This window comes from Manis pentadactyla, chromosome 4, assembly GCF_030020395.1.
Source record: "Manis pentadactyla isolate mManPen7 chromosome 4, mManPen7.hap1, whole genome shotgun sequence".
Taxonomy (NCBI): domain Eukaryota; kingdom Metazoa; phylum Chordata; class Mammalia; order Pholidota; family Manidae; genus Manis; species Manis pentadactyla.
The window spans coordinates 172,246,243-172,305,547 of record NC_080022.1 but is presented as its reverse complement, the minus strand read 5'-3'; the positions used below and the strand labels follow the sequence as shown (position 1 = coordinate 172,305,547).

The window sequence follows — 59,305 nt, the reverse complement described above, 5'->3', positions numbered from 1 at the left end:
TACATACTCTTTGCAGTAAAAATATTTTCACCAGGCACCTCTAATGTAATATATGTATTTATTTGTGAATTACAGATATGAACCATTATACCAAATTAGTATGTCCATAAGACATAGAAAATGATAACTAAAAAGGGTTATTAGTTAAGTAAATACTGTGTTATAAATATTTGCTTGTGGTACAGAAATCCTCAATGAACATAATGTGGTTGAGTATGCTTCATTACTTCCCCCTTCTTTTTTGTTTTCATTCTCAATTGTGTAAAATGCACCTATAAAACTTATCATCTCAACCACTTTTAAGTGTACAGTTCAGTAGTGTTAAGGAATCATTACTGGCAAGAGTTTCTCTTCACCCGCAGTGATTTTTCTCAAGTGTTGGCCAGCAGGATTATTTGTAATCTTAATCTTGCTTTTTCAAAGGAATCTTATTAAGCCCCTTATCCACTTTGGGGGATTAGGAAAATTAAATCTAGATCATATAATCCATAAATACATTTATCTGAGAATGTGTAAACTGCTTAGAACGTTGAAAACAAACACACGATACCCCTCCAAATAATGAAGCTTCCCCGTACCTCTAACCAGATAATTCGCCTGCCTTACTACGTAACTCAGGGTGTCTGACAAGAGTCCAGGGTAGGTTACCAGCACCAGCGTCAATCTGTTCACTAAAGATTAGTAAAGCTTACTTGTTTTTCTTCTTTTGTATAAAAAATTTTTTTAAATTATAACGTTTCCTTTTAGCACCTCTGTGATTATCTTGTGTCTGAGGGCTGCACACCTCTCTTTGGAGACCAGGATATACCTAGAAACAGAATTACTGGGTTGAAGGGCTTGTATCATACTGGATATCACCGAATTGCTCTCCTAAGGGCTTCTCCCAGTTTATATTCCCACCCTTTTCTTTCTTCACATTTTACTAAAACCTGGTTTTAATATAAATAAATTTTTTTTTGCCAGTCAAAAGGGTGTGAAATGGCATGTAATTGTTTAATTTGCATTTTCCTAATTATTGGTAAGTTTGAATATTTTATATAGTTATTAGCCATTAAAATTTCCTTATTGCCTATCTATATCCCTTGTAGAATTTCCTACTGGGTTATTTGTCTTTTCCATACTGATTTGTAGGAGTCTACTTTTTCTTTTCTTTTTTTTCTATTTCATTAATTTCTATTCTGTATTACTTCTAACCATCTGCAATTTCTGGGTGTACAATGTTGTTCATTTTCTGACTTCTCAAGGTGAACACTTAGCTGATTCACTTTCAGTCTCTCTTATTTTATAACATAGCATATACATTTGAGGTCATGCATATCCCTATATGCATGCATATCCCTATATACTTTAGCTGAATTTTACAGCTTTTTGAAAGGAATCTCATAGCTTTTGATATGTAGTTTCTCATTGCTGCAGCTCTAAACATATGGCAATTTCCATTGTTTTATTCTCCTATCATGAATTATTTAGAAGTGTGTTTTTAAATTTCCGGAGGTATGCATTTTATTTTATGCCTTTTTAAAACAATTATTTTTATTGATTTCTAACTTCATTATATTGTGGTCATAGGATAAGTTCTGTATGATGTTCATTTTTTGGTTTTGGTTGAACCTTTAGTGGCATGGTATAAGTTAGTTTTTATAATGTTCCATGTTTACTGGAAAATAATGTTTATTTTCTAATATTTGTATATTAAAGTTTGTCATATAATTTAATCTTTTATATGTTACTTGTTTTGTTTTTGTTTCATCTATCATTTTATTCTGAGGGGAAAGTATGCTAAAATATCCCACCACATTTGTAGATTTTACAGTCTTCCCTTGTATTTCTGCCTTAAATATTTTGAGGCTATGTGGTTATATTCATAGAGACACTAGGTTATTTGGTTCCTATATTGGAGAATTGTTTGTGATCAAGCAATGACACCTTTGTCTCTAATAAATTCTTTGTCTCATGAAGTCTATTTTGTCATATTTCAGTATTGCTGCATCAGTTGTTTTTTTTTTCCTTCATTTTCTGCCCTATTTTGAAAGGCAGCAGAGAGCAATGTTGTAACAGGCATGGCCTCTGAAGTCAGGCTGCTTGAGTTCAAATCCCAGCACTAACACTTTCTGGTTGTGTGACCTTGAGCAAGTTATAACCTCCATGTTCCCATGTATAAAATGGGTTTAGTTACTACCTATCTCATAGGATTGTTACAAGGATTAAACTAATTACTATTTTCAAAGCACTGTGAACATCATAGTAGGCACTCCATATGTATCTTAAGGTACAATAAGTAAATATATCTGCATCCTTTCTCTGTGCCTTCATTTTATAGGTATTTGTCTGCTAAACACCAAATAGCTGGTAGATACTACAGTGCAGCAGTAGATACTTTTGTTACGTAAGTCATATCACATATATGTGAGTGTTCTGTAGAATAATTCCTAGAAATAGGACTGCTGGGTGGAAAGATATGTACATTTGTAGTTTTGCTAGATAGTGCCAAATTACTGTGCAGAGAAGGCTGGTATAACCCTCGTGGAAGGCAGTGTGGTAATTTCTAGCAAAATTTGTCTTTGCCAGTCTGTTAGATGAAGAATGGTATTTCAGTTTAGATTTGATTTGCATTTCTCTTAAGTGAGGTTGTGCATATTTGAATGTTCTTTGTATTTCCATTTCTGGGAATGTTCTGTTACCCATTTTCAGTTGTGCTGTTGGTCTTTTCTGTATCTTCGTCCAAGTTTTTTAGATATTGGGAAATTAGTCCTTGTTCTGTGATAGGAAGTGAAACTTTTTTTTAGTTCTAAGCACTCTCCTTCAAAGAATCAAGAAAAAATGATGAGAAAGAATATTTTGAATTATTATCTCAAAATATTTTCTGCCAAGTAGGAAAAGCTACCTTTTTCTGCTCATGACTTTGTGCTAAACACATCTTTAGTCTTTAAAACCTCACTGCCTGGTGGCTAATATTAACTTCATTTTACAAATGAAAAATCTGAAAATCAGAGAGATTTATTCATTCAACAAATGCTCATTAAGTACCTACTGGTTTTTTACTTTGGGAATGGATATACCAGTGAGTAAAACAGTAAAGGTCCAGGTATTTATAGGCCTTCATTCTAGGGGAGAAATAGAGACAACAGAAGAGTAAACAAGTTCTTTCTGATAGTGGTAAGGGCTGTGAAGAAAATAAGCCAAAGTGGCACACTTTGAACGAGGGAGCTACTGATGCCGGGGTTCTTGTTCATGAAGCTGAAGGATGAGTTTCACAAACACTCAAGGTAGGAGAGCAAGGTACAGGCTTTATTTAGAGATAAAGTGAAAGGACAGAGTTCCTGGCTCACGCCAGGAGGGGACAAGAGAGTCTGTAGTGGTGTGTTGTCTAGGGGGTTTTATAGGGAGTTGAGGATTTTTCGAGAACATGAGAAAAAGCTTAGGGATGTGGACTTATTAAGTGGTCCTAGGATATTTAGAATTAACTTGATATAAGTAACTTCCTGCTGTATTGATTTCTGAGACACCGGCATCTTGGTCTGGGGGCATATGAAACAAGGCCACCTGCTCAGTCCCCAAGATGGGCTGAGGCCTTGTTTGCTAAAGAGTAAGTGAAGTGCAATCTTATCTTTAAGATGGAATCTTTCTAGCCCTCCGCTGTGTTATGGCTGGGCTTGCATGCTAAATTAGTTTGCCCAGTCACTGCATCAGATCTGAAGGAGGAAAGACAGCATATAGGCCTGGGCCTTTTAGCATGTTAAAGTGAATCTTACACATGATTATAAATGATTAGAATAAAATAGACATGTGCTACTCTTCTTTATCTGGGGTATATTAACTGATCTCACTGAAGAATGACTCTAGAGCTGAATGTTTTACACAGAGTTTTAGTAGGGGGTTTCCTTGCCTGTAGTTACATTGCTCTGACTGCAAATAGCCTGCCTTGTTTTTTCCGGAGGCCCTCACCGTACTCTGACTACACCCACTCTGTCCCTGTCTCACTACTATTGGATGGGTGGTCTCACGTGTTATCTGAAAAAGTGAGATTTGATCTGATGCCTAAAAGGAAAAAGATCCTGGAAATGAAACTGTTCAGTGCAAAGGTCCTAAGGCAGGATGAGCTTGGCTCCTTCAAGCACTAAGACATTTGGTCCGAGAAGCAAACAGGTTAAGCCACTGGGAATCTTTGAAAGGGAAGGTAATTTGATCTGATTTTATTTGTCAGGATAAGCTAGGTTAGCAATTCTGAAAAGTGGTTTCAGGCCTCTTTACATTTTTAAAAATTCAGGATCCCAAACAGCTTTTTTGTTTATGTGTATATTAGTTACCTATTGCTGTGTGACAAATCACCCCAAAATTTCATGACTTAACAATCAATTTATCTAGCTTTCTGTGGGTCTGGAATTTGGGAGCTACTTGGCTGAGATTTTCTGGCTTAGGATCTGTTGTGAGATCTCAGTCACCCGAAAGCTTAACTAGGGCTGAAGGATCTGTTTGCAAGATGGCTCAGTCACACAAGTGGTAAGTTAGCAGGAAACCTCAGTTTCCACATGAGCCTCTCCACAGGCATACTTCAGTGCCCTCTTGCCATGATTGCTGGCTTCCCCCACAGCAGGTGATCCAAGAAACAGCAATACAAATTTGAAATGTTTTCTATGACTTAGCCTCAGAAATCACACATTGTTATTTCCTCAGTATTCTATTGGTACATAACCCTGTTTGATGTAGTTCATGACTACCAGGAGTTGAGTATCACTGCCGGCCATCTGAAGAGACTGGCTACCACAATGTGTTTTAAAATTTATATGTATAAACATTTTATATATTTGTATATATATTTATAAAATAAATTCATCTTTGGTATTTACTATATTAGAAATTAAAATTTAAAAATATTCATTTGAAAATAAGCCCGCCGTGTGTTAACATATATGATACATTTTTAATGAAAATGTATTTTCCAAGACAAAAATAATTTGAAAAATGACATTGTTTTGTATTTCTATAAATCTAATATCTAGTTTAACAGAAGAGTGTGGGATTGTCATTTTGCTTCTGCATACTCCACTGAACAGTCACAAGAGGATGAGAACAAAAATGGAAAATAATGTCTTGGTATTATTTTAAAAATAGGTTTGACCTCATGGAACCTTCTGAAAGGGCTGAGCCACACTTGGAGAACCTTGAGCTAGATTATGAAATACTAACAAGTGAGGCCAAAATCTCAATAGCTTACAACAAGAAAGGTTTATATCTTGTTCATGCTACAAATCCATTTTAGGTTGCCCTTGGTTTTACTGCATGTCATCTTCACTAAGAAACCCAAGTTGACATGCTAGTTTTCACTAAGAAACCCTAGCCCCTAGCTAGGACATTGTCAATCATTGTGATGGGGGAAAAGCTTGATAAAGCTCATCTTGGCTCTTAAAACCTGTGTTTTGAACTGATGTAACTTTTTTTCTTTTATCATCAGCTAAAGCAAGTCACATAGCCAAGCTCTGGTTCACCAGGGCTGGTATGTATAATTTTTGGCAAGGAGGGGCCCCAGTGGAATGGATACCAAGTATATGGTATATACACCTCTACCATGGTGTTTCAAAAATATTCTGGTTGTGTGGGGAGAATGGTATGTATAGCATTAGGAAGCTACTCAAAAATAGTAGTCCTAGCAGTTGATGGACTTGGACAAGAAGTTCTAGCGACTTTGGCTGGGGTAGCAGTAGTCTGATTCAAGATGTACTTTGGAGTTGGTAGAACGGTTTTTGGAATGGAGGTGGGGGTAAGGGAAAGTACTGACAACTATAGGTTTTTGGCTTGAGCAACTGAGTGGATCATGTGACATTTACTGAGATAGGAAAGACAGAGAGGAATTAGTGGGTTTTGTTTTGAACATATAAAGTCTGAGATGCCTGTTTTGATATCCAAATGGAAACACCCAGGAAGCACTTGAATACATGTCTGGAGATCAGGGGAGAGGTCAGAACTAGAGAAAGAAATTATGCAGGCATTAGCATAGAACTGAATTGTAAAGCCGTGGAGTAGAATGAGATCTCCTGGGGAAAGTGCTAATAGGTAAGAGAAGGCTGAGGGCTAAGACCTGCAGGCTTGGTGTACTCCAGTATTTCCAAAACCACTACTCCACCTGGAAATACTGGAGTACACCTGGAAATACTGGAAATACTGAAAATACTGCAGGCTTGGTGTACTCCAGTATTTCCAGGTGGAGTAGTGGTTTTGGATCCAGCAAAGGTGATTGAGGAGAAGCCACTCAGATACGATGAAAACCGGTAGAAATCGAAGCAAAAAGAGTGTTTCAAGAAGGGAGTAGTTTATTTCAATGTTATAGAGGTCGGATAGGATGAGAAAAGTGACCGTTGGATTTGGGAACATGGAAGTCACAGTTTACCTGGATAAGCATAGTTTTAGTGGAGAGACGAAGATCAAAGTGAGCAGAAGAAAAGATGCGAAGTAAGGAATGGAGACATCTCTTTTGAGAATTTCTTTGTTGGGTGGTTAAGTGGAGAAAGGGCAGACAAAGATGTGAAGATGAAATAATGTGTGAAATCTTTATGTAAATTGTCAATGCTTTGTAAGTGTTAGGCTTATTTTGTTATTTATTCTCGACCTCCTCGGCACTTCAAACCACAATGTGAAGAATCACTAAGACGTTACCACTAGTCCCCCGCTTCCAGACTATTAAGGCGCAGAGTACTATCTCTACCCAATGAAAAGCCAAGAAATAGGAGACGGCTTTAAAAAACGGAACCGAAAACTTTTGGGGGTGTGGAGAAAGGAGTAGTTGCTGAGTTAATATTGTCCTCCCTGCGCTACCGTAGCTCAGCTCTCGCAGCTTCTACGTCGTGTTAGAGGCGGAGCCGACAGGAAATTTAAACAGAAACCGCGACCGGGGCGCCTAGAGAATGATATTGTAGCGGCGGAACAACAACCGAGGTTCGAGAGTCTGAAAGCTCACGGAGCCCGTGAAGGTAGCACGGAGGCCTTGAAAAAGAGGTACGGAGGCCGAGAAGGAGTGGAGAGTTTGAGGAGGGAGCCGAGAAAAAGGGTACGGAGGCCGGTAGGGGGAAGAAGGAGTCGGAAGGCGAAAGGGGTCGTACGAGTTGCAGAGAGGATTCGGGGTCGGGAATGAGCACAGGAATTGGGGAGCAGATAAGTGCAGAATCAGGGGAGGTAGAGGAGCCGAGGAGGGGTCACAGGAGTCGAGGGGACAGAGGTCCAAAGGGAGCGGAGGCCCTGGAGGGAGGCACAGGACCCGAAGTGTACACAGGGTGGCCCAGAGGCCACAGGGGTTGGGGAGTGTGAGGGGGCGGAGGGACTGCGGGACACCGGGACACCGGGCTGGGAGGGGGTGCGGGAGATGAGATGGCGTGTGGGTTGAGTCCTGCCTTTCAGAGAGCCGCGTGGGGAATTGTGCGGGATTTGGGAGGCGGGGGTATGGTGGAAGGCCGAAGGTTAACGAAGGTGGTTCATCTGCAGTTTTGTCCTTTCTCAGGCGACGATTGTCTTGAGCTGGAAAGTTCCATGGCCGAGAGTAGGCTCCGGGCTCCGGACCTAGGTAGGTAACGGGGATGCGCGGTCAAAGTTGCTACTCCTACCCCGGCCTCCCTTGGGGTAGGGGGGTGGCGGGGAAATGTTAGCCCTGTTGGGGTTTGGTTTTGTGGGTGTGTATGTGGAGGGATTTCATGGATCATTTAGGATGAAGGTCAAACAAGAGCTTTCAGTCTAATACTATGAACAAGATTAGCAGACAAATGGAGAGTCGGGATAGAGTAAAACTCATATTCATGATTATTTTATCATAAAATTCATAAGTTCATCGATAAACTTAAACACCCCAACCCAATTAGATAAGTATTTGAGCACATGGTCACTTCCGTCAAAACTCCGCCTCCCCTCTCTTTTAGTGTTAGTCCTGGATTGTTACAGATAAATGCTATTTGGTTGTTGCCTTTGAAACAGTAATACCCTTTACTAAGTTGTTTATTTTTCCTCCCCATGTCTTTTTTTTTTTTTCTGGATCTCTTTATCTTTTTGCTGCAGAACTGTCTCCAAGACTTTTCAAAAGTGGGCTTGTGTAATAAACTTTCTGAGGCTTGTATACCTTAGAATATAATTATTTCACCCTTGTAATAAAATTCTTGAGTCAAAGCTCTTTTCCTTCTACATTAAAAAATTACAGTATTTTCTTCTTGCAAAAAGTAGATGCTGTTGAGAATTGATGTCGATCTGATTCTAGTTACTTTGTAAGTGACCTGCTTTTCTCTTTAGAATATTTTAGATTATTCTCTATATTTGTTCTGAAAATTCTCTATAACATGACTATGTGTGAATTTTAGAGGGTTTTTTCATTTTCATTACAGTTTTATGGTTACATTGTTTAAAAGGCCAAGATCTCTCACACAAAAAAAATCAAGTGGGACCTGCTCCTCCTTTCATAAGCCCCTGATTCTCCCTCCCCAGGGTGCAACCACTTACAGCCCTTTTAGATGTTTATTCTAGTATTTACCTTATTTTTTAAAAACATGCTCATACTGCTTTTTTCAATTTTAAATTGTATCTGTTGACTTTCTAATATGGATGATAAAGGTCTTTTTTCTCTCCCCCGACTTCTCTGCACCACAGAGAAACACACACACATTTCCTTCCTCTTCTCTCATCCTCCCAGTATATATGTAGTAATTTTTGTTCTGTCATTTTGGTATTTACATTATTATGACTCTGTGAAGATTATTCACAAGTGAGCCATATAGTAAACTAGGAAATATGCTTTGCTCTCTATGTATGGATCATGAATTCATGTCCAAACTACCCAAACTATAAACCTTCTCTCAATACTTGGAGGCTCATCAGAGAATCTATCAGTTTCTCCTTTAGGAAACATAGCTTCTGAAACCATTTATCTTAGTACTCAGTCTGGTCCAGCTGTGCACTGGGCCTGTTGCACTGATTTGATCTAGGGTTGCCATCATTCTGTGGAATTCTCTTTGCTTATTTCCTGCATAGGATCCTCTGTGTTCTCAATTCCATATTTTCCTCTCCATGTACTTCCTCATTTTGGTAGAGTACATCTTCTAGTATAGCTTCCTGAGAAACGGGTACATGACAAGTAAGTTTTTCAAGACTGTACAAGTCTGACAACTCTTTATTCCACCTTACATTTGAATGACAGATTAGTGAAGTAGAGTTCTAGGTTGAAAATAGTTTTCTCTCAGAATTTTGAAGACACGTTCCATCTTCTTTTAACTTCCAGGATGCTATGGCAAAGTCTGATATATATATTTCTATCTTCCTCCTGAATACCTGCCTGAGCCTAGACTGAACCACCCCAACCCCCATCTAGCATTATTGCTATTGAGCTACAATATTGTTATTATTGCTTTTTTACTACCAAACCAGTCATCATTATTTTCTACAGTCAATAATTGTTAGATTTATACATATTTTCACCAATTTTTTAGCATTTCAGTCCTTCTTTCTGGGTTCAGTTTCTGTCTTTCCAAAGTACACCTATGAGAAGTCCTTTAGTAAGAATTGGTTGGGGATAAACTGTCTGGTTTTGTTTGAAAAATATCTTAATTTTGCCCTCATTCTTGAATAATTATTCAATCATATAAAATCCATAGATTTCCTCAGCATTTTAAATGCTCATAGTTTAAATATTTACCTTTTAGTTTTTATCTGATCATTCTGTTTGAAGCTCATCTGAGGAAATTCTGGGAGCCCTGAACTAAGCTATGTATCTCAGAATTGTTTTGCATTTGTTTCTGAGATATGCCAAGGTGTTACTAGCTGGGATTACTTTTTATATTAATTTCTCTGTTTGGTCGTGGTGGTAATGGGTTCTTAGGCCACATTAGTAGCATGGATTTGAATTCCAAACTCTTGAGAGGCTTGTAGTTACGAATTCTCAGAGACTTTCTTTGCATGTAGAGCCTGGGCTAAGAGACAGTATTCCTTTTTCTTTCTTCTGGTGGGTGGATTATTTTCTGATTTACCTTTTCTTCTAGGTTCATACAGGAGTTCTCGATTCTAACTCCCCACTGGAGGCTGGAAAAAGACCCTGTCTCCTGGGCCCATCTGGCTCTTCAATCCCCAGCCCTTTGCTTTTAGCCCCCAGACTCCTTCAAGACAGTCAGCATTGCTTTCATCAATGTGGTTTTCAGTTTTCTCATCATGTTGAGCACTTGCAGAATCCTCTTATTTATTTATTTTGTGGACTTAGAAGTTAAGCAGGATTTGTGTTTATATTTTAGTTAGTATTTTTAGGTACTTTGTATTAGGGAGGATTTGAGTTACCTGGTCTTTGAGTGTTGCCTGAAGTGAAGCCAAAGTCCCCTCTTTCTCCTCAGTGTCCTAAACTATCTTGACAATGTGCCTTATGTGGGATTGGTTTCATTCACCTTGCAGTCACCTTGTGGTGTCGGAGGCACGTGATGAGGATAAGGCTCATCACCAGTCCCATTAACTTAGATCGTTTATTGGGTACAGTTATAATAATGGCCAGGTCTGACATTCAGGGGCATACTCCTGGTATGGCTATACCAGATGTTTCTGGCCAGTCTCAGTTCTGAGTGGGTGGCGCCTATTAAGTACTTGAATATCCCCTTGATGTCATTACCTGACACCGTTTACAATATTTTATTCACTCCATTTGGACTGCCCATGGGGGTGGGTATTTATTATCACTATTTCCAAGATAAAGAAATAGAGATTCAGAGGTACCAATTGAGATTGTGACTTGCCCAGAGTTCCACAGCTAGTAAGACGCAGAGGCAGGACTCACAAGTAAGAGCTTCTCTGGGAAATAGTGAGCCCACTTTCCAGTATTTTCTGTCTCCATACCTAGGAATTTGAGGAGGAGGGAGGTTTGTGGGACCAGAAGGTAAGTGCTTGTGGGTCAGGTACCATCTGAGGATGGGAGAACAGGAGAGTAGGCTAGGTTTAAGCATAATGAAAATGATGTATAAGTCAAAATCTCTTCCCTAAATAGTTCCTAGTCCAATGAGGAGGCCAGAGCTTTACCCTCAAAGAGTAAACAAGAATGTGAAGCTGAAAATACTAAGAGGATAGACAATAAGTAATATGGAACTCAGAAAAAGAAAACTATCTCATTACGGCAAGCAGGGTTACCTGGAGGAGGTCCAGTTGAAAGTCATCCTGGGCAGCAGATAGGAGAGATGCAGGAATTCATGGATCAAAGAGTTTTAGATTTTCTAAAATATTTCACCCAACCCCCTCATTTAAGGTCCAGCAGTTTTACTAACTATACCTTGGTATTGGTCATTCTGGGTCAATTTTTTCAAGTATGTGATATGCTTTATAAGTATATTGATTTCAAACATACTTTTTTTATTTCAGGAAAGTTTTCTTACAGTTTTTTAGCATTTTTTGTTTTAGTTTTTGTCTTCAGGGACTCTTACTAAATGTATTTTAGAACTTCTGTGCTATCTTCAATATTTTTCACCCTTAAATTCTTTTTTGTCTCTTCAGGTTTTAACATTTTATTATGAAAGTTTTCAAGCCTGCAACAAAGTTGAAAGAATTTTACAGGGAGGGCTGAGAGGCATACTGCTTAGATTTTACCATGGACATTTTATATACTTGCTTTGTTACATATCCATCTTGTTTTTGATATATTTCAACTAACTTGTAGACATGAGTACCTTTCATGCATTTCATTGACTATAAGTTCATATTTGTTTATAGTTTTTCCCTTTTGATGTAAAATTTATGTACAGTGAGATGCTTTAGAGTATTTTCATATTCCCTAAAAGAAACTCATGCCTATTTGGATCTTTCCTGATTCCCACCCCCAGCAGTAAGCAAGTACTAATCTAGTTTCCGTCACTATATATTTTTCCTTTCCTACAAATGCAGTCACACAGTATGTTATCTTCTGTGTCTGGTCTTTCTCACTTAGCATGTTTTTGAGGTTCATACTTGTTGTAGTATGTATTAGCAGCTCATTCCTTTTTATTGCCAAGTAATATTCCATTGTACAGTGTACCACATTTTGCTTCCATTTTATTTACATTTGAATTATTTCCACTATTTGGCTAAAATGAATATCACTGCTATGACCATTCTTGCACAAGTTTTTATCTGAACATATGTTTTCATTCCTCTGGGACACGTGCCTGGGAACGGGATTTCTGGGTCATGTGTTAATTTTATGTTTAACATTTTGAGAACCAGCAAACTTTTCCAAAGCAGCTGCACCACTTTACATTCCCTCCATTGATGTATAGGTCTCTGGTTTCTCCATACCTGAGGTTCCTGCAGGTAGGAACACTGGTCTCGCATTCATCTTTGTGTGCGCGGGGCCTCACTAGGGCGCAGCACACACAGGCTGGGGGTGAGAGCTGCAGGACACTCTTACTCCAGGCTTCTCACTTTGTTCCTCTCTGCTGTTGTTTTTAGGGGCTCAGCTGGGAGTTTCCAGTTGTCTGAAAAAATGCCGGAAGAGCTCACCAGATGCTAGAAGACAGCCCTTTTCTGGAAAGTCCTTTTACTTGGATCTGCCTGCTGGCAAGAATCTTCAGTATCTGACAGGGGCCATCCAGCAGCTGGGTGGGGTCTGTAACCTGCTTCTCTCCTGTGCTACCATGTGCCTTTGGGGGTTGTACGGCAGGAGCTGGAGGGGGATTACGTTTATGGCTTCCAGTTATCTTCAGTGGTATTACTACATTTCCCAAAGCTCTTTGAAGTATAACTTTTTTATAAATAGTTAAATTTATTCCTAATTAGAAAAACATCTGTTCACTCTAGAAATTTTAGAGAACCTGGAACTGCTCCATTGACAGCCATCATTTTGATGCTTTTTTCTTCTCTTTTCTTTCTTTCTTCCACAGCTTTATTGAGATACAATTCACATACCATACAATTAACTCATTTAAAGTACAGTCCAGTGATTTTTAATACATTCACAGAGATGTGCAAATGGTATAACACAGCCAATGCTAAGAAATTTTTAATAATATATTTTTTACTTTTTTATTGAAATACAGTTGCTGACAGTTTTAGAACATGTTCATCACCCTCCAAAAAAGGAACCTGTACCCATTGTCAGTCACTCCCCATTTCCTCTCAACATCCCCAGCCTGGGGTGACCACTCATCGACTTCTGCCTCTATTATTATTATTTTTTTTAATGCTTATCTTCTTTGTAGCTATGATCATGAATACATTTTCAATTATCAACTTTTTCCCTGTAACCTTAAAGCATTAGCACTTTCCTATCATTGCTTCTCACATGCATTATTTGTAATAAGAATATAATATTCTTTAGGGTGGATTATTGATTTACTTAGCTGTTAACCTATGGATATTCAGATTATTTCTAAATTTTTGTGATTTTAAATATCACTGTGGTAAAAACATCTCTGGGTAAGAAAGCATTTGCTATAGTTGAGTCCTTTAAAATATTTTTAAAGTATATATATGTCATATGATTCTTTTAGTAAGGGGTTGAGATGGGTATCTCTTGTGTTAGAAAATAGGTTGATAGTGCTTGGCCCAGGAGAGGTGGATAACTAGGGAAACTGCTTGACTAGACTTAGAATACAGAGGCTCTTTGCTGTCAAACTAACAGAAACTCAGGGAGGTAGAAAGTTAGCAGTGAGGATGGACTGAATGACGATTATGCACCCAGACTGGCGCAGAATTACCTTTTGAACTCTTAGTCCATTCTGTCATTTAACCTTTGCTGTGTAGAAAACCACCCCAGAATCAGGCTTAAAATAACTGATGCTTTCTCACTGTTCTGTGGATTGGCTGGGGCATTTCTCTGCAGGTTTCGTCAGGGCTTCTTCTGCAGCTGCATTTGGCTGGAGGGTCATCTGGCCTGAAAGGACATCACTCACTCTTCTGGCAGTTGGTGTCAGCTGCCTTCATGTACATTATATGAGAACCTCCTAGATACACTGTATGCCGTTGTATATACAGTAAGCTGTATATACAGACCAGCCATGTCACACAGCAGTCTCACAGGGTGGCTTTCCCAGAAGGCGAAGGGAGAAGTGACAGGGTCTCTTGCAGCTTGGGCTCTGGAACTCACAGATATTATTTTCACCACATTACACTGTTCAAAATGAGTTTGATTCAAGGGGATGGAAAAACAGGCTCCACATCCTGATGGGAGGAACAGCAGAGTCACATCACCAAGGAGAGGGTGTACCAGGCCGGGGGGAATGTGCAGCCATTAAACGATCAACCACATCTATGTAGGATAATCGTTGCTGCATCGCACCCTCTAGCATTTGTTTTTGCTCTATTACAGAAGGTAGGCATATGCCTTCAAGGCATAACTTTCAAAGATTTTTTAAATTGTGGTAAAATATAACATAAAATATGCTGTTTTAACCAATTTTAAGTGAACGGTTCATTGGCATTAACTACATCCAGACTGCTGCATAACCATCACTACTCTTCCCAAAACTTTCATTCCAAACAGACACTGTTAACTCCCCATTTCCCTTCCCCTGTCCCCTTAACTCTGATCTGCTTTCTGTCTCTGTGCGTTTGTCCTAGATACCTCATATCTGTGGAATCACTGATAATCGGTCCTTTGGGGACTGGCTTATTTCACTTAGCATAATGTTTTCAAGGTCCATTCATGTTGTAACATGTATCACAGCTTCATTTCACTTTATGTCTGACTGATAGTCCACAGTGTGTGTATACCACTTCTGCTTATCCACTGATGGACCCTTGGTCTGCAGATGGACACTTGAGTTATTTCCACTTTTTGGCTATTGTGAATAATGCTGCAATGAACACAGGTGTACAAATAATCTGTTCAAGTCCCTGTTTTCAGTTCTTTTGGGCATATACTTAGTAAATTGCTGGGTTAGATGGTAATCCGTGTTCAGCTTTTTGAGGAACTTTACTTTTTTTTTTTTAAACTAAGTGCCAAGTGTCTCACCCAGGCACACTTTGGAGACACCATCCATTCCTATTTTCAGTGTTGTGCTGGAGCTGGCTGTTCAGGAACTGAGTTGGGCTCTTGGATACAAATATGGGTCAGACCCTCTCAGTGCCCATGTGGGCAGGTGGGCAGGGTGAGCAGATACCTATGCAGCTGAGTAGTAGCTGTAACACTTTTGTTTCGTACTTTGGGCTCCTTTTGGTAGTGTGGTCAAGATTACAGAAGCAGCGTCCGAGTGTCCCAGAGTATTTTCACAGACAAATCATGGCCTAACTAAGCTACTTATAATCCTGCCCGGCTCCTTCAATATGGTCCTGCTTTGTGCAAACTCAAACTGATCAAAAAACTCAAAGCTTTTGGCTTGCTGCTGCTGGGAGCAGCAGTTCAGGAGAAAAAATCCTGTATTAAATCCTGTATTTTATATATATATATATAAACCTGCTGTGCTGTTGTGTTCCAGGATGGTGTCTTCTTGGGGGCTCAGTACACAACTGCATTTGGTCTCTTTAAAGACATTGATTCTGGGACTTCTGGCAGCCAAGATTCCTTTCCCCAGCCTCTCAATATTGATGATTCTACATCTGCCTTTTGGTTTTCAGCCACTTCTGTGATCTGGTTTCAGGTAATTGAGGGTTTTCTGAGCAAAGAAGTAAGTTACATCGTGTCCAGCCGCAGGGAGGCGAAGGCAGAGAGCAGCGGGACAAGCCATAGAGGCCGCCCCAGCCCCAGCGAGGCCGGAGTGGAAACGCCATCCACGGCTGATCCAAAAGGCGACCATCCCAGGCCTTCACAGAAACCCGCAGCCTTGGTAAGAACCTTGTAGGGTAGGAAAGGTATGTTCTGTAAGCAAAGGAAGGCCAGCTCAGTGAGTCCTTCAAAGCAGTCTGTAGTTTTAGGTGCATCCGGTTTAATTTAATCTCTCGTTTGAATTCATGGGCTGGAACTATTTTATCATAGCTCTCGACCTGACACCTCAACAACGTGTTACTCCATGCTGTCCCCTCTATGATGTGTGTTCACTCTTTATGGGACTTCAGAGTCAGAGGCCCAGAAACAATAGCTGTCCTCTGTGAACCAGATAGGCCCTGCTGGAAGTGGCCTGACTGAGCCTAGCCGCGGGAAAGTGCCGTGACTCTTGAAGGAGGTCTTGGGACATTTGTAACACTTTGGCTTCAGGTGCACTCAGAATGCCCTTCTCTCCAGGGTGCAGGACTTGGGTGTGGCTGTACCTTTACCTCCAAAAGGTTCCCTATCCCCTCATTTCTGCCACTCCTTAGCTGTCACTGTTCCCAGCTTTGCAAGAAATGACTTCAAGACCCACCCTGTCCAGTTCCTGTGTAAGCATCTGTGCACGGGTGGGCTCTGCAGCATTCCTCATCGCTCTTTTCTTCCTGGCAGGTGCTCATGAGCAGAGGGAAGGAGCTGCTGCAGAAGGCCATCGGGAACCAGGTGAGCTGAGGGCGATGGGCCGGGGGCGGATACCTGGCACACAGAGCGATTGAGCCTTGCATCTCAGGTTCTCCTGAAGTACCGAAACAAAACGCACAGAAGGGGTATTGTCATTATCTCCTTCTTAAAAAGGAGGGAGTGAAGCTCAGAGAAGTTAAGTAATTTGTCCAGTTGGCCAGGGTGTCAGTGGTAGAGGCAGAATTTGATTCCTTGATCTTTCCAACTCTAGAGCCTACTAAGAGAACCTCGGGATATTATGGGACATAGCTGCTCTGCACATAAGCCAGACTTAGTACATCATTTCCTAGATACGGGATAAAAGTAGCTGTTTATCCCTTTTGTGAGAATCCAGGGCCATTAAAAGTGAAGTGGTGGGAGGAGGAGTTAATCTGATCTTGTGAGAGGAGTCGCTGAAGTGTCATCAAGATGGACGCTTTGGCTGTGACGAGGGAGGGGCTGTTGACAGGCGCAAGCAGTGAGGTGGAAACATCGGCAGCCAGCATGGTTTCCTGCTGCGTCGTGGTCACTGGTGTTTATTGTGGGCTTAACTGTCCTCCCGACAGACAGCTGTGTTCCTTCCTGGTCACAGAGCAGATAGGCAGATGAGCAGCCCAGCCCTTAAGGAGAACGGGGTCTTCCCAGGGGGTTAGGGTAGACTCCCCACAACATCCCTCCATGTGAATGACCCAGGGCTCCCCAAAGCCAGAACAGCCTGTCCCTGTAGTGTTCAGGCCTTGGGGAGACTCTGGTCCTGTCTGAACTCTGCCTCATCTTTCCAGGGGAGCGGCGGCGGCGGGAGCGGGAGCGGCAGCCTCCTGACCAGTGCCCGCTCCTGGGGAGTCGGGGTTCTGCATGTGGACGGTACTGTTGTCACCTGGGGCGCCGGTGGAGGGGAGAGTTGGTGGCAGACCAGAACGCCTGCTGGTAGAGGGACCAGGTCCCGTGAGCTAGTTGGCAGCCAGGTGGACTCAGTTACCATGTTGATCCTGGACAGTGGGGAGGGTGTGGCAACCAGCAGACATGGTTAGCAGAGCGCAGACTGGAAAGTGCTGTTTTGTTTAACCCGCACACCACTCTCCTCAAGCTGGTAGGATGATCATGTTCCACAAATAAGAAATAAGGCAGCAACCCTAATATCCATAACCACTTAGCAGCTATTTCCTCTGTGCTAAGGATTACCTCATCCTCACCGCAGTCGTCTGCCCATTGTACAGATGAAGAAGTTAAGCCTCAGGGGGATTAAGTAGATTATCCAGTCTCTCCAGGAACAAGTAACGTGGCCCACATTCCAACCTAGTTTGACCCAGCTGAAATTCATGGTCTCTCTTTCCTATAGGGTTGCCTTACACTATAACCCGCTGTCTGCAGGGTGTGATAAATTGACCCTAGATCAGCTGTCCCAGTTTGGCTGGCAGTGACTGGCCTCCTTTGAGTCTGCAGTTTTCGCTAATGCACTGTGGGAGTCTGAGGTCTGCTGACTGGTCAGAGAACTGTGCTCCAGAAGGTCACTGTCGGGATGTGGGGCTCCATCACTACTGGAAAATCAGTCGTTTCTGACTTGATCTCATCTCCTGCCTTCTGGTGTGTTAGGGAAGCTCCTGCTGGGTCTTCCCTCTCAGGCCGCATCTGAGTAGCTCAGATGGCTTGTCTTCCCACGGAAGCAGCTCCTCAGTGGTACCATAAAGCCCTGTGAGCCAGAAGGCACCTCCTGTATGTTGTAATTGATGTTGCAAAAGAGCCTGAAGCAAGCTTAGATACTTTTCCAGGGTTAGAAGACCCAGCCCTTTATCATCAGCAGGGGCAGAGGTGACACAGAGCCAGAAGGTGGCAGGCAAGGCCGGTGTGATCCAGTGGGCTGGGTGGGCCGAGAAGTTTGGTCCCCAGCCCCAGGAAGGAGCTGTGCTGGGGAGACAAGTGGAGGAAGCCTTTCGCCGCAGCCCTCTCTTTCCTCCACAGAAATGATGGTGCATGTGCAGCAGCTATCTCTTGATGCTTTATGTGTGAGGAAACAAGGGCCAAAGAAGCCAGAGGTAGGTCCTGCTGGCCCAAAGGGAAATGGTTGGCAAACTGGGGTCCATGACAACTTTGGTGAATCCAGGACCCAGCTAAGCCATCTCTTTCTGGCCTTCTTTGAAAAAGTATGAGGGTGCGGCCTCTTGGTTAGCTCGTCCCTGGCACCCACAGCCTGCATTGCCTGTCTTCTGTATTCCCTGGGCTACCTGCAAATCTCCCATGGTGCATGACGCCTTCACTGCGGCCTAGGCTGTGGACTGCCTGTGGGTGGTTCTGGCCTACATAAAACATAAATGCTCATGGCCTGTGGGCCAGGTTGCCATTCTGGGGACAGCTCTGGGCCTGGGAGTGATCCTGCAGATCGCATGAGTAAGGATGGGGGGTGTCATGGTTTGAAATAGCTATCATCTTCCGAACTCTTGTTTGGCTTTTCCTTCCTTTGCTGGAGTTAAGAGCTGTGTTACCACATGTGAAGAGAGTCCAGGCTGATTCAAAGCCATGGTGTCTCCATACGCCTGAGTCTGAGGCCGGATTAAGCCCAACAGGTCCACCCAGGGGCCTGGCACCCAGGAGCAGGAGCTGCACCCACACCAGATGGCTTCAGGCCCTCGGTCCACACCCTGGGAATCTCGGGGGTTTTGCTGATGCTGCTAAATATTTGTATTGTTCACAACTGAGCAGGGCAAACAGTGACAGTCTCTCCCTGCAACTTCAGTCTCTGAGCCACCAAACTCCTCCTGAGATAACGGGAGCAGTTGCTCAGGTATCTTTCCAGGACCTGTGCACATATGAGGAGTTATGTAAAAAAAAACTCCCCTTCTGTGCAAAGGCACAGTATTTTTTACTTTGCTTTGTCCATTTAATAATCTATTTTTCAGATTTTGGGAGTCCTTTGGAGTGACTTCTGGGTGCAATCTGCTGATATGCAAGGGGGTATGGAAAGTTTCTTTGGGTTATGTTTGCCCTGGAGGAGACTGAACCCCCTTGGACCCAGAGGCCCAGGGAGTCATGGACCCACTGACTCTCTCATTCCCCCACCCTGAACTCTTGATTTCTTCATGTATTCTATTTGGTTTTTAATACTAGCTTTGTGTGACCTTGGCCTAAACACTGGTTTTGACCAACAGAGTCAGAGTATGCAAGACAAGAAAGCAAAAGGCATTGTCTTCACCTGTCTTGTAAGCTGACCTGGAGGGCAGCAGTGCCTAAAAAATGCAAATTGCCATTTAGTGAGCACCTGCCCTGTGTCAGGCCCGGTACCATCTTTGATTTCATTTGGGCTCCATCTGGTGGGCCATCACATCCCGGCTCCATCCCACCCGGGCCTGTGGGGCTCCGCAGCCCTTGCTCATTGCTCAGTCCTGCATTCCTTCTTCATGGTCATCTGTCAGTGAGCTTCACACAGTGCTCACCCCTCATCGTGTCCCTGGGGAGGCAGAGGGAGCCATTGTGCTTGCCTATGCTCTGGCTCAGGCCCCAGCCGACAGCAGGAAGCAAAGTGGGGCAGACACGCAGCGACCAGCGACTCAGCTCCCCAGGCCTAGTTCCTCGGCCCTCTGGCTCCCTCACATCCTTAACCTATTTTCCTCTTCCATTCAGGGAACATGTCCAGCAGAGTCAAGAACACGGAAAGGTCAGTGTGGTAGCTTTTCCTTGTCTGATTGCAATCCCTCCCTTCCTGAATGCCTCTCCACGACTCCCTCTGTGGCAGCATCTGCTCAGTTTTCTGAGGCAGGAAGCAAGTCCAGGTTGTGTTGCCCCATTGTGTTTCCAGGGCCTGAGCTTCAGAAAGGAGAGCGGTGGGAGTGGACCATCAAAGAGAAAGTCTAGCTGCTGGGCTGGGGCCTCTCTTTAGAGCCAGGGCCCCATGCAGTCACTCTGGCTCCTGTGTCCTCTGGCTGTTCCTGGGGATTGAAGTTCAGCATTCTTTTCCTTCTGATTCAGGAGCAGTGTGTGGTGGGCAGTTTGACAGCTGCCTACCTCTTTTGGAAATGCCACACTACTGAAATTGACAAACAGGCAGATTGACAGGCCGTTTCCCAGCTCCTCTTAGCCGGAGAGTTTCTCCCCTGTGTGTTCCAAAGATGCTCTTTAAGTGGCATTTATTCGTGCACAAGCAGGAGCTAAGAAAAGTCACTTGGCACCTCTCATGTTCAAAATTCAAGGAAATCTGTGGGGGAATTGATTTTAATCACTGTCTCAGTTAATTACAAAGATGAATCTCCCCCAAATAGTAATTAATGGGAGCTGCTGCCACCCAAAGAGGAAAGCTGCTTTTTGCTTGGGCACTGGTGGCAGCCTCTGGGGGGTCGGTGGCTGGGCTCTGCCTGGGCTTCCAGCCTGCCCCGGCTGCCACTTCGGCGGGACTTCTGGTCACCGTGGGAAGCTAGAAGTGGTTCTTTTAAGAGATTTTGTAAACTATGCAAATAACTAGCTAGTGAGGGATGAATCTCTTGATTAATGGACTCCAAATATGTCTTCCCCACACACTTTGCCCTATTTTTTCAGGAACCAGATTTCATATTTAATTTTTTTTTGCCTTCTTTCTGCTAACATCTCTTAATACTCTTTAGCTCTCTTCCACTTGCTCCCCCCACAAAATACCCAGGGTCTTCATGAAGAGTTCTGCCAGGGAGTGTTCTCAGGCCCCGGGATTCTGACACACCAGGAGTAAAGGTCTGGGAGGGATCAGAGGCTTTTAGCAGAGAGCAGCAGACGCTGGCTTACTCCCACCCAGCCAGGTTCCTTGTGGTCAGCTCCCAGCCTCGAGAACCCACGTGCAGGATGGCTCTGTGTCCTGCTGAGGGAGGACACTTCTAGTATCCCGGGTCGCCTGCAGCCTCTCCCCACAGTAATGGAACTCTTCCTCCCAGGGTAGTGGCTGGAAGAGATGGGAATGGGGGCCCTGCCTCAGTTAGATGGAAAGGCACACCTTGGGGAGGCATGGGCACCTGCTTGAGGAGGCTCTTAGGCTTTGGCAGAGCCTCGCCCATGGAGCATTTCCTGTGCATGTTGTGCAGGCCCTGCACCAGGCAACACATGGCTAACGTGTGCACTGTTCTTTTCAGTGGCCAGACTGAAGGCACCATTCCTCAAGATCGAAGATGAGAGCAGGTATGTGGGGCCTCCTCTTCCTCCCCTCACCTCTGCCAGGCCCTCATGGAAGAGAGGTGTTCAGGGGCCCCAAGCTGGCTCAGGGTCTTGGAGCCCCTCAGCCCTGCACCTTCGTCTTCCCCAGAAGCCGCTTTCTCCCCCTGTCATGGCGAAGTCTCACAGAGCAGGAGGAGCCTCTGAAGGTGGCACTGCACAGTTGGCACTCCTCTTGGTCATGAGTCAGAGGTTAGTGACCCTGTGTGTGAATTACCTCCTTTTTAATGCTCTGATTTTGTGAGCTCCCCATGTCCCATCCAGGCTCTTATTGCTCCTCGTTCCCCCCAGGCGACAGGCTTACTGTGAGGCGTTGCTGGCCCAGAGCAGTGCCAGTACTGTCATGTCAGCCAGAGTGAGGGCACCTGGGCAGTATTGGCGATGCCCTCATTAGACCACCTTGTATTGATGAAACCTTTCTCTTTGCTGTGCAGAACCTTTTCTGGCACGTGTTGTGTCATGACAGCCCTGGGTACAAAATAGCATGAGGAGAATCCATCCTCTTCCCAATGGGGAAACTGAGGTTAGAGCAGTTAGGAGACACATACACAGCCACTGTGCTAATGAATCTCCACCAGAGGCTAGAACCCAGGTGTCCTGACTGTCCTGCCTGGTGCCTCTCCACTGCCTTGTCTGTCCACTACCAGGGCCCTGCTTACCTAGTGTAGGAGGGTCACATGGATGATAACCTGACAAGCTGTTGGCCACTTGGGTTATCACTGCCTCTTCAGTAAGTACTAGGTCCAAAGCCTGTGTGAATCTATAATTATCGCTAAGTACCCTAAAAGAGAAAAAGCCCATGTATGCTCAGCAGAGACTCCTGGAACCAGAGATTTCTGGATCCCTTGGCCTCAGGCAGGCAGCTAAGACCAGCACTGGACCGTGGCACGCCTATCCACCTAGACAGGCCCAGGTTCCCTTCTTGGCGCCTGCACACAGCACAGAGTTGGCTTTGGTGGTCCAGGAGTGAGTGGAAAGGACACAGGGAGGGTAACACAGTGCCCTCTCCAGTTCCATTGGGGTGGGGTTCATGTCCCCACCAGCCACTGCGTCACTACCAGTTAAATGCAGGTAGTCATGACTCATTTATAGTGGCTGAGAGACACTGCCAGGGCCTCACAGGCACAGGTGATGTCACTCTTCCTGGAGGGGGCATGTGTTTGTGTACTCCTGGCATCAGGCAAGAGAGGAGATGCAAATGGAGCTCAGGTTTCCTGTGATTCTTTCTAAGTGCTGCTCTGAAGCAGGTGCTCTTCCAAGCCCGACGGTCTACCATCCTCAACTTCCCAGCCTAAACAGAAGCAAAACAATATTGAGGATGAAGAAGGGTATGGGGGCTCGGGGGGAGGCTACCAGGGCTGTGTAGGGCACTTCCTCCTTCAGGACCCAAAAAGACCCATTTGTTATTTACTCCTGAGGCTATAGGGCTCTCACCGTGCCACCCAGGAGCCCATTGCCTGCACTCCCCTGGAGCACAGGCCATTGCAGCCAGACACAGTGTGCTTGGCAGCAGCAGCAGCAGGGCTCGCTGAGTATCCACAAATCACCAGACCTGGCTCTGAAAGTCTCTTGAATGTGGACAACGTGAGGCAAAGATTTGACAATCTAGAGCCGTCACTATGCCTCTGTCTTTGGTTCAGAACACTACCCCTCAGATGGAACAGAGGACCAACCCAGAGCAAAAATGTTCCTCTTATGGTTTAAACATTCTTCCATTTAGGTTCTGCCAGGCCAGAGTCCTCAGCAGTGGTTTAGGGTCAAGAAACAAAACCAAAAGGTAGATCAGGAGTCAGGAGACGTAGCTTCTGGTCTGGCCTTGGCCACTCAGGAGTTGTGAGCCCTCAAGCAAGTCAGAGGACATTTAGGCATTGTTTCCTCTTTTATAAAATGGGATAAAGCCACTCGTTCCTCCCAGCTCAGGCTGGTTACAGGATTCAGCTGAAGCACTGAGGGTAAAGAGGCTGGAAAAGTAGTGGGGGCATAGGTACTAATTTAACCTAGTGAAGATGACAAGCAGTTGGGAACCTAAGACGTGCAGGTGAGAGTCTCCTTTATCAGGACTGGTATTCTGGGGAGTTGGGCTGGCCCCCCTTCTCCTCCTTTCTCTTCCCCACTGTAGTCAAAAGTGGGAGTTTTCTGTGTTTCAGGAAGTTTCGTCCTTTCCACCATCAGTTTAAATCCTTTCCTGAAATTAATTTTCTGGGACCCAAAGATGCAAGTCCCTTTGAGGCCCTGACGACCCCAGGCAGCTCACACCATACCAGGTGGGTTTTTCTGGCTTATGAGTACAAGGGCTGATTATAGGCCAAAATCCTTCCCCTCAGGGGCCTGCTGCTCAGATTTGGGACTGGCCATGTGTTAGCTCCTTAGGCAGTCTATTCTGGGAACGTAGCCCAGAGAAGAGAGACACTAGAAATGTTCATCCGTTTTATTTGGTGTTACTCTCTATCCCTACTGAAGAATCTGACTTGTGCCCAGAGGGCAGTAGGCTAGTTTCTGAAACTCATATCTAGAGTCCACCCTCATCAGAGACCCCTGGGGCCCCATTAAAAATGCAGGTTCCTGGACTCCACAGCTACAGAATCACAATCTCTGATGAAGGAGCCCCAAAAGCTGCCAGCACCCTGAGTGACCTCAGTGCACATCAGAGTTTGAGTCTTTGGGGCTAAACGCCAGGAATAGCTAAAGGGGGTCTGGGGGACCCACTGCATTATGTGGCCCAGAGTGGCTTGTCAGCTTATTGGTATTCCTACTCTGCAGATGTGTGAGAACGTGAACCCTCACTGAGCAAAGTGCAGAAGGAATGAGGCTCAGGCAGTGGACTAGATGCCTTCTCAGACCCTTTCTAACTTCTAGGCCACATGACTGGTTTATAGACCAGGAAAGTATGACAAGGCAGACTCACAGCACGAGGTCCAAGGGACGAGGCCACGGGAGCAGGGCACAGTGCAAATGGAAGGGAAAACAGAAAGGGAGGGGGCCATAGGTGCAGCGGGCAGGAGGCAGAGAACGAGCTGAAGTCCCAGGGTCCTTCATGCCCTTCCCAGAAGCTGCCAGGGGTACCAGAGAGGCAGCCAGGGGTGGCCCGGCTCGGGGCTGGTATGTGCACGCCTGGGATGGCCCTGGGGGCGCAGAGGAGCCAAGAGGTTATAAAGGCAAGAATATGGAGCACCTGAGGGGCATAGGGACGGGGTTGGCTCAGTGTTGTGTATACTTGTGTGTGTATGTGTAGAAAGTCTGTAGGAGGAAATGTTCAACTTAAAAAAATTTTTACAATTATTTTTCTTGATAATTCAAGAGTTTCAAAGGTTTTTAAATGAAAAGCCTGTATCCCACACCCACCCTCCAGGCTCCAGGATGGTTCATATGTAGAGAAGAATACCGTGTGTCCTTCCCTCTTCCTGCATGAAAAGTAGCTTATAATACTTGCTGTGCTGGATTGTGCTTTACCCACTAAATCTATTTTAGATTAATTTCCTATTGGCACCTAGAAAACATCCTCATTCCTTTGTATGGCTGCGGGGTGTTCCATTGTACAGGCTTATTGTACTTTATTTAACTAGTCTAACTAATAGGTGCTTAGATTATCTCCAGTTGTTTGTTATTATAAACCATGCTGCAGTGAACAGTCTCGCTCAGAGTGAATTTACAATTGTTCAAATATATTTGTGGAATTAATTTGTAAAAAGTGGAAATGTGCAGGGTCAAATGGTTCCTGCATTTACAATGTTGATAAACATGGCCAAGTTGCTTTTCGTGGAGGTGATTCCACCGTACAGTCCCTCTGCCCTGGACAGGAGCCTGTCTCCTCATCCCCATGCTAACACTGCAAGATGACTTACTGACCTCCATCAATCTGAGAGATTAAAAACTCTATCTTAATGTAATTTTTTCACTTTCTTTTTTTTCTGTTGTGCATGAGGTCAAGTATGTTTGCATGCATCTGAGTATTGGAATCCCATGTGTGAACTTTCTTCATATCCTTTGCCGTTTTTTTCAGTTATTGATGTGAAAGGAGCTGTTTGTGTATTAGCAGATGAGCCCTTTGTGTCATAAATATTTTCCCGTCCCCCAGTTCGTAGCTTATCTTTTAATTTTGCTTATGTTCTTTGCCATGCATACATTTTTCAAATTTGCATGTAGTTGAATTTATCAGCTTTTTTTCCTATTTTCTGGGTTTTGTATCATACTTAGGAAGTCCTGAATGGGGAATATTTCTGACTTGTTGAGTTGGACAGCAAAATAGCAGTGCCCTAAAGGCCATTAGAAATATGAGACTAAAATTCAGGCAAGAAGTCAAGTTTGACAAAGAGATCTGAAAGTATTCAGGGAAGGTGGCAGCTGTGTAAGGGACAGCTCAGCATGAGGGAGAAGACAGACTGAACCAGGGCAAGGTGACATTCCCTGGAGAGGAGGGCGAGGGCAGTGCTGTCCCCAGCTGCTGCTGAGGCCTCTGCCCTTTTATCTGCAGGTCAGATGAATGTGGGCTTGGGTGTGAGCACAGAGCTGCATTGTCCCATGAGGGGTTCTTGCTGCCTCCATTACTCGTCCTCACCTGTGGTTTGAGATGTGTGGGCAGGGAAGGGAGTCAGTGCCTCAGTGCCTCCCCTGGATAGGCAGTGCCAAGCACAGCAGCCTGTGGGCCTGCCCGGCTCCAGGGCGGTTTCAGTCCTTCCCCGTCCAAGGGCCCCAGCAGTGACCTCTCTCTCCCACACCCTGTTCCCTCCCCAGAGAACCCAAGAACCGGGAGCCCAGCCCTGGATCAGCTGCCCGTGCCACACCCAGGAGGAGGAAGGGTTACTGCGAGTGCTGCCAGGAGGCCTTTGGGGAGCTGTGTGGGGTGAGCCCCTCCCTGCTGAGCCGCTGCTCTGACAGAGCCCCCGCCCGGCTCTCCCCGCTTGCATCCCACCCCGGCCTTGTCTAATGCCCTGTGCTTCCTTTCACCCTGGGCAGCATCTCCAGAGTGCCCGGCACCAGGGCTTTGCCCTAGAAGGCCATCTGTATGCAGAAGTCGATCGGATCATCGCCCAGCTCAGCCACAGTTTGGCAAACATTCCCTCCCAGGCCAGCCTCCCTGGGTGAGTCTCCAGCCAGGTCTCCCTCTTCTGCTCTCTGGGTGGGAGGGAGCCTTCCGGTCGGCAACAGCAAGGACCAGCCTGTGGCGTTTTGTCTTTCTCACCATCCTCTGTCCTGTTTATATTGGGAGGGTGGGGAGAAATATCCACTTGTGACTGTCGGGATTGGGCACGGCCCAGAGTGGGACCCTGGTGGTTGGGGTGGTGGGGAGAGCACTTCAGTTGCTGCTGGTAGTGATGTACCTCTCTGGCCTTCTCAAGGTGGGGAGGCAGATTCCTGGTCCTTCCCAGACGGGTGAACAGCAAAGTCTTTCTGCCTCTCTAGAAAAGATTTTAGGGCATTCAGTGGGATCCCAGGACCCTCTGTGCCCAGCCTCCCCCTGCTCACCACATTGCTGTGGCTCCCCCTCAACTCAAGTCTCCACTGTGGGTCTCCCTCCCTGGGCGCAGCTTGGACAGCCAGGCTGTATGCTGTTTTCTCTATCTGCCTAAAGGCACAGCCTCCTCTATGAAGTTATTAAATGGAACAGCCTCTAACTTGTTCTCTAGCCAACCCCAACCATAGGCTGTAGAGCTGAGAGAGGCACAAACGGCACTGCAGGGTCACCCCAAAAAGCAGGCCTCTCACAGGCCCCAGAGGAGGCAGCATGCCATGTCCCAGAATGGTCATGCACCCCACCCCATCTTCCCCTTAAACCTCCTTCTGGGAGGCTCCCAACTTGCTGCCTCTTCTGGAGTTGAGCTGCATGGATGTTTCTGTCCCCACAGGCAGCCAGGCTCCCCAGTTTCAGATTGTAACCCTCAGTATGCTGAGACTCCACCTGCCAGCCAGCCCTCCCATTGCAGGGCAGCATCTCCCAGAATGAGGGAGGAAGATGACCACCGGGCCCCAGGCACCCCAGGACTGGATGGGATGGTGGGTGACATGAAGGCATCAGCTGAACCTGTGGGAGCTGGCAAGACACCTGGACCAGAAACAAGCTGCCAGGAGGTGGGGGGGTTGGTTGATGTCATTGTGGACCCCCCAGGGACACCAGTGTCCAGGAGCCCTGCTCACCAGTGCCTCCTGACCATCTCTGGTTTTGCAGACCCTGTCTCTGGTACGGACCTGGCACTTGTTGGCCATAAGAGGAAGGTTCAGTTCCCTAGTAGCAGTGCTGAAAAGAGGCCAGGGGTGTCCTGGCCAGAGGCCTCCTTCTTTGTCCCAAGAGCCTCCAGCCCCTGTGCCACCAGGACAACCAGTGACAGGCATTGCCTCTCCTTTCCCCTTCCAAGCCATGCGTCCAGGCCTCAGGCCTTGTGCCACCCACAGACCTGCATCTCCTTCCCAGACCCCTGCTCCTGGCAGCCCACAGGCAGGCCAGCAGAGTTCTGGGCCACACGGCCCCCCTGGCTTGGGGGAGGATGGCCCCCAGGATGTGAGGATTCTGAGTATGCAGCCCCTGGGCCTGTCTCCCGGCAGGCTGACCAGCTCTCCAGCTGCCCCACAGCTCCAGGCCAGCTGTCAGCCCACCTGCACTCAGCTGTGGGCATGCAGCCCCCAGGAAGCCCCGCAGAGAGCCACTCCACCTCTCTCCCTGACCCTCTGCCAGCCAGTGGGGGAGCCAGCTGCTCCCAATGGCTCTGGGCCCCCCAGCCTCTCCCAGTTCCCTGCTTCCCTGTCTCCCAGCCCCAGCCCCAGCCCCTGCCCAGCAGCAGCTGAGAACTGCTCCTGTGAGTCCCCCTGGGATACACGGCAGCTCTGAACTCAAGGGCCAGATACAGACACAAGTTACACTCATGCAGGGTGCTGCCCACCTGGCCAGGGCCGACCAGCCACAAGAGCAGCAGCACCGCAGGCCCCCCCAAAGGAACCAGAAGGAGTACCCGACCTGGTGCTCAGAGGCCAAACGAACAGTTGTGGTCGAGCTCTGTGGGGCCAACAGATCCAGGCCTCCCACCTGCCAGGACTTGGGGTAGGGCCAGGAGAGTGTGGGCTGGGGGCTGCCCTCTCCACCTCTACCTCCAGCCATAGTCCTGACCAGGTGGCAATCCAGGATGGGTTGTTCAGCCATGCCAGCTGCCCATGCCAGGAGGCCGAGACAAGGTTGGCATAGGGAGGGACCACAAAGAAGCTGGGGCAGCAGGAGCCCTGGCCTGGCTTCATGTTCCTCTGCAGGCACTTGCCAGAGGCAAGAGGGCTCATTGCTTGTATTCCCCACCCCCCACCGCAGCCTCCCTTCCTGCAAGCATGTGGCTCTCCTGCCTTCTGAAATGCCTGTTGTGTCCCCTCCCCCAGCCCCCCACGCGCGTGCACACAGATCCTCAGGAACATACGAAGCAGAGGAGGGGCTGGTTTGTGGCAATTAGAGAACTTCTTCCCCAGGCCCTTAGTGGGAGCCCAGCACTGCCTTTTGCCCTGGGCCCAAGACAGAGCCAGCACCCCCTTTGGGGACTCTTACCAGCTCTACCCTGCCTCCGTCTTGGCTGCCCACCTAGAGTTACTAGTCCCAGGGTCAGTGGCTCACTTGCCAACTTCTGCATCACCCTCCTCCCTCCTTCCCCAAGGACCTCCCCCACTTTTCTTTCAGCCAAGCCACTAATCTCAAGACGGAGATGGGTTTGCTATTGATTCTTGAACCACTTTCTTTTTATTATATTTTGTGCTGTGGTTCTTCTCACCTTTCTCTGCCTCTGTGTGTTTGTTTCTTTAAATGTTGAAGCTACCAGAAGCCTGGTGCTATTCTGTGTCTCATTTTGGAGGAAGAAAGGGGGGCCTAGCTGTGGGTGAGGACCTGAGTTGTTAGCCTGGAAATGGAGCAACTGTGCAACCCTCAAAGAGGTCATGTTTAGCCTTTTATGCCATTCCTATTAAATTTCACAATTATCTTGGTTCAAGAACTGTAAACAAATTAATAACAAATAGCAAAGAGAAGGGGCTGGAGTGCAGTGTGTCAGGCCTTGATCTGCCCCCAGTGACCCAAGCAAGGCTGAGGGACCCTCAGAAGTGGACGAGATAACTGGATGGTGGGACGGGAGCTGCCTCCAAGTGGGAGCCCCTGGGAGCGCCACCACCTCCGGCAGCCTAGCCCTGAGGGCTGGGAGGAGGGGCTGCACCTGTCCAGGCCCCCGAGGGCACTCCCTCGCCTCTGCTGCCCGCTGTGCACTCTGAGAAACTCCTTTGCCCTGATGAGCTTTTCTGCTGGGGGCCCTCTCCCGGGGACCCAGACAATGCTGTGACTCTCTGTCACGGGTGCCTCGTCCCCCACTTCCTTTCCCGCTGGATGAGGAGCTTCCCTGCCCACCTTTCTCAGACCCCCGATGGCCTCATGGGCTGCTCACCAAAGCCTGAGGCACCAGGTTCTGACGCCCTCATCACCATCTGGCCAGGACTTCATGTCTGACTGTGGTCTGCCCCTCCTGCCCCCACCTGCAGTGGTGACCTTGGGTGTCACATCTTGGCCAGGACATCACCTCTACAGCGAGGCTCTGTTCCAACCTCCAGGATATAAATGGGAGGCGAACCCAGGCCACCTGAGCCCTATTTGACTTGAATTAAGCCCCTCTGGCTCCTTCCACTTGCTTCCTCGGCAAAGAAAGCCGTGTGCGTTCTCCCCAAGTCACGCTGTCCTGGGCGCTCTGGCCGACCCCAGCCGGCCTTGTCCGTTTCTCCAATCCGCCACCTCTCCCTCCCTCTGCCTGAAACCTACTGGAAAGCCCTTGGCTCTGTTCAGCAGCTTGAAGCAGCGTCCCTCCTGCCTCCGGCTCCTGCCTGCCGTCAGCAGCCGCTGCCCCCCTCTGCATCTCCTCGCCCTTCCAAGCCGCGGTGGCTCGGCCTGAACCACTCCGCGGATTGTCTGTTCCAAGGTTACTGGGGAGCTAGCTGGTAATTACCAAGAGCAGGTTCCTTTTCTTTTCCCACCTTCTTGAAACTGGGCTCCCCTGCTCCCAGTGACCCCCACATTAGACCACTTCCCTCCCTCCTCCACCACATGTACTTAGCAAGCCCTCTCTCTGCCCTCAGATGGCTCCTAGAACCCTAACCTAGCCCTCCAGGCCTCCCTGCTCCCCCAGATGTGGGCCTAGGACTTTTGTCCTCACCTCTGTGCCCTGGTTCATTCGCCTCTCTGCACAGGTGACCTAAATTGATAGCTCCAACCCTGGATCCCTTCTGAATTCTAATCTTCACCTGTGCAAGGTGGGAGGTCCAGCAGTACCCCCAACCCTGTGTGACTTTGGGCGAGTCCCTCTACTGCACTGGTACTGCACTGGGCCTCGGCTTCCTCATCTACAAGTAAGATGAGTGGATGAGATGACTTCAAGGGTGCTTCCTTCCCACAATAAATACCGTGCCCACCAATAACCCCTTGCATCCCTTCTGTCCTGCCACCACCAGCCTCAGACCACCTTCCCTAGTAGCCCATCTGTCTGTCTGAGGCTGGCTCCCCCTCTCCACCTAGCCATAACTGCTGCCTCTCAGTCATCCCAAGCAGTCTCAGGTCACCCTCCCTGCTGGCCATCCTCCCCTTACAGCCACCCCACCTCCCCCGCCCCACCCCCACCCCCACCCCCAGCCCAGTCCAGCCAGAATGACCCTGGAATACCCCTCACTGACAGCAAGAATGCCTCATGTTCTCCATGAACCCTGTAGTGTAAGCATTCAGGCCACACAGGCCTGAGTTCAAATCTGATCCTGCCACTTAACTCTGTGACCTTTGGCAAACACCTAAAACTGTTTTCATAATCTGGAAAATTGAGGTAATTCTAGTTGTCACCTCACTAGGAAGTTGCAATAACTGAATTAGATACATTGGTAGGTGCTTGACAGAACTTGGTGCTTTATAAACGCTCAGCTGACTTTATCACCCCACCACACGCCCCCTTGACCTGCCTCCTGACACTTCAGTAGAGCTCATTTTCACTAACCTCCCACCTCAGCAGGCACCCCCTTACTGCGTCCCCATCTCCAGAGTAAATTTGTGGATGAAGCTACGAAGAGGCTCTGTGAGACAACCCCCCCTTTCCAACAACTGGTTCCCCCAGAACTCCAGGAGCCCTTTCACAGAAGAAAAAGTCCAGTGGGGTGGGTGTTGCACCCTGCTGAATAGCATATTGGGCCCTGGGGGGTAAGGCTAGATCTGTGCCCTACAAAATTCCAACTCCTCCCTGAGGGGAGGCCTCCAAACTTCAGAGATTGAAGAGAGGGTTACTTGGACAATGAAGACAGAGCACAAGGCTTCCCACAGAGGGCTATTCAGATGGTCCGAGTGGTCCTCTCTGGTGGAACGGACTGTACTGGGCTAGAATCAGGAAGGAAGCAGAAAGAACTTCCTGTGCAATGCTGTGGGCATTTCCACTCTCCCCACCCTTCAACACCGGGTGACACACAGTCTCTCCATGTGCTGGGCAGTGGGGAGGCGGGCGGGGGGCAGCTACAAATGAGTCCCTTGGTTCCTGGATGAGGTCCAGGAAGCTGGTTTTCTCAGCACCTTAAGGATTGCACAGTGCGAGCCCAGGTTGAGTGAGCCCCCTCTGTGCACCAGGCACTGCCCTGAGCACTGCGGGCTCGCCTGCCCATTTATCCCCCAGCAGCACTGTGAGGGCGGGCTTTTCTAACCACCCCTTCACAGATGAGGCAACGGGCTCAGAGGGGCTGGGGACTTGCTCATGGTCACACAGCAATAAAACAGGGTTGGGACCCCTGAGTCCTGCTCTTACCCATCACACTACCCTTCTTGCCTGGTGTGGTCTCTGCTGCAGGCCTCGCAGACTGGGCACAGGGCCTGAACAGCCTCTGTTGGCAGGGATCCTCACCCGTTATGCCACCCCAGGGCTGAAGACAGCCAACACCCCTCCCTTACCTGCAGCTGCTGTCACTAGGTCTTGGCCCCTATGCTGGAAAATTTGAGGGAAGAACTGGCTGAAGGGCAGCAAGGACTGTGGGAGGAGGGGGCCCCAGGCCTCCTGAGGGGGGCTCCCAAGGGGGAGGCTGGGGGTGGGAGCCAGAGTTTAACAGTTCTCTCAGCAGGAGTGACCCAGAGGGGGGCATCAAACACAGCCTCCGGTTTGAGGAGAGCCTGTCTCCACAGCTCCAGACCTCAGGTAAGGGAAACGGAGCAAGCTTCCTGGCATGGGAAAGGCACACACCTGTAGCCGAGCTGACACAGAGGACAAGATGCAGAGGCGACCCCAGACTGGGCAGTGGAGTGTGGTCAGGGAGAGTCCCGCTGTCCAGCTGGGCCTGCTTGGAGCGGGGGAACCCAGGGAAATAAGGGACTGCTTGGGGCTGAGGGGCCATATGATTGAGCCCCAACTGGAGCTGGCCCAGGTTGCCACCAGAGAGGAGTCACTCCAGAGGTGAGGAACATCTTCCCAACAGGAGGCCCAAGGAGCCAGGCTCACAGAAGTGGTAGGAATGTGCCTCGGCCGAGGAGGCCCAGACTACAGACTGTGCTTGCCATGTGGTCTTGGGCATGCTGGGGGCAAGGATCCAGACTGCCTCAGGCCCAGGGCCCTCCAGTGTGAAATAACAAACCCTACCTACCCTTTTGGGAGGCACCCTGGATCAGGGCTCACTGATGTGGCCCTGGAGCATGGCGCTGGTGGACAGGACAGACTCACCCTGATGGTGCGGGGGTGCCAAACAGAGCTGGAGGGTGAGAGAGAGGGACCAGAAGGACCAGTCCCCTCTAGGTCTCAGATGGAAGGCAAAGGGGGCAATAGAGGGGCCAGAGAATAGTGGGGCCTTGGAGTTCAGGGTGCACCTCCCACTGACCAAATATGTGACATTGGGAAGCGCATGCAGCCTCTTGGAGCCTCCGTTTCCCTGCCTCTGAAATGAGGAGTGCAATCTCCCCTTGGGTAATCGTGGGTTTCCAGGGAATGTCCTATAGTAGGTCGTCATTCCCAGGAGCCCCTTCACCTTACACCTTGGAAAAGGTTTCCAAGATGTCTCCAGAGCGAAGGAGCAATTGGCTCAGCCTTACTGAGCATCTGGGTCTAGAGCGGCAGGTGGCTGGGGTTCGGGGTGGGGGGAGGAGTTACCCATGCCCAGCATTGATGTCAATGCCTCCCGGGAAATCGCCTTCTCACCTCTCCTGGACCCAAAATAGAGCTGAGTGGTGCTGTCACGAGCCAGAGGCAGCTTCCTCATCCCCAGCAGAAGTCCTGGGTCGCTGAGGAAACATAGGACCCTGGAAGGGGTTTCCTGCCTCCATTCCTGCTCCTCAGTGACCTGTAGCTTCCCAGTGTGGGTGCAAGGATGCCCTGGCCTTATCACCCACCCCCACACATCTCAGGTCTCTGGCTCTTGGGATCCCTAGTACAGATCAGAGATCCCAGACCCTAGTAGGGACCCATCTTGCCTGGGAGCCCAGGAGCTGGGCTTAGGGGGCACAAATGGAGAGAGAGGTGGGGAGGTCATGTGGTTTGCAGAAGACAGGCAACCTAGTCTGGCCAGAGAGGGGAAACGGGGGGCTCCAGAGGTGTCTTCTGCCCCTCAACTTAGGCTGGCAAGGGATTGGCAGGAATGGGGCCAATGTAAATGACCTGGCTAGTTTATGTTACATTTAGAGGGAAGGATTGGGGTGCCCTGTGTGGACTCAGAAGCCCAAAGGGAGTGGACCAACCCCTTCTGGTGGCTCAGGTGACAGCAATCCCTGAAGCCCTCCTAGAGACAGAGGTATGGTTGGACGGGAGAAGAGGGAACCTGCTTGATGGAAGGGGGTCTGTACCCAGGACTCCAGCAGTGAACTACTTCACCGCGGGTTGGCCAGAGATCCCAGGGGCGCGGAGCGGGCCATTAGCCAAACCAGCCTCTGCCCTCCGTCCAGTCCCTGTCCCCCGAACTTCCCAACTCCGACAGCCTTCAGTCGACCCGGCGCACGGGCCAGGTCCAGAGAAGGCCCCTCTTGGGTACCACGCCGCAGCGAGGAACCCAAGCTGGGCAGCCACGCCCCCGCACCTCAGTGCTCTGGTTCCCAGACAGGCGTCACCGGGTCAGAGCCCAGGGGTCCCGCTGTACCCTGTCTTCTCCCTCCAAATCTACGGATCCTCAGACTCCCCGAGCGAGGGGTGGCTGAGAAGGAGGCCGCGGGACGGGCATGGGGCGCCCAGCCCCGCACCTGCGAAGGGGACCGAGGAGCTGCGAGAAGGCCGGTCCCGGGCGGCGCCTCTTTTGTCCTCCCATCGCGGCGTTCCCAGCTCTGCCCGGCTTGGGGGGGCTGCGGGGGTCAGGGGCGGGCCCTGGGCTCACGTGCTCGCCGTCCTCCTCTTAACCCGGCCCGCCGTCCCGCCGGGATGGCCGCGGCCGGAGAGCGCTGAGCCGGGCGCCCACCCCGCCGCCGCCAGCGCGCGCCCCCCGCCCGGCCCGGCGCCCCCCCCCCGCCCGCAGCTCCCGCAGCCGCGCCGCCCGCCCCCGCCCCTCCCCTCCCCGCGCGGCGCCGCGCCGCTCGCAGCCGCAGCCCCCGGACCCGGAGGATTATGAGCGAACCATGAGGCGGCTACGGCGCTGGGCGTTCGCGGCGCTCCTGCTGCAGCTGCTCCCCCCGCCCGGTGAGTGACCCCCGTCCGGCCCGGCGACCCCTCCCTGCCCCCGCCCCGCGTTTTGCGGAGGTTTCCGCTGCAGCCACATTTTCCTGCAGTGCTAGGGGTGACAGGCGGTCCAGAGCGCGGGAGGGTGGGGAGCGAGAGAGGAGGGAGGTGCACCCACCTGTCCCCATCTGGCCCGCCCCACCACGGCCACCCCCTGCTGCTGGCCGGCGGACTCTGCAGGTCTCTGCGGGTTTGGCGGGGGCAGTCGTGACGGTTGGCCAGTGAAGCTCCTGACGCCCTCCCCATTTGGCTCTTCCTCTTCAGGGCATCAGATCCTCCCACCCAAGTCCCCCCAGGGCTCCAAGGGCCACACCAGAGTGGGGGATGGGGCGTGCCCACCCATTCCCAAATCTCCTGCCCCTCGGTGGGCAACTGCTTGCAGCTATGGCCTTGTCTCCGTAGGTCTTGGGACCCAGGGTCCTGCCGAAGCTCTGCGCTGGCGAGTTTCAACCCAGTTTGGGGGCCTGGGAGCCCCTGAAGTCACAGAGCCCAGCCGTCTGGTGGTGGAGAGCTCCGGAGGAGAGGTCCGAAAGCAGCAGTTGGACACCAGGGTCCGCCAGGAGCCCCCTGGGGGTCCGGTGAGTAGGCTGGGTAGTGAAATGCTGGGGAGTGGAGGGGCTGAAGCAAGCCTTAGAGCCCACGGGTTTGGGCACTTCCCCCAGCAGTTGGCTCTGGAAACTTCCCCTTCTGTACAGTGGCCTATACCAGGTGGGTGCTGAAACCTGCTAATGGGGAGCATCAACCTGCCTCACTCCAGGCTCCCTCCCATCATCTTGGAAATCCCCTGCCCCCTGGACACTGGAATGCCCAGAGCTCAGTCCAGCCCAGGGTCATCCTACCTGCCCATACTCCTCTTGCCAAAGCAGGCAATCGTGCTCCAGATGGGGCTCAGCAGGGCAGTTGGGGGCAGGGAAAAGCAGCTAAGAGTCCAGTCAGGGACTAGGACTCCTGTCACCACAGCCACCCTCAGTGAGCTTTCTTAGAACAGCTTAGTGCTTGCTTCTGCCTCAGTTTACTCCTCTGCACTGATAGGCTTTTGTTCTCCTTCCTCTCCTCGCTGAGGGTGGAGCCTTGAAAAAAGGTTTGAGGCCCCAAGCTCACCGACAAATGCCAGTTCTACCTGCCCCTTGTCCTTTTCAGCTGCCAGGCCCCTCCTGTCTCCCAGAGGAAGGTTAGGAATGAAGGAGATTAATTGCAATTAATAATTAATTAATATCATGTGAATAATAATCACCCAGATGGAATATTCATTCATTCAGCATGCCTCAGCTCTCCAGGAGCTGGAAGCTGAAAGTTAGCCAGGCCGATGGGGGCGGTGGAGGACGGGATGGTGAAGGCCTGACAGAAACAGGAGATGTAGAGGAGAGAGACTCAGAGGAAGGTCCAACTGAGGTCTGGGAAGTTTTGGCAGCTGGGAGTGGTGGGAGGTAAATTGGGCTGGGCAGAGGGAGGAAGGAGGGAAACGGAGGCTAACATTACGGACATCTGTCAGATTGGCATCTGGCCCTGCCTAATGTACTTGGTTAAAAGCCCTTAGGGGGGGTGGAGAGGGCTGGGGGGTGCAGGGGGGAATACTCGGGAAATGGAATGGAGCAGGAAGGCAGCATGCATAATAGATGGACCATCACTCAGAGTAGTGCAGCGAGGGGAGGGGGTTATTTAATGGGCCTGAGCAGGCAGGCCTGGATGGGGTGGGAGTTGGGGAGGGGCAGAGGGAGCGGGGAGAGGAGGCGGAGTGAAGCGGGTGGAGGCTGCCCTCAGCACCTGCGGAGGATCCCTGGGAGGTGGTAGATGGGCAGTTAAGGATGGTCCCAGGCCAGGGACGGCATTTGGTCCTTAGTCTGGCTTTTTTCCTTGGTGTCTCCACACTGAGAACCGTTCACCCCAAGGCTTTGCTGGCCAGGAGTTGACTGCCAGCCCATCTGTTGGGCCTCCTGGCTGGTGCTTTAGGGGATGTACAGACAGGAGGATGGGGTGATACCACAGTGGGGGCTGGGTGGAGATGCAGAGTGGGGTTCTCAGCCTAGTCCTTGCTGAGCAGAAAGACAGTTGGGAGGCCCTGGGGTGCATGGTGCCTGTGCTGTGCTGGAAATTGAGAGAGGTGCAGTCAGACTGCATGCGCTGAGTATGCAGAGGATGGAGGAGTCTCTTTGGGTGTCATTTTGCTGGGTAGTGTGTGTGTGACTGAATCTGAATCTAACCAAAGGGGGTCTGAGGGGGTGGGGGTGGGAGTGGGGGCTTCTATGGATCTGTGGGGCCATGGTCACTTCCAGCAGTGCAGGGGGCCTCTCTGAGATTGGGCCTTCCCAGGTACCTCACTGCAGCCTCCCGAAGGGACTTACTCATAGCCCTGCCTTATTTCGACTTCAGTTTCCCCTGACCTGGAATTCTCACAACTCTATAAGGCGGTAACTTTTGTCTGCCCACTTTGCAGATGAGCAAAGCGAGGCTCAGAGAGACTGAGTAACTTGCTTAAAATCAATCAGATCTTAAGCAGGGGGGATGTTTTCTCCAAGACCAGATACTACCCACTGCATCATTCTGTCTCCAAAGGAAACAAAAAAAGACATGTTCAGAATATTTCCCCCTGGCCAGGAGATACTGCAACCTCTGCCTCCTACCTGGCATTTCTCCCTGGAGTTCTTCTGGCCTAGAGACCCGGAGCCATGCAGGGTCAGCCTGTGTCCCAACAGGAAGTGCCCCAGCTCGGAGCTGCTGGGCCTTGTCCGAAGTTACAGCATTGGTTTGGGACCTCAGGCAAAGCGAGATGTTGGGTCACCAGCAAGATCTCCATCTGCTGTGGGTCATGTGGCAAGTCTGGGGGCATGTGCTGGCTGACAGGACTCAGATGGTGGAGCCTTGGGTGCTAACTTGCTCTGGCCATGGGCTGGTCACCACACCTTTCTGAGCTCTAGATCCCTGATACCTAAAATCAGGATGGTCATACCATTCATCTCAGCCTCACCCACAAGTAGCCAAGTAAAGACTGATACCTGGAGCTACACTCCAAACCTGCCTTTCGTTTGCTCAGGAGTATAGTAAAGAGGGACACAGGGACCCTTTCTCTCTTTGCCAAATTTCTGTCCAGTCTGGAAGCAGACTGGGCCTGAGGCCCAGAGAGGTGGGGGAGCTTCTGGAGGTGCAGAAACTGGTGGACACAGAGAGCCTGCAGCTGAGGGTTGAAGCCAGAGACAAAGGAGGGCTGCCGTGTACAGTTGGGTTGGTTGTTCACTGCAGGTAGTCTGGGCAAGTGGGCTGAATGAAATCTGCAGGCCTATGAGGCTGTATGTGTTCGGAGGAGACTTTCTCTAATCCACACAAAGCTTCCTGCCCCTTGGGGAAACCCAGACCAAGAAAAGGGCAAGGTGTGGGGAAGTGAACAGCATGGGTGTGTAGGGGGTCCAAGGCCCAAGAGACAGGCAGATGCTCCTCTGAGCAACCTGGGGGAGGAGAACCAGTCACTGGGCTGAGCTGCCCAGCCCAGCACTTACTGCAAATGCCACCCTGGAAACCCTGGGCTGCTGTCTGCTCAAGTGCTTGTGTTTTCTTGCTACAGAGGGCTGGCGGACAATTGGGCAAGGCTCAGTCCCCAACCTTTGCAAGATTACAGTCACAAAGAGCTACAGGGTCTGTGCCTGGGGCCATAGTGCCCCACCCAGGCCAAGACCACACTGTGGTCTGTGCGGCCAAAGTTGCAGCTCTGTTCTGGGATCAGAGGCAGGCGGGGGCCTGGGAAGGGACTGGTGACCGGAAGCCAGAACTAGGATTGGTTCTGAGCCCATCTTGCTCCAGGGAGGGTTGTGAGCCCTGCCATGACGTCTAGTAGAGGGAGAGTTCAGACAGGAGGCTAAACTTGGGTCTGAGAGGCTGTATATGTGGCTTTGGAGCAGGACAGCCTTGGTGGGTCTCAGCTCTACTGCTTCTGACCAACTGACTGGGACAAGCTGCAGCAGCCTGCTGAAGCCCACCCTCCTCATCCATAAAGTGATAGGAGTTTCCACTGTGCCCAAACTACTGTGAGGATTACAGGAGATGTACATCAGGTGTCCTGCCTGGGATCCGGCAAGAGCAGATGCTCAGCGTCTGTGAGGCTTGCCCTCCCTCCTGAGCGTCAGGGCCAGGGTGCGGGACAGTTAGTGCTGGCGTGAGGGCTGGGTGTCACACACAGGAGGGCATTTGGGGATTACCTGTCAGGCTCTGGGGGATGGTGATGGTGGTGGGGACAATGAGAACAGGAATCTTGAGTCCTCCCCACTCTGTCCTGTAGGCTTGGCCTAACCTAATCACCTTCCTGGTTACCTAGAGGGATCCAGCTGCCCAGAGTCTGTCCCCAGAGGGACTAATGACCCTGTAAGGAAGTGACTCTGTCCTCAAAAATTCAGGTCAAATCCCATTATCGGAAATTCATCCAACTGTTCTCACTATCTGGGACTCCTGCTGCCCAGCTAAGTGGAGGCTTGGTGCATCCTGGGGAACATGGGAGGGGGTTCAGCACTGCGGGGAGGGGATTTCTCCCAGGTGGGGTCCCTGTCTCTCTGGCTCCTCCCTACTCCACCCGGGCTCCCCCACCCAGCCCGTGTGGTTTATCCATTTCCTCAAAGCCCTGTTCAGCTGGAACACCTACACTTCCTTCTTCATTTATTATTGCTAGTACTGATTCTTGTGATAGAACACTTTAAAAAGGGCTTTCATCTTATCTTCACCACCCCATTTTACCAATGGGGAAACTGAGGCTTAGAGACTTTAAGCAGCTCGCTCAGGCCTTCTGATGCCTTTCCATTCCACAGAAGGTTGCCACAGCCCTCGTTCCAGGGGACTAAAGGCTGCCCAGGGAAAAGTTGAATCAGGGATCAGAGAAATAGATGCCAAGAACTTTGTGTTTAAAGGCCCAGGAATAGAGGCCAAAGCCCTGTGTTGGATGGTGGGTACAGGCTTCGCAGAGAGGGTGAGGAAGAGAAGGTCAGGGGAGAGATTAGTTTGGGAGGAGGGATTTGGGGTGACTGTTTGAGGGGCAGTGCCTGGACATTTTAATTTTCTGGGGCATCTGGGAACTCTAAAGATCCTTAGTCTCCCCCTTCCCAAGACTGTGATTCTGTAGGTCTGGCGCCTGCATTTGTGATTCGGGACTTCAGTGGGATCTCTGTCTCCCTCCCTCTGCCCCCTGTATCTGGTTGGGCTTGATGGTGGGGCATAAACAGGTGCCTGGGGAGTGGATAGGCCAGCAACAGGGAAGCATGGTCACCCTAGCCAGGTGGCCACAGCTGCCACGGCGGACACGAACTCCAGCCCAAGGGTGAGACTTGATGCACGCCTCCCCCTGTGGCCTGGGCTGGTCACCTCCAAGTGTCTGTCCCTGAGCCTCGTCTTGGTGGCTGTAAAATGAGCACCAGACAGCCTGGGTGGGTTGAGATCAAATGAACCTGGGCACCTGAGAGCCGGATGGCCGGGGAGAAAGAGGCGAGAGCAGGGCACTGGGTCGAGGCCTGGCCAGCTGCTCACCAGCAGCGCTGAGCTGGGCTCAGGAGAGGGAGGTGACAGGAGACCAAAGGGGCTCCCCAGGAAGGGGCTGAGGGACAGTGGAAGAGGGCAGGGGCACATCAGGGGCAGGAGGCAAGCCAGGCAAGGAGTGGCTGTAACAGGACATGGGCTGAGAGCTTGATTGGAGACTTAGGACTCTGGTGCCAGCAGGACCCTCTTCCAGGTTCCTGGGGTTGGGAGACCCTGGGGCCTGGTGGGTCTGACCGATCCTTTTCCTTCAGACGGGGGTTGCCCTCTGTGTCCCCTGTATTGGGCCAGGCCAGGCAAAGCTTCCCAGCTCTGGGGTTTCCTTCCTCTTCCTTCCACAGCCTTTGGTGGCTCCCCCAACCCCTCCTGGGCCTGCTTCCAGTCCAGCCCAGGCCCCAGCCCCAGCAGCTGCCCTTGCTCAGAGGCAGGGTCTCAGCTGGCCTGAGCCCAGTCTCCTGCCGGGGAAGAGGGCAGTGCAGCCCCACAGATAGGCCTCAGCAGACGGGGAAGGAGATGACGCCTTCGCAGGCTGCAGGAAGTGGAAGCGACAGAGGATCTGGCGTCTGCTCCAGCATTAGTCCCGGCTTTCCCCAGAGTGGGGGCAGCTTGGTCTGTGCAGAGAGGGGAGAGTCCAGGTGAGTTAGCTCGCTGACTTTCCGAGTAGGCACAGTTCTGCAAGCACCAGGGCCGACTGCCAGAACCCTCCAGGCCTGGGGCGACCCCTGCCATACAAGCCAACCTCACAGCCTTGCATCTGGGCTCATCTACCATTTTTGGTGGGAAAATTTGAGGCTCGGAGAGGTTGCTGAATCGTCCCTGAGGCTGCACAGCCTAAGAGAATGGACTGAGGGAGAGGGGCTTGGACAGGTAGCTCCTCTGGGTGGCGAGTGTGGAGGTAGGGATAGGGGCTCATCACTGGGGGCCAAAAAGAACAAGCAGGAACAAACACGAGGGCAGGAGAGACAGAGGTGGTCCAGGCAGGGATGGCCCGGCAGGGGCGGGGGGAGGAACAGGCAGAGAGCGCCTGAGCCCAGGAGGGGAGGACCAGCTCATCCAGGCCGGTGGGGGTGGGGGCAGGGGTGGGAGTGGGGGTTAGGGCTGGTGCAGGCTCAGGTGCTGGGGGACAGCAGAGATGGTCCAGGCCAAGCTGGGGCAAGGAAGCAGTGACTCCTTGTCCTTGACTTTCTGTTTCGGGTCTGAGCAACACTCTCGGGCTCAGGATGGAGCTTGGAGCCTCAGCCAGCCTGGGAAGGGGTGAGTCGGTGTCCTTGGGACTCTGAGAGCTGACTACCCAGGCTCCAGCCCTTCACTCTGCCTCACCCCACTTCCAGGGCCTGTGATGGACATTGGACCATTTCATCTTACCTCACCTTTGGGGTGACAAGGCCTTGGAAGCTGGTTTCCTAGGCTTGAATCCCAGCTCCACTACTTCTTAGCTGTGTGGCCTTGGGCAAGTTAAGTAGCCTCTCTGTGCCTGTCTCGCCATCACATGAGGATGGCAGTAGCATCTATCCCACTGGGTTGTTGTGAATATCAAATATGGTAATACTTGTGAAGTATTTAGAACGGTGCCTGGCACATAAGTGCTCAGCAAAAATTAGAAATACAGGTGGCTGATGAGGATATGGGATATCTTGACATCAGGGCTCCCTTCCATCCCATGACCTATTTCATGCAAAATAAAGGCAGCAAATGAAAGCCCAGTGATGGGACCCTTAGCTGGGGTCTGGATTTCTTATATGGACCTGGGGCAGGAGGAAGGCTCCAGCCCCTCTCACACCTTTTCTGTGTTTCTAGATCTTTTGTAAAACCCGAGGCTTGGGGTTGGGGACACAGAGCCCAGAAAGCTGACTCTCCCTCAGCCCAGACCCTCCTGCCCCTTCTTCTCTTGGGGTCGCTCTCCCTCCAGGCGCACGAGCTTCAGGTCTGGAGTCCCCGCCCCCAGGGGGAGCTGGGCGCCAGGCCTGGGTGGGCAGCCCTCTTGCTCAGGCTGGTGCGTTGCCATGACAACCTGGAGCCTCCCAGTCCCACTGCAAAGGCCCCTCTGAAAAATTTATCAGGAAAACTTCCGTGTTTAAAAATTAACCATGGGATTAAAATATTAAAGATGAGCTGCTTTGGGCAAGGCAGAGGGCAATGGACTTGGGGTTAGAGGAGCCAAGTTCTTTCCTCCTCACAGGATGGCATCTGTCCATCACCCCTGCTTCCAGGGTCCCTGCGATCAATTCCAACCCATCTACCCCTGTCTGCAGAGTCTGAGGCCTCACTGGGGGCCAAGAAGGGAAGGGCCTGCTTCAGCAGGGCCTGGGGGGGCACACTGCACCCCCTCCTTCTTGCCCCTCTCCCATACTTCTGGGGGCCTCCCTTTAGTCCCTGTGAGGGTGTTGTTGGCCCTGCCAATAGAAGAGGGCCAGGCACAGGGTGGTGGCAGACTGAGCCACTCCCCTCTGACCCTGCCTCCCGTAGCTGGGCCCCAAGGAGGCGCCTACACCAGGGAGGCTGGGCTGGCACCTGTGCCCTACATTGCTCACCCCCCTGGCTCAGAGAGTGGGTAGGCTGTGCCCAGAGGTGCCCACTCCTGCCCCCACCCCCAGGAAAGGAGCAGCGTCTTAGAGGAAAGTGAGTTTCTACGAGGTATCTCCACTGCCACCCCCCAACCACCCCCCACCAATCAATGGTCCCCTCAGCTGCTGAGTTGGGCCATCCCCTCCCCAGGGCTACTCCCCATTCTGGGTTTCCCCAGTTCCCACCTTCAGGCCTCCCCTCGTTGACTAGCCCTCTGCCCTTCCTCTGCCCCTAGCCTGTCCACCTGGCCCAGGTGAGTTTCATCATCCCAGCCTTCAACTCAAACTTCATTCTGGACCTGGAGCTGAACCAGTGAGTGTGGTCTTGAACCTGGGAGGAAGGGCAGCAGGTGGGTGGGCAAGGAGTGGCCTGGACTTGGCTGGCTGGGGGCTGGGCTGGGACAGGCCCCAAGTGACCCCCTCCTTCCTCCTGCTGACTCCTTCAGTCACCTGCTCTCCTCACAATATGTGGAGCGCCATTTCAGTCGGGAGGGGACGACCCAGCTCAGCACGGTGAGTGCCTTCAGTTGGGAGGACACAAGGAAGGTGGAAGGAAGGGACAGGGGGCTAGTGGAGATGGGGTCCAGGGTATTCTCTATACTTGGGATGGGCCCAGCCCCTGGGGACGCTCTGTCTCTCCCCACTTTGGAAGCTCCGAGGGTCAGGGTCAGAGCTGGGGTGGCATGTTGAGTGACATAGAGCTTGAGCTCCCCTCGCGGCACTGGAGGTCTGACTCCCATTCAGCCCCACTGCCTGGCATGGAGGCATTCAAGGGCCCTCACTACCCCATGCCCAGACTCTGGGAGGGGGATGTTGGGGAAATGCCTCTCGCTCAGCCCTGGGAATTCCTGGCGGCCCAGGACACTAGGGTCCCAGCCCTGGAGGCCCAGGGGCCTAAGCAAAGATGAATGAGTGTCTATAAATAGCATCCCCCCACCCCAGGCTGCTCAGTAACTGGAGCACAAGTAACTCTGCAGGAAGCAGGGAGGGGGTGCTGGTCCCCTCTGACCTGTGAGTCCCGCCAGGACACATGCTGTTCAGTTCCTCAGCCACAAACTGCCCATCCCGGGGAGGCCCATGGAGGCAGTGTGTCTGTGAACACACTATGTGTGAAATTGTGTGTGCATGTTGGGGGTGAGTCCAGAGCTTTCACCTGATTAAGTGAGGTGATCTATGGTAAGTGCTTACCACAGTGCCTGGCACACAGTAGATGCTGTGTGAATGTCAGCTGTTCTGCTCAAAGGAGTCTGTGATCCCTGCACCAGCCCCAGCAATTGGGTAAGAACCACTGAGATACTCCACCCTCCTCATTTTATAGGTGAGGGGCAGGAGGCCCAGAGAAGGCTAGGAACTTGCCCAGGGGAAACAGCAAACTTAGAGCACAGTCAGAGTAGAGCCAGGCTCCACAGGTCCAGGTGTACTGGGGCTACAGTCACCTGCACACGGGGCAGCTTCAGTGTGCTCAGCCATCCTCCTGGCCTTGCGCAGGGTGGCGGCATATCCGCTCATGTTCTGCTGCTCTTCCAGGGGGCTGGAGACCACTGCTACTACCAGGGGAAGCTCCGGGGGAGCCCTCACTCCTTCGCCGCCATCTCCACCTGCCAGGGGCTGCAGTGAGTATGAGGAGGGGCTGGGTACTGGGGAAGCCTCAAGCCCGGCCCTGGGGACGGTGGGGAGCTGCGCCTCTCTCTCTGCAGTGGGGTCTTCTCTGATGGGAACTTCACCTACATCATGGAACCCCGAGAGATGGCCAGGCCTCGGGAAGCCCCCCAGGTGAGCCCCTTGTGGTCCCTTCTGCCACACTCGTTGGCTTGTCCCAATGGCTGTCACTGCCTTCTCCCTTGGTAACCTCAGCCTCACTGCCCTCTTCAGTGACCCCAGCTCTGGTTGCCTACCTCGGTGCCCCCAGCTCCAATGTCCCCTCTGTCCCCCAAGTAACCTCCCATCGGGCTCCAGTGTCCTTGCCCCTGCCTCTCAGGGGGCTCCCAGGTCTTGACCCCGGAATCTGAGCATCTGGGTGATCAGATCCGACCTGGGAGCCCCGGCCAGTTCTGTGTCACTGTGGGGTGGGGGTGGGGGACTGGAGCTGTCCCCCAAGCGGGCTCCAAGCAGACCTGGCTGGCCCGCAAAGCACTAATTCTCCCTCATTGCAGGGACCCCTTCCCCACCTCATTTATCGGACCCCTCTCCTCCCAGTCCCCTTCGAATGCAGGGAACCAGGTAAGGAAGGGAAGGTGGGGCTGAGGAGGGATGGCTGTGCCCCCCTCACTCGTCCCCTCCCGCCAGGCTGCCTGTTTGCTACCGCTTCCCGTTCTGCTCCTCTGAGCCGGCTGAGGCTGAGAAGGAAAAGGCAGGTATGGGGGCCCGTGCAGACCTCGGGCTGCAGAGACCTCAGGCTGTGGTCCAGAGCAGGACACCCTCATCCATGGCTGGGGCAAAGGGCTCAAACTGACGTGGCTGGAGGCCAGGGAACCGTGTCTGGGAGGAAGCCCCCCAACCCCCTAATACGGTATCTGTACACATCCTCACTGTGGACAAACCGAGGCTGCCTACTAAGGCTGGGGAGGGATAGGACCCTCACCAGTGGGGGTCTGGCATTGTCCCTGCTGGAATCCAGCCCCCCGAGTCTGTCCATGGCTTGGCCACAATGCCAGATGTGGAGGGGACTGATTCCAAGTGCCCATCCATCCCCCAGGTCCGCCGGGGCCACCCTACAGTGCACAGTGAGACCAAGTACGTGGAGCTGATCGTGATCAATGACCGCCAGCTGGTAAGTTCCCAGGCTGGAGGCAACCCTGGGAGGAGGGGCCGGAGCAGCTTCACCCTCTGCCCACTCTCCCCTCTCCTAGTTTGAGCAGATGCGACAGTCGGTAGTCCTCACCAGCAACTTTGCCAAATCTGTGGTGAACTTGGCAGATGTGGTGAGTAGCCATTCCTTGCCTTCCCTCTCCCACCACGTCCCCCCCTCACCTACACACATCCTTGGGGTGAGTTCTTGAGGGCACTATCAGCCTCTGAGCCCCACTTCCCGGAGAGACAGAGTGAGACCTTCCTGCAGCCCTGCCCCCCACACCTACTCCCATCCTCCAGCCCCCTCCTCATCTTCGCTCTGGGCACAGATGTACAAGGAGCAGCTCAATACTCGTATAGTGCTGGTTGCCATGGAAACGTGGGCAGATGGGGACAAGATCCAGGTGCAGGATGACCTCCTGGAGACCCTGGCCCGGCTCATGGTCTACCGGCGAGAGGGTCTTCCTGAACCCAGTGATGCCACCCACCTCTTTTCGTGAGTCCCCCACCCGGTGCATCCTGCCAGCCTCTGCTGGTTGCTGCAGTGCATGAGATTACTGCATACCTGCCCTGTGCCAGGTGCTCTTGCAGGGGCTGGGGGACTGTGCTCACCTTGCACCTGCTCCCAGCCACCTGCAACAGTCTGGGCACCTTCCCTTGCATCTTAGACTGATGCCCCATTTCCCTACCCCTGGTGTTCTTCCTCTGCCCATCACCTCCCTTTTGTTCCCTCTTCCCCTTTCAACCTGTCCCAGCATCCCTTCCTCAGGGACCCAGCACCCTGCAAGGGGGGAGAAACCTGATAAAAGGTCCCTGCAATTAGAGATGATCTAATAGGAACCTGGCTTGTGGGCAGATGAAACCTAAGAGGGGAAAGGGCTTCCCGAAGGTCACGTAGGTTGACATAAAGGGCAATGCTCACCTCCCCAAGGAAGGGCTCTGGTGTGGGAGGCTCCCCAGTGTCCCCCTCAGTTTGGGAAGCTACTGAGGGAGGCCAGGAGGTTCTCCTGACATCCTTCTCCTCTCCAGGGGCAGGACTTTCCAGAGCACCAGTAGCGGGGCTGCCTATGTGGGGGGCATCTGCTCCCTGTCCAGGGGTGGGGGTGTGAATGAGGTGAGCAGTGTGGGGCATGGCTGGAGTGGGGAATTGGAGGCAGAGGGGATGCGAAGGGCTTGAGCCCTGTGCCTTTTGGAGAGGTAGGTGTAGACATCTTTTGCTCCATCTTCTTCACCCCAAGTATGACAACATGGGGGCCATGGCGGTGACTCTGGCCCAGACACTGGGACAGAACCTGGGCATGATGTGGAATAAACACCGGAGCTCGGCAGGTATCAATGAAGACCCCAGGTGGCCCACAACCAGCCCAGACCCGCACCCAGCAGCTCTAGAAGTAAAGAGGGTATCCATGGGACTGGGGCAGCCCTCTACCTCCCCTTATATCCACCTGACTCACCTCTCAGGGGACTGCAAGTGTCCGGACAACTGGCTGGGCTGTATCATGGAGGACACTGGGTGAGTTCTTGGGGACAAACTACAGGAGGGGTCTTGGGCGAAGGGAATACCAGAGCGAGCACTGGGTGGCATACAGGACCCGGGTCCCCAGAGGCCCAGCTCTACTGCAGTGCGAACTGCTGCCACTGGGCGCCGCCAAAGCACCTTCCCTCCTTGGGGCTCTTACCTCCGACTGAGGTAAGAGTCCTGAGGTTTCTGGGAGGGGACAGGAGTGACGTCCTTCGGTCTTTGTCGCTTGATGGACAGGCAGGACGATTCTCATGGTCTCCGGGCACATAGATTTTCATCCTCCTCGAAATGGTGACCGAGTGCCCCGGTGCATCCCATCCCCAATCTTGAGACCGTAGGTGGCGGGGAGGTCGCGGGCCAGGACCCGGAAGCACCGTCCTTTCTCCTGCCCAGGTTCTACCTGCCCCGCAAGTTCTCACGCTGCAGCATCGACGAGTACAACCAGTTTCTGCAGGAGGGTGGCGGGAGCTGCCTCTTCAACAAGCCCCTCAAGGTACAGGCCGCCGGGCGGAGAACGTGGGGGCGGTGCTTGGGCAGGGCCCTGGCCAGACTCCCGACACCCCTTTCCCGTTCAGCTCCTGGACCCGCCCGAGTGCGGGAACGGCTTCGTGGAGGCAGGGGAGGAGTGCGACTGCGGCTCAGCGCAGGTGAGCGACTGGTACGGGCGCCGGGTGGGGACGGGGGTGGGGGGGGCGCCAGGGAGAGGGCGGGTAGGGAAGGCGAGGGTTCGCCCGCCTCCCTCCCCTTCTCCCCGCGTCCCTCAGGAGTGCGGTCGCGCGGGCGGAAACTGTTGCAAGAAATGCACCCTGACTCACGACGCCATGTGCAGCGACGGGCTCTGCTGTCGCCGCTGCAAGGTGAGGGGCACCAGCAGCTAGGGCGGGACCAGGAGAAACGCTGGGGAGGAACCAATAAGACTCAGGGGGGAGGAGCCTCGGGAGCGGAGGAATCTGGAGGGGTCGGGTTTGGCGCGAAGAAAGCGCCAATGGGGAGAGGAGGGCGTGCCGTGCGGTCTGCTCGGGTCTGTTGAGGGCGGAGCTACGAAGAGTGGGAGGGGAACTGTCGGGCTGTGGAGGGAAGGGCGGACTGTGAGCCGGCCGTGGGGGCGGGGAAAGTGGGCGGGGCGAGGAGGGCAGGCCCGGGCGGGGGCCGCGCAGGTTCTTCCCGGAACGCCCCCTCCCTTCCTCAGTACGAGCCGCGCGGCGTGTCCTGCCGAGAGGCCGTGAACGAGTGCGACATCGCGGAGACCTGCACCGGAGACTCGAGCCAGGTCCGCCCGACCCCGCCGCGCTGCGGAGCCCCGGGCGTGGCAGCTCCTGTCCCTATCAGTTTGGCTCTGCCGGGTGACCTCCTTGCCCCTCAGCTCCCCTCTGCCGTCGCCGGCTCTGATCAGCCTGTTTCCACATCTGAGAAAGGGGTTCTTCATGCCTCCTGGCTTTGGTCCTTCAGTCATTAAACTAGTATTTAGTCTGGCTGGTGTTCCCAGCGTCTGGCGCGCTGCCTGGTATGTGCTTGGGATCAGAGTGGGTAATTTTAGTTAACAACTCGTAAGTACTTATTACGTGCCAGGCATTTAGTTCTCCCAGTCCTGTGAAGTAGGTGCAGGAAATGGAGACGGGGGAGACTATGGCACTTGCCAGTTTGCGTGGTCTGAGTTCTGAGCCAGACCTCCTGTCTGACCCGGAAGAGCCCTGTAACATGCGCCCTTCACCCCTCTCTGGGTCAAGCCTCAGCTCTCCGGCCTGCTCGGCTCAGTCCAGTCCCTCTTTTCACAGTGTCCCCCTAACCTGCACAAGCTGGATGGTTACTACTGTGATCATGAACAGGTATGATGGGGTGGGGGCTTCTCCCCCTCCGAGTCTTTAATTCTGTACAGTCTCTTGTCTCCACTTTGACCACTCTGTGTCTTGGTCCCTGTCCTCTATTTGTTAGGGCCGCTGCTATGGGGGTCGCTGCAAAACCCGGGACCGCCAGTGCCAAGCCCTTTGGGGCCATGGTGAGTCTTTGGCCTGGGGATGGGAGAGGGGACGCTGGAAGACCCAGTATCAAGAGGATGGGGAGGGAGCACGTTCTGGCTGTATATGCCCTCCACCAAATGTGTGGCTCCCCAGGATCTCAGGGACCCTGCTAGACTGGGGACTAGGACAGAATGTTTAAAGTTCAGGCCTGAGGTCCTGGGGGGTGAGTTCTGGGTGAGTGGGGTGACATCTGGCATCATTTTACAGTGGCTGCTGATCGATTCTGCTATGAGAAGCTGAACGTGGAAGGAACAGAGCGTGGGAACTGTGGGCGCAAGGGGTCAGGCTGGGTTCAGTGCAATAAACAGTGAGTTGCTGTGGCTCTTGGTTGGGCCTCCCCAGCTCCTGAACTGGGGAAGGTTTTTTTCAGAGATGGGGCAGCAGGTCTCCTAGGACAAGTCTGTGAGTCCCAATGGGAGAATATGTGAAAAACCAGGCCGAGGGGAGAGGGCAGATTTGAGTTCATCAGTTGGGTCTTAGGTCAAACTGTCTTCTCCATGCTGCCCCAACAGGGATGTGCTCTGTGGCTTCCTCCTCTGTGTCAACATCTCTGGAGCTCCTCGGCTGGGGGACCTAGGGGGAGACATCAGCAGTGTCACCTTCTACCACCAGGGCAAGGAGCTGGACTGCAGGTGATAGCTGGGACCGTGGCTGGGGAAGGGGAGTTGCAGCTGTGTGGGGATGGGGGCAAGGGCCTAGGTTGGGTATGTGCCACTCTCCAGGGGTGGCCATGTGCAGCTGGCTGATGGCTCAGACCTGAGCTATGTGGAGGATGGGACAGCCTGTGGGCCCAACATGCTGTGCCTGGATCACCGCTGCCTGCCAGCCTCTGCCTTCAACTTCAGCACCTGCCCTGGCAGTGGAGAGCGTCGGATCTGCTCCCACCACGGGGTGGGTGCCTGGAGGCCAGGGATTGGGAGGGGCTTACAAGAGGGGAACAGGCGCTGCTCACCTCTACTGGCCCCACCACCTGGCCTCTAGGTCTGCAGCAACGAAGGGAAGTGCATCTGTCAGCCGGACTGGACAGGCAAAGACTGCAGTATCCACAACCCCCTGCCCACATCTCCGCCCACGGGGGAGACGGAGAGATATAAGGGTGAGGCTGGTGCTGGCCAAGGTGGGGCTCTGGCTTTCCCATTTTCCAAGCCTGGCCCTGCCAACCAAGCCCCACCCTCCTCCCCAGGTCCCAGTGGCACCAACATCATCATCGGCTCCATCGCAGGGGCTGTCCTGGTTGCAGCCATCGTCCTGGGCGGCACAGGCTGGGGATTTAAGTAAGAGACACACATACTCCCTCCATCCCCTGCCATCCTTGGAGAGTTATTAGAACCCCAGACTATTGGAGCTGCAAGGTTAGCTAAACCAGAGCTCCCACATCACAGTCCAAGCCAGCCAAGGAGTCTTGTTTTAAACCAGGAGATTTTTACAATAACAATCCTGATTTCCAGCTTCTCTTGAAAAATGAGAAGATTGGGTCCCTCTGTTTCTCAGTACATCCCAGCACAGCCACAGAGTGGAGCTGAGCAGGGGCTGCCTGAGATACGGCCTGTGTCCCCCATCCCCAGGCCCCACCCAGCCTGTGGTGTTCTGTGGGCATCTGATTCTGGGGCCCTCGAGCTGGTCTAACACCCCTACCCCCCAATGTACAGAGGGGGGACTTTAGGCACAGAGCCAATGGTGAGTCAGCTGCAGAGTCAGGACTCAAACCCAGGTCTCACTCCCTAGACCTGTCACTAGTGACCTGGCCCATCTCTGGGGCAAGGGGTCTAGACCATGGGAGCTGGAAGGCCCCTCCCGGAGAGAAGTGGAAGGTCACAGATGGCTCCTTTTCTTCTCTCTCTCTGCCTGTCCTCTCCCTGGCTCCTGAAGAAACATCCGCCGGGGAAGGTACGACCCGACCCAGCAGGGGGCAGTGTGACGCCGGCCACGTCATCCACCCCGCTGTCCCTGTCTCCTCCATCTCATTGTCACCTCGCATTCTGTTGATGGGGAGCTGGGGGCTGCTTCCTCCACCCCTGATGTCACTGCTGTCACTGCAGGGGTGGGCAAACCCCACTCGGGGATGGAAGTCCTCAGCCTGCCCTTGCCCCTTCCTCTTGCCTACCTATCCCCTCAGGCCTTGATCCATTTACTCCTGCCCTTCCTGTGACCAGACCACCCCTGGCCAGGTGGACCCTGGAGCTGTGTCCCCTGCAGCCCGTCCCCTGGGAAGGGGGTCTACCCCAGCGTCCCATCTGTTTTGTCTTCCATGTCTCCACTGTCTGACCTCCTGCCAGATCCCCTCCCTGGCCAGCCTGTGACTTGCCTCCTCGAGGGCCCAGCCCTGACCTCCCGGGGCTTCCCCCGGTGGTGGTGGGGGGCTCTCCCTTTGGGCTCTGCCTCATATCCTCCCCTGACAGCCCCTCTCCGTTCCAGGTCCGGAGGGGCCTAGGTGCCACTCCCCCTCCCTCCAACCTGGCGCCGTCTCCGCCCTGAACCTCAAGGCTGCCACAGAGGGAGGCACCATGCACATGTCTTCCGGGCCCAAGCCCTTCAACTCCTGGTCTCACAGGCACGGGTGGGGGGCTGTGGCCCTGACCTTCACACCACCATGGTGGACCAGGCCTGGGGCGCTTCCTTCATGGTCCCCCGCCCCACCTCATGCGGCTTTGGCCTCGCACACCAACCCTCCCTGTGTGAATGTAGCTTCCATTATCACAGACTGCCACAGATCAAGGGTCAGGGGAGGGCTAGAGGGAGGCCCCAGTTGGCACGGCCTGGGGTGGCCCCTCCGCAAAACCAGGCAGCTGGGACCAGGGTTTTAGCTTTCTGGGACTTAGGCAGAGGGGGCTGACATCTACACTTTTTAAATGAATCTTAACTGATGAATGTAACTTTGGGGGTGTTGGGGTTAGGGTAGTTGTGGGGATGTTTTGACATTTGTGGGAGGGGCCGGAGGAACCGAGGCATGGCCATCCCCAAGGCCTTCTCCTAGGATTATTGCACCTGGAATTCTCACTAAACCCAAACGTTCCCCAAGCCAGGTGGGGGCGGGCATCCTTGCTTGCCCCTCCATCCAGCCCTGCCGAGCTTGGAGAGAAGTACCAGTGCTGATACAAACCAAAGCTGCCTGTCCCGTGCCCAAGGCCTAGGTCATGGGTACGGTGACCCCATGTCCCAGAATTTTCAATTCCAAAATGACCATCCTGCTGTCTTTGCCAGGACGCATGTATTTGGGGGTCTAGATACAGTTCCTGAAATAGAACGGCACCTTCCCCCATTCAAGAAGGGTAATTCTGGAGCTGACTCAGGGTTTAGGTGCCTCCTGGCATGGCCTAGAGGTCCCAGGCTGGGCCGTTTTCCCAGGGAGGACTCTCCCAAGTAGGGAAGGCCCAGTGCCTGAAGGATTAGGGGCTTTGCCTGTGATGTGAAGAGAGGTGGGAAAAGGCAGGTCTCATGTATGATCCTCAGCTTCTAGAAAAGTCCTCAAGGCCCTGTTAACTCCATTCTACTCCTTGCCTTCATTCCAGGGCCAAGTAGTAAGTTTACAGTTGTTTTCCCCATTATGCCCTCTGATCCCCACTGCAGCCCAGCCTGAGAGACAGGCTGAGGCCTGGCAGAACACCTCAGCCCTCCCACCAACACAGTCCTGCCTGTGGCCTTCCCTCAGGACTCTTGCTTGGGACAGAGGAGCTCTGGTTCCTGACTGCTGCACGCAGCCAGCAGGGGCAAGACGGGGATCAAGCTACCTTATGGATGAAAGCCACAAACAAATGGAGCCCCTCTCCCCAGGGATGCCCCACCTAGACTCAGCAGGGGCTTCTGAAGGCCCCAGGGCCTTTGAGCTGCCTATTTCAGTCCCTGTGTTTCTGGGGCATCTTTGAGGAGTCATGAGATGGCTCCTGTTGATCTGCACCACCCCTCAGGGCAAACTGGGGCTGAGACCCATGGACACAATTTTGGTTACAGTGGTCACACTGGGGTTCTTAATACTGAGTTCCAGCTGGCACTGCCCAAGCAAAGGGGGTGGGGGGGTACTCCTCTGGCCAATCCTGCTCCACCAGCCCCACAAGCTGGGCCGGGGCAGAAGGGTAAGGGCTGGGTTTTGCACTATTGCTGTGGTACTTTAAGGCATCCTTGGGTGGTACACACATACACAGGTGGTGCATCTGGCACAAGCATTTGAATCCACATCTGCACAAGTGTGAACATCTCTGCATACACAGGCAGGTCTGTGTATGTGTGTGTGCACATGGGGGTGGGGGTGGGGATGTGAAGACCAAGACACTTCCTGTGACCAGTCCGCTCGGCTCCCAGCTGTCTGCATCCTCGGGCCCCACCCTGACAGCAGCGCTCAGGGAGGAGCAGGGGCTGTGCTGGCCTGGGCCTGGAACTGGCTCCATACAACATCCTGTAAATATGTCATATGGGCTCAGGGTGGGGAGGCAGGGATAGGAACATCAATTAAAGATCAAGTCCTGGGGCCTCCATGGAGCTCATACCAACTTGTGTCTCTCCTTTCTGCAAATGACTGCACTTGACTTGGGGCCCTGTGTTGCCCTCCCAGGCGCTGGAGGGAGCATGGTGACAGGGGCACTGAAGCTGGGAGGTGTGCACCCAGGCCTGGCCTGGGAGGCTGGCAGGAAGTGGGCTAGCTGTCCACTCACAGTCAGAAAAAAGGTCCTGACCAGGCGGAGGACCTGGCCCTTCTGCTTCCGCTGCTCTCCCGACAAAGATAATGCCCTCCTCCGGCCTCTGCAAAGCAGACGGTGGTGAGCAGGAAAGCTACTTGCCAAAAGGCAGAGCCAACTTCCCTTTTATGGCTGAAGCCTAAGGAGCCTCTCCTTGCCCCACTAGAGATCCCAGGAAGCTGGAAAAATCTGCTAATCTGGTCCCAAGGGCACTTGTTCTTGGCCCCTCCACAGAGAATGTGCTCTTTCTCCCTTCTGCTGGGCCTGGGGCAGGAAGGGACTGAGCAGGTCCAAAGCTAAGAGCTCCTCCTGGCTGGAGGCCCAGCAGAGCCAGAACCTCTTATTCCCATCTTCTCCTGAGCACTCTGGGTCTAGAGGCATCTGGCTCTGAAAGTCCTGTTTGTTCAGGGGAAAGATAAGATGAGAGGTGGGGACAGGGAAGGAAGGAATGGAAGGATAGGAGATAATGGGAGCAAGAAATAGCAGCAGCAGGCGAGGGTCTGGTGAGAATGAGCAGCCAGCTGGAGGATCACAATCCCATTCCCGTCCTCATTCCTGGCAGCAGTCCCAGGACCACCTCAGCTCACGGACAGAGGAAGACACAGATCCCCCCCACCCGGTCTGGCACCTCAGTCCCCCAGGACATCTGGAGGATGTCCAGTCCCCCCTACAGCAGACAGCTTCCTCCCACTGGGCTGGGGGTGCGGCAGCCTGGCTGGACTCACAAAAATACCAAGCACGACCTGAAGTCTAGGCTTGCCCTGTCTTCCCTGCTTAAGGCAGGAAAACCCTGTTTTGACCTTTCTTCACTGCTTCTGCCCTTAAGTCTCCCATTCTCATGCTTATACCCTTCCCAGTTCCTGTCTGCTGTGACCTTCAAACTTGGTCTGATGTGCCCCTTCAGCTAGTGGGAAGTGTGGCTTCCAGCAGAGAACGGCAGAGGATGCAGATGAGGCTGGGCAGCAGTGGCTCAGTCACTCTTGACAGCTGTCCCTCAGCCTCATGTTACCCGTGTGGGTGCCCAGAGGTGCAGGAGGCTGCAGGGCAGAGCAGGCCCTGGCTGGCAGTGGGGAGGCCAGGAAGGTGGCCTGAGCCCTCTGCCCTGTGATGCTGGCCTTCCACCCAGGTGGAAGGCTCCATAGACTAGAATGGAACATCACATCTGGTCCAAACAGGTGATCTGAAAAGTACTTACTTTGGCTTCAGAATATGTCAAAGGCAGTGCTGGTAGGGTGGTTCCTAAAGAAAGTGGAGTGGGACAAGAAATTCGAAATTTGCTATGCATGTCACATATTGCAAGGAACCCCCGGGTATGTTTTTTCAAAAGTGGAAAATCCTTTGGGAAATCATTACCCAGGCTGTCTCTGCGCCACCTTCCCTAAACTAGCACTCCCCTGCTGAAGATTGCTGGGTGGATCATGGGTACAGGTTCCAATTTCCAGTTCTATTTGCTCAGGCTCATGTGTGGGCCTCTCATATGAGTTGAAGGTGGCCAGGATGGAGAGCTGGGGGTGCCAAGCCTAGGTGGCTCACAGTCTACATGCTGGGTTAAATGAATGATTACGAATTCATTACAACTCATTCCAGGGTCTAGACGAATGCTGTCCAATAGAATGAGGCCCACAAATGCAGTTACATATGTATTTTTGTATTTTCTAGTGGGCTTATTAAAAAAAGAAACAAGTGAAGTTAATGTTTTATTAAATCCAATATATCCAAAAAAAAATCTCATTTTAACATGTGATCAACATAAAATAATCATTGAGATGTTACACTGGTGTTTTTGTTTGGGGTTGTTTTTGTCACTAAGGCTTTGATATCAGGAGTATATTTTGCACTTAAAGCACATCTCAGTTTGGATGTGGCTACCATACTGGACAGCATAGGTCTGGACAATTGGTGACGCTTATGAGTTGCAATATCTAAACCCAGGAAACCCTGAGATTAGGCAAGAGCAGAAGAAAGGAAACAAATTACCGCAGGGAAGACCCAGATCAGCTGCAATGGACACAACCACACAGGTCACAGGCAATTTGCTGGAACATTTGTAGGAGGCAAAAGAGGTGCTGGGATGATTCACATGATTGGGGAATTTTAACTTGACCCATAGTGAGACAACTAGATGTGTCCTGGCCTGAAAGTGCCTCTGGCTCCAGGAACTTGGGGTGACTAAAGTAAGATTTCTATCAACCTTTGCGAAGGTCGGTGGGAGAGAGAGGCAGGCCCTGAGGCTTGGTGCAGAGGAAGCCTCTTCTTGCCAAAAAGACTTCGCAGGCAAGGGCTGTCAGTACCAGCTTGAGCTTCAACTTTTGGCCTTGAAGACTGAGATTCACTCTCATTTCTTGAGAAGCCACATCTAAGGGAGTGAGATCCACAGAGCCCCTCACAGGGCCCTGAGAACCTCCTGCCAAACCCAGAGACCCCTTGTGCCCTGGCCTCACTCTGCACCCCCTGGGGCCTCTCCAGCCTTCTGGTGTTGAAAGCAAAGGCAGGAAATAGATGCTGGTCAGTGCCATTGAGTCGAGCTTCGGCTCTCCTGTCCTTTAAGAGGTCTACGATATTGCAACCCAGGGACCACCCCTGGCGGCCACACCTGAAACATGCACTGGCAGCCCCTGCAATGGTGTGGAGTCCTTGGGAGGGTCCGTGGTTACCTGAGCCCTTGGGAGAGCAGTGTCTCCCTGCCTCAGGAGGCTGGTGATGCTGAGAAGCCTTGGATAAGATCCTCTATGCTGAGTGCCAGAGACAGCCTCCCACTTGGTCACATGCTGCATTCTACGTCAGCTATAAGGGGACAGGTGCCACTTTGTCCCCCAGAATGCTGATAGAACACCCTTAATGTTTCACTGCCCTTTGCTCTTACACAAAGCTATTCACATGGCCCATTGAACTACGGATTGAGACCAAGCCTGATCTGTTCCCTGGAGAAGGGACAGCAGTTTGGTACCCTCCCTGGCCCTGTGCTGCCACTGGGCTCAGTCCTCAAGCCCTGTGGCCTTCTTGGGCAATGCTTCAGTTGGGCTCCAAAGTGTTAACTGCTGTTTCCCTCACGCCCCACACCAATGCCTCATGCACAGGCTGAAGTCCTGGCCTTCAGCCACCTGAACCCCTGCCCACTTGGCAGCCTACAGGTTTCCTGACAAGTGTCTGACCAGCTGCCAATCTCTATTCTCCCCAAGAGCTGTCTGCATCTCACTGGCAGCTGTAGTGCCCACTTGGGTATAAAAATAAACTCATTGTCTGCTTTTTCCAGTCTGACCCCAGTAATTTCTTCCAGGTTGAGCCTGATCCTGATTGACTCTGAAAATAAGGGGCCACTATTGTTTCAGAATATGTTCCAGTGTCTCACGGAGGACAGACCACATGAGGTTCATCCCAAGAAACTCCATTGTGCCGTGAGGCACCTGTCAGTTCTTGGATCTGAGGGTCATTCCTGGGTTGAGGATTTCAGCACACAGGCAAGGCTGACCTTAGGACTGCTCAGATCAAGGTCCTTATAAGACCAGTCTCCAGCCCACCTGGGCGCTTGCAGAGGCAGTGTGGACACACCTGTGCCTACCTGGGTGGTGCTCCTCCCTCCCCCCACCATTTAATTTCACCTTCCTTGCTCTCAACAAAACTCAACCATTCCCACCCCTTCTCACCCAGGTAACCTCTCCCCTCCTGCTTCCCATGCAACCTGAAACCCCACTCTAAGGCCCTGCCAGCCCCCCTCAAGAGGGTTAATTTTTTACTTTGAACCCCAACCCCTCCTCCCTTCTTAGGACATCATTCTGCCATTTCCCAATCCTCTCCCCTGCTTTCTTCCACTTCTCTCTCCCATAACCCAAGACCTTTCCATCCTTAAAAACAAAAACAAAACCCACCACTACCAAAACTGTCCCCTGGCCACCAACCCATCTTCACAGCCACACTTCCGGATGGAATTGGCTGCCCAGACCATCAGATTCCTCCCCAATCAACCGGTCCTTGGAGCAAACACCGGAGGTTGCCCAGTCCACCTCCTCCAATCCCACTTCTGGGTCCTGGTGACAGCCCGCTCCACTCCTCCGCTGTGCCCTCTCTGGCCCTCTCAGCCCGAGCCCTGGCTTCCCTCTCTGTCCCCTGCTTGCCTCTCCAGCTCATTTTGGGCCCATCTTCCTCTCTAGGCTCCAACCTTGGGAATGTCTGTCTGCTCCTTGAAGTTTTTTCTCCTTCAAGGTTCTTGAAGGCCCTTGGCCCTTCTCCAATTACAACTTCACCCCCACTTTACTTGAACTCTTATTCATCCTGTAGGTCTCAATTTATGCTGTTTGCTCCAGGAAGCCAGCCTGGGTTGGATGCCTCCCCCATGTGCTCTTAGAGCACTTTCTAACTCTACTTCCATGATCAGAGCCCTCAGCACACTGTATCAGGAGACTGTTTATGCCCCCAGAGGCAGCCTCAGCTCCATGAAGAAGGCTCTGCTTCTTACGGGGTCATATTTCCAGCATGTAATCTGGTACCTGCAACATTCACGGTGCTTTATGAATGTCTGTCCAATGAAGAAAAGCAGTGTCCTCCTCCAAAGACCAAAGCTGGCTGGATGGTTATGTGCTGGGCGAGGAGAAAAAGGGAAACATAAAATCGGACCTTAAGTCCAGACTGGCTCACAACTGTTTGGTTTAACTGGAGTTTCATCTGGAATCTGAGTGATCTTTGGGGTGTGAATGCAAAGCAGCATCAATTGAGATGTCCTCCATGGGACATGCTCACTGTGGACGTTTCTTTTCCAATGCTCCATAGAAAGAATAACTGATTTGTTGCTGCAAAGAATTGGGGTTATGTTCCCAACCCCTCCCCATCCCCCTCATCTAGCTTCCCCTTAACCCCTCTACATACATCAGTGGAAACATTCTCCCGGCACCAGGTGCCCCCTTCCGTGACGTCTCAGGATCAGCCCCTGGCTGTTGAGTACTCACGGTGGGCCAGTCATGGCATGGCATCTCCAGGCATCCTCACACTTGCCAGAGTGGCAGGGACAATATCGGCCCCGCTTCCCAGGTACGGGAAGCCAGCCCTATGGGACCCAAGCCTTGA

General features: G+C 51.8%; 2 protein-coding genes across 12 annotated transcripts; both read left to right on the top strand.

Annotated features, from left to right (window-relative positions):
* The first annotated feature begins 6,373 nt into the window (after positions 1 to 6,373).
* Positions 6,374 to 29,271, top strand: DBF4B (DBF4 zinc finger B). 3 transcript variants are annotated; one of them, XM_036882890.2, is made up of 13 exons: positions 6,374 to 6,990; positions 7,490 to 7,552; positions 12,418 to 12,572; positions 15,546 to 15,731; positions 16,322 to 16,372; positions 17,152 to 17,233; positions 18,329 to 18,402; positions 19,985 to 20,018; positions 21,454 to 21,499; positions 23,680 to 23,796; positions 26,264 to 26,372; positions 26,486 to 26,610; positions 27,376 to 29,271. In XM_036882890.2, the coding sequence occupies exons 2-13, from the start codon at positions 7,519 to 7,521 to the stop codon at positions 28,307 to 28,309; spliced, it is 1,947 nt and encodes a 648-aa protein (XP_036738785.2). In that variant the 5' UTR covers positions 6,374 to 6,990; positions 7,490 to 7,518; the 3' UTR covers positions 28,310 to 29,271. The 3 variants fall into 3 exon arrangements, with proteins under 3 accessions (XP_036738785.2, XP_036738783.2, XP_036738787.2); XM_036882888.2 differs by lacking the exon at positions 6,374 to 6,990 and adding an exon at positions 7,092 to 7,150; XM_036882892.2 differs by lacking the exons at positions 6,374 to 6,990; positions 15,546 to 15,731 and adding an exon at positions 7,092 to 7,150.
* A 5,716-nt stretch (positions 29,272 to 34,987) lies between these two features.
* Positions 34,988 to 54,057, top strand: ADAM11 (ADAM metallopeptidase domain 11). 9 transcript variants are annotated; one of them, XM_036882884.2, is made up of 27 exons: positions 34,989 to 35,139; positions 35,581 to 35,756; positions 43,484 to 43,560; positions 43,694 to 43,760; positions 44,775 to 44,860; positions 44,945 to 45,020; positions 45,401 to 45,467; positions 45,534 to 45,601; positions 45,943 to 46,017; positions 46,097 to 46,168; positions 46,367 to 46,533; positions 47,067 to 47,151; positions 47,276 to 47,366; positions 47,499 to 47,550; positions 47,953 to 48,052; positions 48,135 to 48,206; positions 48,324 to 48,416; positions 48,749 to 48,829; positions 49,335 to 49,385; positions 49,492 to 49,555; positions 49,785 to 49,884; positions 50,090 to 50,209; positions 50,300 to 50,468; positions 50,559 to 50,673; positions 50,761 to 50,851; positions 51,447 to 51,464; positions 51,993 to 52,175. In XM_036882884.2, exons 1-27 carry the CDS (start codon positions 35,079 to 35,081, stop codon positions 52,006 to 52,008), a joined length of 2,310 nt encoding a protein of 769 aa, XP_036738779.1. In that variant the 5' UTR covers positions 34,989 to 35,078; the 3' UTR covers positions 52,009 to 52,175. The 9 variants fall into 9 exon arrangements, 8 of the variants coding, with proteins under 8 accessions (XP_036738777.2, XP_036738781.1, XP_036738779.1 ...); XM_036882880.2 differs by having other exon boundaries at positions 51,340 to 51,618; XR_005024359.2 differs by having other exon boundaries at positions 34,990 to 35,139; positions 51,447 to 51,618; positions 51,993 to 52,130.
* The last annotated feature ends 5,248 nt before the right edge of the window (positions 54,058 to 59,305 follow it).

Excerpts from the sequence above, each read along its gene's own strand:
- DBF4B (XM_036882888.2), top strand. The coding sequence starts at position 7,123 with ATGAGCACAGGAATTGGGGAGCAGATAA. Across the intron at positions 16,373-17,151 it reads AGAAGGCCATCGGGAACCAG|GGGAGCGGCGGCGGCGGGAG; the intron begins GTGAGCTGAGGG and ends TCATCTTTCCAG. Across the intron at positions 18,403-19,984 it reads AAGGGCCAAAGAAGCCAGAG|GGAACATGTCCAGCAGAGTC; the intron begins GTAGGTCCTGCT and ends TCTTCCATTCAG.
- ADAM11 (XM_036882879.2), top strand. The coding sequence starts at position 35,079 with ATGAGGCGGCTACGGCGCTGGGCGTTCGCGGCGCTCCTGCTGCAGCTG. Across the intron at positions 46,169-46,366 it reads TGGTGAACTTGGCAGATGTG|ATGTACAAGGAGCAGCTCAA; the intron begins GTGAGTAGCCAT and ends CTCTGGGCACAG. Across the intron at positions 48,830-49,334 it reads GCACCGGAGACTCGAGCCAG|TGTCCCCCTAACCTGCACAA; the intron begins GTCCGCCCGACC and ends CTCTTTTCACAG.